The following is a 67,566-nucleotide window of genomic DNA, read 5'->3' as shown; positions in this document are numbered from 1 at the left end:
GGGAAGGAGGGCGGGACTTTACACCTGTCGCTAAGAAAGCGCACAGTGTCTTTTTATGTTTTGCGTGCGAGGACTCGGCATCTTTCTCGTTTTTCAGTCAGAAGTACACAAAAGAGTGAGGAGAATCACCGCTCTTCTTAGAAAACCGGCCCTTTCGGCTCACAAACGGCTCTGCAGATTCTTTTTGTTGCTTTAATACGTATATATCATGTCACTTTGCGTACAAAAAGGGGATAAATAATGCAATAAAAGAGAAAAAAGGGGGGAAAAGGAAGAGAAACGAAAAGGAAAAAGGGGAAAAAAGCGTGGGGAAAAGCAAGAAATTGAATTTAATGTTTGGGGGAGGAAAAAGAGAAAGAGAAGAAACAAGCAAGAAAATAGAAGTGAAAGGTTATGGAAAAAATAAATAATAGAAGAAGAAGAAAAAAGTAGAAAGACAAGTAGAAAAGCTATGGTGGGAAAATAAAATAAAAAAGATAAAGGAATGAAAGGATAAAAAGGCAAGAAAAGAGAAAAATAAATAAAAAGCTAGGAAAAATGAAACAAAAAAGAAAACAAGCTGCAGGTTGAAATATGTCTATCTTACTGTACTTGTATTTCTTACTCTCTCTCTCTCTCTCTCTTCCTCCCTTTTCTCTCACTCTGTGTCTCCCTCTGTTTCCCTCTCTGTCTCTCTCTTTTTCTCTTTCTTTGTTTATCTTTGTCTCATTCTCTCTGTGTCTTTTTACCTTCTGCTCTCTCTTCCTTTGTTACGTTTCTCTCTCTTCTCTTTCTCTCTTGCTTTCCCCTTCTCTCTTTCTCTCCTTCTCCTTTTCTCTCCTTCTCTTTTATCTCCTTCTCTCTTTTTCCTCTTTGGATTTCTTTCTCTCTCTCTCTTTCTCTGTATTTCCCCTTCTTTCTTTCTCCCCTTCTCTTTTATCTCCTCTCTTTCTCCCTTTCTTTTTCTCTTTGGATTTCGCTCTCTCTCTCTCTCTCTCTCTCTCCGTGTGTATTTCCCCCCTTTCACTATTTGTCTTTTTATCTATTTTGTTTCTCGTGTTCTCTCTCTCTTCTCTCTCTTCTCTCCCTCTTGCTCTCTCTTTCACCCTTTCTCTCTTTCTTTGTCCATCCTCTCTCTTTTTCTCTCCCTCTCTTTCTCTTTTTTCTCTCTCTTTTCCCTTCTCTCTAATCTACCAGTCCGGCCCCCGAGAGAGTGTTTGTTCTATGGTGCGGCCGAGTTAAAATGAGTTTGACACCCCTGGTTTCAAGCAATTAGCCGCACCTAGCTAGACGAATACAACAAGGAAAATCGACACCCACGCACGCCGGCTCGAGTTTGAGGGAGAGCGCTATGAAAATGGAACACCGCAGGTGGTGTTATGGCTATGCTAAAATTAGCTTATTTACGCACAGGTTTTTTTGAAAGCACCGTGGGGTATTTTCCCAGCCGGTGCTGGAGCAGGTTATGAGCAGCATAATGGCCTCATTTACTCAATCACGCGCTCAGACCTGCCAGATTTACAGTTAAAAAAATGTTAAAAACCATGTGAGGGGGCACTCAATTTTCCCAGAAGTCCAAGCAAGTGAACAACTTTGAAAACAAGTTTACCTCACAAGTGGGCACAAACATAAAGATGAATACTACATGTCTCGTAATCATCCTCAAAAGGTTAAAATATTCACAAGGTGCCAAATCTTGTTTCCCAAAACTAGCACCTAACAAAGGATACATTTCAGCCAGCAGGCCTGATGTCCAAGTAAAATAGTAAATAAAGTACTACTCCTAAAAAATGTGTGGGGTTTTCTTTTGGTGCCGGCTTCGGCCCCGTTGTCCTGTTGTGTGTCTACTACCAAAACACAACTACAGAAATACTACAGAAATACTATAAAGATACAACAAATTTACTACAAAACTAGATATCAGCTTTAGTGCTTAATAACAGGGATGTAATTTATTATTTGGCTTTTATTCAGAAAAGGAAAAAAAGAGAAATACTACAAAAATACTACTACAGAAATCTTATAATACAGAAATACTACCACAGAAATTCAACGACAGAAATATTACAGAAATACTACCACAGAAGTACTACAAAAATGCTACAACAGAAAGTCTATAGCAATATTACTACCGGGTTACATCTGCTGTAATACTACAAAATTACTACTACAGAAATACATCTACTGTAATGTTATAAAAAAATACTACAGAAATACTACATCATACTACTACAGAAATACCAGAAAAAATATACTACGTAGATATTACAGAAATAGTACAACAGAAATACTACAAAAATACTACTACAGAGTTGCATATGCTGTAATACTACAAAAGCACTACTACAGAAATACTACTAAAGAAGTATTACAAAAATGCTACAACAGAAATACTACATAAATACTACTACCGAGTTACATCTGCTGTAATACTACAAAATTACTACTACAGAAATACATCTACTCTAATGTTATAAAAAAATACTACAGAAATACTACAGCATACTATTACAGAAATACCAGAAAATATATACTACGTAGATATTACAGAAATAATACTACAGAAACACTACAAAAATACTACTACAGAGTTACATATGCTGTAATACTACAAAAGCACTACTACAGAAATACTACTACAGAAATACTACAAAAATGCTACAACAGAAATCCTACATTAATACCACTACCGAGTTACAACTGCTGTAACACTACAAAATTACTACTACAGAAATACATCTACTGTAATGTTAAAAAAAATACTACAGAAATACTACATCATACTATTACAGAAATACCAGAAAAATTCTACTACGTGAATATTACAGAAATAGTACTACAGAAATACAACAAAAACATTACTACAGAGTTACATAAACTGTGATACTAGAAAAGTACAACTACAGAAATACTACCACAGAAATTCAACGACATAAATATTACAGAAATACTACTACAGAAATACTACAAAAATGCTACAACAGAAATACTACATAAATACTACTACTGAGTTACATCTGCTGTAATACTACAAGATTACAGCTACAGAAATACATCTACTGTAATGTTATAAAATTACAATAGAAATACTACATAATTCTATTACAGAAATACCAGAAAAATTCCACTACATAAATACCACAGAAATTCTACTACAGAAATGCTACAAAAAATCATAATCCCGGAACACTAATACTAACCCTAATACAAAAATCCTCCTATAGAAATACTACTACAGTAAAACTATGAATGCAGAAATACTACAGAAATACTACAAAAATATTACAGAAATATTACCAAAGAAGTACTACCAAAATAACTATTACAGAAATACAACCAAAATAATACTACAGAAATACTATTACAGTAGTATTACAAAAATACTACTCCGTAAATACTGCAAAAATATTTCTGAAATACTACAACAGAAACACTTCTAATCTATCACACGCTCATAGCTGCCAGCCTTACAGTTAAAAAAAACTTTAAAAAAACTATGTTAGGTGGTGCAAATATGTATTTATTTTATGCTGGTCTGCTATTGGTTAGCAACACAGCATCATGAAAATACACAACTGGCCGAACTACTTCCCACAACGCTTCTATTTCTTCTCTCAGTTCAGAATTTCACGTGCTTTGTAAAGCGATGCAAGGATGCATCATTTTTAGTCTGGGTGCATATCTGGATGCAGTGATGCTAAAGGGAGAAGCAAAAACATGCTAACCATGAAAACAAAGCTGGAGATTATCAAGAAATTTGAAGAGGGCACACTAACTAAAGATGGATAATCTTCTAAGGGCATGAAAATCAGTTGAGTTACAAAATGTTTTCCTCTTCTTTTCCAATCACCCATTAACTCCTCTGTACCATCTCAATTCACATAACACAATTTTTCTTTTAGATGTTTCTCTATTTATAATGGGATTTAATCACATGAGTTAATCATGAGTTAATCATCCTCGGTTTTTATCCCCAGCTATAAAAGCAATCTTCACTTTGCGGTACTATATTATATCTCGGGGGTCTAACTATGTCTAGTAAATCTATTGTCAAGGACACAACTTCTAGACCACAGGTGTCAAACAGGTGGCCCGCGGGCCGGATCAGGCCCGCTAAGGGATTGAATCCGGCCCGCGAGACAACACTCAGAGAAGCGCAAGAGAAAAACAAGCTGCAGGTTGAAATATGTCAACTTGATGTTGCCAAAGCCAAGTGCCTCGAACAAAGACACTGTACTTGTAATTATTTCTCTCTCTCTCTCTCTCTCTCTCTCTCTCTCTCTCTCTCTCTCTCTTTTCCACCCCTTTTATCACACTTTCTGTCTCTGTTTCTTTCCCTCTCTGTTTTTTTAACCTCTTTTGCTCGAACTTCCCTTTTTCCTTTTCGCTCTTTTCTCTTTCTCTCTTCCTACCCTTTGCGCTTTCTTTTCTCTTTTCTCTCCTTCTGTCTTTCTATTTCTCTTTGGATTTCTTTCTTCCTCTCCCTTTCTTTTCGCCCTCTCTCATGACTTTTTATCTCTTGTTTCTCACGCTCTCTCCCTCTCTCTCTTTTCTCTCTCTCTCTCTCTCTCTCTCTCTCTTGTCCACCCCTTTTATCACACTCTCTGTCTCTGTCTCTTTCACTCTCTGTGTCTCTCCCTTTCTCTTCCTTTGTTGTTCTTTGTCTCTTTCTCTCGCTGTGTCTTTTTAACTTATTTTGTTTTAACTTCCTTTTTTCCTTTTCTCTCTTTTCTTTCTCTCTTCCTACCCTTTGCGCTTTCTTTTCTCTTTTCTCTCCTTCTGTCTTTCTATTTCTCTTTGGGTTTCTTTCTTCCTCTCCCTTTCTTTTCCCCCTCTCTCATGGCTTTTTATCTCTTTTGTTTCTCACTCTCTCTCCCTCTCTCTCTTTTTCTTTCTTTGTCCCGCCCTTTCTCCTTTTCCCTCCCTCTTTCTCTTATTTCTTTTTTCTCTCTTTTTCTTTCACTTTAATCGACTCTCCGGCCCCCGACAGAATGTTTGCTCTATGATGTGGCCCCCGAGTTAAAATGAGTTTGACACCCCTGTTCTAGACGATAGTCCTCACAAAGTTAAACTTCAAGGATGCACAATCCCGAGTCCCAAAATCTAAAATGTTCTCAAGGATAAAACCTCATGAGTAGTCCCTCACAAGGTTGCATTCACCCACATTAAGGACTTCAAAACGTTAACTTCACAATTAACAACCGTGGGTACACCTTCACAATGGTCATGTAGACCTCACAAGGGAGCACCACCTAAGTACACAACCACTATAAGTAAATAACTTCTCAAGAAGTTGTGCTTCAAAACCCATGTGGGCCCAGTACATAACCTCACAGGTTTGTATCCTTTCAAGTTGTCATTTTGAAAAGTGAGTGGTACGAAATAAGTATTTTCAGACCTTCTACATTTCTCACGGAATCCCTCAATGAGCATGCCACACACAAACCAAGTCCCGGTCCAGATGGACTCCCAGGCCAGGGTCGGGGACAGTCAGATGGTCGACATTCTTTTGCGAACTTAAACCTGCTTTGGTATTTTATCATCCATGGGTGGTCGGCCGACCAGAGCCGGAGAGGCCGGGATGCACCAACTGTTGGCAAGTACACATCAAAAGGAGAAGGCACGCGGCAGAAAGGTGACCCAAGATCCAGTCTGGCTCAATCTGTCACCCCCGTCCCGGCACATGTTCGGACCGCGCCACTCGCCCCCCGGACGGCCAAGATCATAGTCGGGCTGTAGCATGATATAGTCCCCTGAGAGACAATGTTGGTACACTTGCATTCCTGGCCTCTCAGAGGCCATGACATACCCACAGCTGGACAAGAAGGCAATGGGGTGATTTTAGGGGCATTGTAGATTTTGTGGAGCACTAATCCACTGATTTTATAAATTTTCTATTACTAGTCTGAAAATATCCTTCAACGTCAATCTCAGGAACTGAGAGGACAAGTCACAATGACCAACAGTTAGGATTTAGGTGACAAGACTCAAGAACAAGAACTCATTAGTCAGGACAGAGAACCAGGAAATACTTTCAGGACAATAGCCTCTACAGCCGCACTCATAAGATTGAGACCACTGCATCTAGGACAGAAATATCCACTTCTAGGACATACCCAGACGTCTACCCTGAAGATGTAGCCCGCTAACATCAGAACATAGACCTTTTCTAAGTTCATGATGTAAGCCTATACTTTAACTTTTGAGTTAAAACCTGTTTTGTGAGTATTCCCTGGTCTTAGTTCCTGTTTGCCTGTAAAGCCTGTTTTTGTTTTGTTTTGTCCCTGAGAGTTGGACGACTTCTGATCGTCAACGCAAATGAGTTCTCCCTTCCTGCCTCCGTTCTGGTCCGGTCTAACCGTGACAGAATGAACGAGCCAAGATTTGAACTCAGCGGACGATCCCATCCGACTCCCGTGCCTGCCTGTAGGGCTGAGCCAGAGTCCAAGAGGTTTCGTGAGTTTTCCTAGCCACCAAGAAGCAGTCAGACTTGTAATCCTGAGTAATCCAAAGACTGTATTACTTTGACCCAATCCTCTATCTTACTTATGTTGTCTGGTTCCGGCACTCCAGGACCAGATCCGGAAAAACTTAATGGAGACCCCAAAACCCAGGACATAAACCTTTATTTTCAGGAAATGTGTCTCTAAACCCGAACTCTTCAGTAGTTTAAAGGATTTTATACATTTGACTATAAAGGATTTTATATTATTGAGTCATAATGCAATGAAGATTTTCACTGAGTGAGCTTTAGTTCAATGTACAAGGTCAGGGCAAGCTGTTCGAAATGCATAATATTTTGTCTAGGGAATTTTGATAACAGGACTCGTGGAGGCGATGTTGTTTTGGGAAGCCAGACATCTAGGCGCTGTGTTGTGAGAACGATGGGCGCAAACAATTCCATGGCACGCCCATGGGAGGAGCCGAGACGCCATCTTGCGGGGAGACGTGGGCCAATAAGAGAAAGCTAAAGGACTTTAGAAGAAGGCTTCCCACAGACGCCGACGTCACTACTTGGGCCGTCTTCGATGGAGGACACTTAGTTCTTCTGTTAGGGAAAATAAATCCGCCCCCGTGTGAAATGTCGGCTTTCCTGATCATTTTTCTCTCAAGAAACGAGCGCGCATGATTGTTAGGGTGAATGTAGGTTGTGTTTGGTTAATGGAGTCAGATAACTACTTCGAACAATTTGGTAAACGGTACATTTTGATAATCTAATTCCAAAATTTTCCAGGGTCGGGAACCTATGGCTCACGAGTCATACATGGCTCCTTTCATGAGTACATGTTGCTTGGAGATAAAATCTCACAATAGTGTAACTCTCTATGGAGTATTGAAGTCAGATGGTTAAGCTCTGAAGAAGACCTAGACCCTTGATGGTTCAGACCAGTATATATAGGAAACAGTTACCCCTACAGTTTACAGTGAGGGTCTCACACTAACATACCCCGTTTTGGTAGAAGGTTGCTAAGAAACACTTTGAATGAAAGACTAAACTATGTCCACTGTTGAGATACTTTATGATGAAAAAGCCTCTGATCAAACTGTAAACACCAGGAAGCGACCAGCAAACCACTCAGACCAATTTGAATGGGTGAGCGCTACAGGTGGGCGGATCCCTGCACACAGCGCACAGTGCAGTCTCTGCCCAAGGTACATACTACGATATCCTTATTGTTTGCAGTATTTTTTGACATTTTTACAAAAGAAATTTGCTTGCACCTTGTTTTGAAACCATTATTTAGGACAAGAATGTCAGTCAAAATGGGTTTCAACACTCTTCAGTAACTAAAGGAGGGACAAAAATTTGAAGTGGTGTATTTATATTGATATGGGATACGGCATCTGGCATTATTTTTTTATTGAAAGACACAAAGAGTAATAAAATGTGCTGACGAATTAGCTTTTGTTTGGACAGCGGGTTTGGCTGAATTTTGTCTCAAAAGCATTTTTTAAATATTTGTACTTTTATGAGTCTTTGGGTCAAAAAAGGTTCCCGACCCCTGTTCTAGATGATGTACATCAGGTCCAAGTGTGGATACGATGGAGGCAGGCTCGTCCTTCTCCTTCTGGGACATGAAGATAAAAGTATAAGGTCAATATAACTCATAAGCTGTAAAAGTTAAGTGTGTTTTAAGCAAGATTTAAACCAGTAGTTCCCAAAGTGGGCAGTAGCGCCCCCTTGGGGGCGGTGGTAAGATCTGGGGGGCGGGGATGAAGAAGGGGGCGGTAGGGGGGCGGCAGTCCTAAGTCAGAAGTTTGAATGATTGTTTGACGATTTGTACACAACACGTTAGTGCTGCGCGATTAATCGAAATCGACATCGCGATGTGACGTAGTGCGGTTGTGAGACCGCAAAGCACTGCAGTTTATTTCAAGGTTTTGAAGTGAGTGATGGAGTTTTGTCCAAACACAATTGTTACTGTTCGAGTTCTAAAAGCGCCGACCAATCAGTGGCAAGTCTTTATAATAGCACAAGCCAATAAACGCGATTCAAAGTTTGCAACCACCACACTATGCCACACCCACCGTGGGAGCTCATTGAGTGTCATGGCGGACTCCGAAACATAGTCCCAGAGTCAACGAACGAGAAGGAAACGAAGCTTGCACCGAAGAAGGGCGGTAGATCACTTGTTTGGACCTATTTTGCTTTTGACGAAGCGGACGTGGAAGAGGAGAAAACACCCGTTGCAGAATTTGCTTCTGCGTAGGTCCAGAGGAAACACAAATCAAAAATTATCACTAGGAATGTGCTCGGAATTCACTGGGGAGCAATGTTCCCTCTAAGCTGCGTGTGTGCGCAATTGCTCACTACCCAGAGCTTTTCTGCGCACAAGAAAATCTAGCCAGCTCACAAAAATCAGGGCTCGAAATTGCTAATTAAGAAGCGAATTGAGTCAAAGTTACAGTGCATGAAGGTAAAAATACAAGGGTTCCCCTGACGTTGTGTTCTAAATGCGGTATTTTGAAGTCAAGTCGAGTCGAAGTGGAACGAAGTTGAGTAAAGTGAGTAGAGTTTTTCGAACCGGCTACTTCGGCTCGGCTCACTAAAAGGAACCGGCTCTTTCGGGTTGTTTTTGCTTCTTTCATCCCTATATGACCAAATATTATGTAAAATTATGCACAAAATGACTTAAAGGAAGGGGGAATAGAACAAAAAAGAAAAAAATACCAAAATGAAAAAGTAGTGAAAAGCTGAGAAAAAAAGAAACTAAAGGAAAAGAAAAAGAAGGAAAAATTCTGAAAAAAGCCAGAAAAAAGAAAAGAAAGAAGCAAAAGAAAAAAGTAAATAGAGAACTAAAAGAAAAAAGGAACAGTTAGGGAAAAATAAACACAATGAGATTTTTTTAAGGAATTAAAAAAAAAATAGAAAAAAAGGGAAAAAGAAGAAAAAGTTTGTGTTGCATTCAAATAATTTCCCATTAAACCAAGTCAATCTTGTTGCCAAAATTGTACTTCCACTAAAAAAAATGTGATAAAATACAGTTCTGTATCGTGCAACCGACTAAATAAGCCCCCCAAAATGTTAGTATTATGCGACAAAAGATACCAGGGAAAAAAAAGAAATAGAAATCTAGTGAAAGAATTGTTGTAAAAACAAATGACGCTTGTCCAACCTTTGCAATAATACATTAGTCAATTCATTCATAAGAGAAAACATTTTTACATTGCCAGAAACTAACGTGATGTCAAGTTTTGAACATGTTTGATAATGATTCTGTCACGGTCGCCGTGGCGACCAGTCTGCCGCGCCCCCGAACTCAAGCTGTAGCAGATCAGCTGATTGCTGGTCTGCTACTTAAGGCTGGGTTGTGGGTTTGGCGGGCGCTGGCTCATTACACATTCCCCGGTCTGTTATGCCTTGTCCTGTTTTAGTTTTAAACATTGTCCGTTCTGTTATGCCTTGTCCTGTTTAGTTGAGTTGGAAGAAACAACTGTTTGTTTTGTCATGTCCCAGAGTTTTGGACAACTTTTATTTTGGTAAATAAAAGTTTTGGATCGTTACGCAATTGAGTTCTCCCTTCCTGCCTCCTGCCTCCGTTCCGGTCCGGTCACCCCACTCCACTCCACCACGCCTCGTGACAGCCCCCTTCCACTCCCTTCGATTCCGTGACAGATTCAGTTGCCACACTTGGGGTTGCTGTTGCTCACTGTTGTTTCAAGCGTTGCTCACCGATTTTGTGTGAACGCTCAGACCCGGTGGAAAATTAGAGGGAACATTGCTGGGGAGCCTAAAAAAGTTTGGGAACTATTGAAGTTGCAGATTGAATCTCAGAGGACATAGCCTTTCACAGCACCAGTGGCCAGATAGAAAAAGCTCTTGAACCTGCAGATTTCTTCTTGGCTCTTGGAATCACTAGTAGACCACTAAAGGGGGAACATCGTCTAGATCCGGTGACCCGTACTCGTTTTTCTTCTCAGAATGAATGAACAAACTGAAGAACGAGGTCAACGCCAACCCTCCAACAAACAAGGAAACGGGAGCCTGCATTTCCAGTTTTGCTCCGTCACTCATTGAAAAGGCCCTAGGGCGTGTTTGCGATTGTTTGCTAACGCGGCTCAATCGCTCCATCTATTAATCATCCGGCAGCCACACAAAAGACCGAGTCACGGAGGACCCAGGTCCATTTTCACGCCGAACCCTGAAACCCGTAAGGCCACTGGCGCTCCACCAATCAGGAGTCGGCGTAAATCCGACGCCGATGCTTGTGTTTATATACGGAGACAAAAAGGATTGCGCAACCCATTTTGCGGACTGTGAACCGAATGGATGTCACTCAACTTCTTGCGCCTTAACTCTGAAAAGACCGAAATGTTACTTATTGATTCATCTAAATGCCGTGACTTGTTCTAAAAAACTGCTCTGAATATCGGCAAATGTGATATCACTCAGTCAAAAATTTAGGTGTCATATTGGACCCCGATCTGTCCTTCTAGAACAGCTTCTTTCCACCTTCAGAACATTGCTAAAATTCACATTATACTGTCCCAGTCTGATGTGGAGATCCATATTCTTGTTAGCTTCCGTCTCAAAATACCGTGATGTACTACTCTCTGGTCTCCCAAAATCCAAAAGCCTTCAGCTGGTACAAAATGCTGCAGCGAGGCTTTTAACTAAGACAAGAAAGTTTGATCACATGACCCCGATTTTAGCTCACCTGCATTAGCTCCCGATTAGCTTGAAATGTGATTTTAAGGTTCTGTTGGTATTGTACAAAATCATACATGGCCTTGCGCCCTTATATCTTTCAGATTTAATTTCCCCCCTAAGTTCCGGTCCAGAGCCTTAGCTCTGAAAATGCTGGTCTACTAGTTATCCCAAGAGCCAAGAAGAAATCCGCAGGTTTCAAGAGCGTTCTCCATTCGGGCCCCGGTGTTGTGGAATGCCATGCCACCTGAGATTCTATCTGCCACCTCAGTGGAACTGTTTAAATATAGGCTTAAAACACACTTATATTCTCTAGCTCAGGGGTGTCAAACTCATTTTAACTTAGGGGCCACACGATAGAACAAAAATTCTGTCGGGGGACCGGCTAGTCGATTAAAGAGAAAGAAAAAGAGAGATAAAGAAATAAGAGAAAGAGGGAGGGAAAAGGAGAGAGGGCGGGACAAAGAAAGAAAAAGAGAGAGAGGGAGAGAGCGTGAGAAATAAAAGATAAAAAGTCATGAAAGAGGGGGAAAAGAAAGGGAGAGGAAGAAAGAAATCCAAAGAGAAATTGAAAGACAGAAGGAGAGAAAAGAGAAAAGAAAGCGCGAAAGGTAGGAAGAGAGAAAGAGAAAAGAGAGAAAAGGAAAAAAGAAAGTTAGAGCAAAAGAGGTTAAAAGACACAGAGAGAGAAAGAGACAAAGAGCAACAAAGGAAGAGAAAAAGAGTGACACAGTGAAAGAGACAGAGACGGAGTGGGAGAAAAGGGGTGGAAAAGAAAGCGAGAGAGAGAGAGAGAGAGAGAGAGAGAGAGAGAAAGAGAGAGAGAAATACAAGTACAGTGTCTTTGTGAGAGGCACCTGGCTTTGGCAACATCAAGTTGACATATTTCAACCTGCAGTTTGTTTTTCTCTTGCACTTCTCCGAGTGTTGTCTCGCAGGCCGGATTCAATCCCTTAGCAGGCCTGATCTGGCCCTTGGGCCGCCTGTTTGACACCTGTGCTTTAGCTTATGAATGACCTATATTTTCCTGTTTTTGAGTTTTTCCTTGCCCTCATGTAGGTTTTAGATCAGGGGATGGTGTCATGATAGTCTGTAGTTTGCAATAGTCTGTGGTCTGTGCAGCCCTTTGAGACTCTTTGTGATTAAGGGCGTCACAAATAAACATGACTTGACTCGACTTGACTTTAACTCTTCGAAATGAACGTTAGTGGACGAAAGGGGGGGGGGATGATCTCGATGGAATTTGATGAATTATTCAGGACAGGATGACCTTAGGGAAGAAAAGAGCAGTTGAGCATCATTTCCCAGTCGGATTCTTATCTTGTTTGATGAAGGCAACAAAGTCGAGGGCTGCCCCAAGTGTCAACAAGTACCCGCGAGTTGCCGGCAGGGTTGGGTAGGGTTACTTTACCTGGATTACTTTCAATTACTTTTGGATTACTCCAATACCAAATATGCTAATAAAAGACAAAAGAAACTAAATATGAATAAAATGACTCAATTTTGTGCAGGGGAGTAACGGAATACATGGAACGGCAAAAATGATGTTGGCAAGCTGTTTGGATTTATTTTCATTTTGTTTCTGTCGCATTTTATGTTCGTTTTGCCGGAGATCAAAGAGATCAAAGCCAGGAGAGAAAGCTTACCACGTGTTGTGAGTCATCATTTGATTCATTTTTAGTTTCTTTTGTCTTTTATTAGCATATTTGGTATTGGAGTCATCCAAAAGTAATTGAAAGTAATCCAGTTAAAGTAACCCTACCCAACCCTGGTTGCCGGTTACGCATCGAAAAAACACATTTTGCGTAGCATGAAAGCATCGTGCGGGTTATATCATTTAAATAACAAACTTTTGTGATTTTTTTCCAAAAAAGTACATACCAAAGTACCGAATCAAAATGGAGTCGCGTGTTTTTGTTTAGGTGAGGAATTTATGATTCCACCCACAGAAAATTTGTATTTTCCTGTTTATTTCTGTGTTTTTTTACAGTGTGATAAAAAACAATTAATTTATTGCTGATTCTAGGTAGCATTTTCCTATTTTAAGTTTTGTTTTGAACAAAAAAAACACCAACAAAAATATCCTTAAAATAAACACAAATCTAGTATAGCAGAAAGTAGATTTTTGTTCTTTTTTTAAACACTTTTCCGACAATTTTATCAAAAACAAATTCAAAACCAGCAAAGTAATATTCCACTTTTTTTATTATTAATTTGACGGAAGAAAAAGGTAAGAAAAACACCTTTAAAAAAGGAAAACTGCACTTTTGACAATTTTCTACCTAAAATGAGCAAATTAATATTTTGTATATGATTGTGAAGTCAAAAAAAAAAGAAATAAAATTAGTAAGTAGTTAATTCTAAAGTATGCTGAATGTTCTGTAAATAGGAAAAAATATATGATTATTACTATTATTTCTAAAAGATTATTAATATTTTCTTCATTATTTTGGGTCACTTGACTTGTTTCTTCTCCAAATTGTATATTGTAGTATACATATCTTATATATATATATATATATATATATATATATATATATATATATATATATATATATATATATATATATATATATTTATATATATATATACATATCTTATCTGTGAGGGAGATAAACTAAAAAGAAAAATCCAGAAATCACGATGCAGGATTTTTTAACGATTTGTTTGGGTGATATAACTGCAAATAAGTATTTGAACAAAAATAAAACTACAGTAACACAGTATTACAAAAATACTACAGAAATACTAGATGTACAACAAACATTCTTTTATGGAAATGCTACAAAATACAAGGGATAGTACAAAAATACTAAGAAATAATACTACAAAATACTGTAATCATAAAACGACTAAAATAATACAAAAATACGATGAAAATACTACAGATATACGACCAAAAATCTACTTTTGAAATTTGACAAAGGTACTACGGAAATGAATTAAGTATTTTCATACCGCTGTTTTATAGTACCCACTGGGGCTTTCATAACCAGACTCTTTTATATTATTTATCTTTGTTGATGTATTATATATTAATATAGTATAGATTACTACAAAAATACTGCTACAATAATACTATATAACAAATTACTTCTACAGAATTATATACTGTAAAAATACTACAGAAAAACCACTACAGTAATATTGCAAAAATACTAAAGAAATATGACAAAAGTACTACTATGGAAATACTAAAACAGTTATACAAAAATACTACTACAATAATACTATATTACAAATTACTTCTACAGAATTTTTTACTCCAAAAATACTACAGAAAAACAACTAGAGTAATATTACAAAAATACTGAAGAAATATGACGAAAGTACTACTATGTAAATACTACTAAAATTATACAAAAATACTACTACAATAATACTATATTACAAATTACTTTTAAAGAATTGTTTATTCCAAAAATACTACAGAAAAACAACTACATTAATATTGCAAAAATACTAAAGAAATATGATGAAAATACTACTATGGAAATACTACAGAAATTCTACAAAAATACTAAAATACTGCTTCTGAAACACATCATTTATACTTCCACTAACCTAATAAAAACACTAATACATAGTACTATAATATAAAAAACTACTCTAGAAATCTTACTACAAAAACACTACAAAACTAAAACTACAGTACCACAAAAATACTACAGAAATACTAGATGTGCAAACATTCTTATATGGAAATACTACAAAATACAAGAGATAGTACAAAATACTACAAAAATACTATAATCATAAGGCAAAAATACTATGAAAATACTACATATATACAACCAAAAATCTGCTTTCGAAATACGACAAACGTACTACGGAAATTAATGAAGTATTTTTATACCGCTGTTTTATCGTACCCACTGGGGCTTTTTAAAACCAGACTTTACTCTTTGATGTTATTTATCTTTCTTGATGTATTATATATTAATATAGTATAGAATTACTACAAAAATACTGCTACAATAATACTATATAACAAATTGCTTCTACAGAATTATATACTGTAAAAATACTAGAGAAAAACAACTACAGGAATAAACAAAAATACTAAAAAACTATGGAAATACTAAAAAAATTATACAAAAATACTACTGTTTTATCGTACCCACTGGGGCTTTCATAACCAGACTTTACTCTTTGATGTTATTTATCTTTCTTGATGTATTATATATTAATATAGTATAGAATTACTACAAAAATACTGCTACAATAATACTATACAACAAATTACTTCTACAGAATTATATACTGTAAAAATACTAAAGAAAAACAACTACAGGAATAAACAAAAATACTAAAAAAATATAACGAAAATACTACTATGGAAATACTAAACAAAATATACAAAAATACTACTACAATCATTCTATATTACAAATTACTTCTACAGAATTTTTACTCCAAAAATACTGCAGAAAAACAACTACAGTAATATTACAAAAATACTAAAGAAATATGACGAAAGTACTACGATGGGAATACTACTAAAATTCTACAAAAATACTACTACAATAATACTATATTACAAATTACTTCTACAGATTTTTTTACTCCAAAAATACTACAGAAAAACAACTACAGTAATATTACAAAAATACTAAAGAAATATGAAAAAAGTACTACTATGGAAATACTACTAAAATTCTACAAAAATACTACTACAATAATACTATATTACAAATTACTTCTACAGAATTTTTACTCCAAAAATACTGCAGAAAAACAACTACAGTAATATTACAAAAATACTAAAGAAATATGACGAAAGTACTACGATGGGAATACTCCTAAAATTCTACAAAAATACTACTACAATAATACTATATTACAAATTACTTCTACAGAATTTTTTACTCCAAAACTACTACAGAAAAACAACGACATTAATATTACAAAAATACTAAAGAAATATGGTAAAAATACTACAATGGAAATACTACAGAAATTCTACAAAAATGCTACTTCTGAAATACATCATTTATACTTCCACTAACCTAATAAAAACACTAGTACATAGTACTATAATATAAAAAAACTACTCTAGAAATCTTACTACAAAAACACTACAAAACTAAAACTACAGTACCACAAAAATACTACAGAAATAGATAGATAGATAGATAGATAGATAGATACTTTGTTCATCCCCGAAGGGAAATTCACATGTGCAAACATTCTTATATGGAAATACTACAAAATACAAGAGATAGTACAAAATACTACAAAAATACTATAATCATAAGGCAAAAATACTATGAAAATACTACATATATACAACCAAAAATCTGCTTTCGAAATACGACAAACGTACTACGGAAATTAATGAAGTATTTTTATACCGCTGTTTTATCGTACCCACTGGGGCTTTCATAACCAGACTCTTTGATATTATTTATCTTTGTTGATGTATTATATATTAATATAGTATAGATTACTACAAAAATACTGCTACAATAATACTATATAACAAATTACTTCTACAGAATTATATACTGTAAAATACTAGAGAAAAACAACTACAGGAATAAATAAAAATACTAAGAAACTATGGAAATACTAAAAAAATCATACAAAAATACTACTGTTTTATCGTACCCACTGGGGCTTTTTAAAACCAGACTTTACTCTTTGATGTTATTTATCTTTCTTGATGTATTATATACTACATACTGAGACTCAGGAAGTAATATCAGTCGTATTGTTTACTGTGCAAATAACGTTTTGAATAATATGCAAAAAGTCTGAAGACCGTTGTACAATCCAGGCGCTAAACCGTCAAGAGTGGCAAAGATGTAGCTTGATGTTAGCACAGCTTGGTTAGCATTTCATCGCTCTTGTTGCTTACAAACGATTCAGGAAAGGATTCAAAACTTTATTTAAAACATTGTCCAAAAAAATTCGATTTGAAAAACACAAGTAGTTCATCGCAAAAGAAGTTAATCTAGTCGATTGATTGAATAGTTTTCCGATTTTCACGCTCCACATCCTCTGGACTTGGTTCAAGTGCTAGCAATAAGTGGAAACCCAATACAACTATCAAGTGCTAGAGCAGGGGTGTCAAACTCATTTTAACTCGGGGGCCGCAGGATAGAACAAACATTCTCTTGGGGGCCGGTTTAGAAGATTAGAGAAAGAAAAAAAAGAGAGAGAGAAAGGGAGAGAAAGGTAGAGAGGGTGGGACAAAAAAGAGAAATGGAGAAAGAGAAACAGAGAGAGAGAGCATGAGAAACAAGCGATAAAAACAGAAATAGTGAGAGAGGGGGAAAGAAAGAGAAAGAATGAAATCCAAAGAGAAATAGAAAGAGAGAAAAGGAGGAGAGAAGAGAGAAGAAGAGAAAGAGAGAAAGGGGAAAGACAGAAGCGGAAAGCAAGCGAGAGAGAGAAAGAGACAAAAAGGAACAGAGAAAGAGAAAAAGAGACAGAGAATGAAAGAGATAGAGCGAGAGAAAAATGGAGGAAGAGAGAGAGAGAAAGAAAGAGAGATTAGAGAAAGAGAAATACAAGTGCAGCGTTTGTTCGAGGTACCTTGCTCCGGCAACATCAAGTTGACATATTTTAACCTGCAGCTCGTTTTTCTCTTGCGCTTCTCCGAGCGTTGTATCGCGGGCCGGATTCAATCCCTTAGTGGGCCTGATCTGCCCCGCGGGCCGCCTGTTTGACACCTGTGTGCTAGAGGGGAAATCCCCAAGTGAAATTTGAGTTCAGGAAGCAAACGCCCATATTTGGAGTGGCAGGTAAGGGCCCTACGAGGCCAGGGCCGAGCATTAGCATAGCACCTGCTAACATTTTCCTATTGTCATTTCACAAGTAAAATTGTTAATGTTTGTTTAATGTTTTTGAGGGTTCGGCCAGGGTTCCCTCCTCTAACACACATGATTAAATTGTGTCATGAAACTGATTTATTTGGAAAGACGATTCAGTAGATTGCAAAAGAAGTGGATAAGGAGTTAGGAGAGAGCGCTCTCTTGTGGTTATTTATGTGTACGACATCCTTTTTAACCTCCTACGGTTTTATATTTTATTTTCTTTATTTTCTTTATTTATTAGTTCGTTTTTTAAGCTCTTATGGTCTTAAAATGACTCTCTAAAATTATTCCTGGTCAAGGTAACAAACTTTGTGTTTTTTTTTAGGAATCAAAAACAATTTATCGTTTCAGTTTCGACGAAAAAATAGAATTTAAAAAACTACTTTAACACAAAAAAATGCTAAAAGAAAAGAAATTCCAAATCAAAAATAAGATACAAGCTTCGGATGATGAAGTTTTCATTTTTTACTGTTTTATAAAGCTGAAGGGGGGAAATAATTGAAAATGTAGCTGAAACAGTTGAGTCAACACTCTATATAAAACAAAAGTGACTATTCTAAACATGAATATTAATGACTTTTCATACTCAACATTTTTTTAATTAAACCGAAGTTAATTCTTTCTTTCTTTTTTATTATATTTTTGCTATTAATCAGGATTTACAAGCTTTTTTTTCTGAACGAAGACGTTTGAAGGCAAACAGGAAGTCGAATTTACTTGAATTTAATGTTGGTTTTTTTCTTTTTTGAACAACTTTCATTATTATCATTCATATTTATGCTCTCAAAAATATTGATAAACCACAAACGGGAATAGACTAATGACAAAAAATAATAATACAATAAAACTACGAAAACGGCAACTGTGCATTAATACTAGCAAGATAAAAACGATTACCGGTGCTGTACATTGTAAATTGGATTGTTTTATTTTTTTGGTAATTTTTTGTTGTTTCTATGTAAAAAAAATTCAGATAATCCACAAAATTAATATATTGTTTAATCACCATTTTTAAATCTGTGTTTTACTTACTTTAATTCTAACTTTAGTATATATATATATATATATATGTATATATATGTTGAGACGCCATAAGTAACTAAATATATGTGTATTTTTTCCAATTTAAATTGCCTTAATCGTAACTCAACTTATATAAATATTTTAAGATTATTTTATTGGCCTTATTAGTCACTTGAATTATCCGAACCACTTATCGCCATATCATTGAAAGTGGGGTGCGTTGTTTGAGGTGTCCTTGAAAACTCAGCAAAAATCATGTTTTCTCTAAGCTTTCGTTGTGAAAAGCTGGTCTATTCGTGACCCCAAGAGCCAAGAAGAAATCCGCAGGTTTGGGAGCGTTCTCCATTCGGGCCCTGGTGTTGTGGTATGCTCTGCCCCTTGAGATTCGATCTGCAACCTCAGTGGAACTGTTTGAATGTAGGCTTAAAACACACTTCTATTCTCTAGCTTATGAATGACCTTTATTTCATGTTGACAATATCTTTGTATTACCGGTATTTGTTTTTGCAATATCTATTGCAGCCTTGTCATGTGCGGTCCCCTCTCAAGGTTTATTCATTTTCCTCATGTTGAGGTTTTTGAGTTTTTCCTTGCCCTCATGTAGGTTTTAGATCAGGGGATGGTGAATTAATAGTCTGTAGTTTTTAATAATCTGTGGTCTGAGCAGCCATTTTGAGACTCCTTGTGATTAAAGGCTATACAGATAGCAAACACGACTTGCCTTGATTTAGGACTATTAAGTATGTGTCAACAATGCCCATCTGAGTTTAAAGAACCTTTATAAAAAAAAAATTCCATCGCGCCTATCTCCTTTCGGGACTTGCAAGACATTAGGAATCAGGAAAGGAGGGAGAGGGTGTGGAGGGGTGGAGTTATTTAGTGCGTGCCCCCGGGGTTTTTTTGTTAGTGTAGCCTGAAAATGGTAGGATTAATTAAAGGCTGGTTTCAAATCTTCTAAACACCAACCCAAACTATGATAAAAAGAAGAGTTTATGAGTATTTAAGTAATGAGCTGACTGAGCCTGCAAAGATGGTGGCAGAGAGTAGAAAAGTTTTAAGTTGCTGACACCACTATTGCATCACTGTACCTTTAAGAGGGTCACGGAGAGTATAATGGTAAAACGAAGCGGCCACTTAGGGCCCCGCAACCACTAGGGGGCCCCCAAGAGTGGTTAACGTTTGTGGTGCCACCATTGTCACCTTGTGTGTCCACTCAAAAATACTTCTAAAGAAATACAACAAAAATACTACACAATTACTACAAAACTAAATATCAAATATAGTGCTTAAAAACAAGGAACCCATATATTATTTTGCTTTCAATCTGAAAATAAAAAGTAGGATTGAATTACTAGAAAAATACAATAATTCCGTATTACACACTACTTCTACACAATCCTTTACTCCCAAAATACTACAGAAAGACAATTACAGTAATATTACAAAAATACTGAAGAAATATGACAAAAATATTACTATGGAAATACTAAAAAAATCTACAAAATACTACTAAAATACTAATTTAGAAATACATCAATTATACTTAGGAAATACTACAGAAATACTAGATATACAACAAACACTCTTATATGGAAATACTACAAAAGACAACAGAGAGTACAAAAATGAAAAAATAAAATACTTCAGTAATACTACAAAAATACTATAAAAAACTACTATAATACAAAAAACTATGAAAAGACTACAGATATACAACAGAAAATTTACTTTTGAAATACAACTAAAGTACAACAGAAATACTTAAAAAATACTACTAAGGAAATACTACATAAAAATTACTTCAGAAGTACAAAAATAGTACAAAAATAAAACAACCGTAACACCACTTCAATAAAAATCTGACTTCAGAAATACTAAAAAAGAAAACTACAGAAATATTATAGTAATAACAAATGACGTGCTTAGAGTAGAATACAGAATGAATTCTAGTAGACATGCAAAATCAACAAGTTATAGGGGGCCCCAAATCGAAATTTGCTTAAGGCCCTATGAAGGTGCGGGCTGGTCCTAGCCAGTGATCCCTGTAAGCTGCACGCGTGCACAATTGCGCACTGCTCGCATATTCTCAGCGTACAAGAAAATCTAGCCAGCGCACAAAAATGAGGGCGCAAAATGACTAATTAAGAAGCGACTTAAGTCAAAGTTACAGTGAATGAAGGTAAAAATACACGGGTTCCCCTGACGTGTCCTAAATGCGGTATTTTGAAGTCGAGTCGAAGGAGAACGAAGTTGAGTAAAGTTAGTAGTTTGTCGAGAACCGGCTTCTTCGGCTCGGCTCACTAAAAGAAACCGGCTCTTTCGGGTCCTAAACGGCTTTTCAGGTTGTTTTTGCTTCTTTAATCCCAACATGACCAAATATTATGTCAAATTATGCACAATGACTTAAAGGAAGGGGGGAATAGAACAAAAACGAAAAAAATACCAAAATAAAAAAGTAGTGAAAAGCTGAGAAAAAAAGAAAAAGGAAGAGAAAAAAAGGAACATTTTTGAAAAAAGCCACAAAAAAAGAAAAGAAAAAAATGTAGGAAAAAAATAGAGGACAAAAACAAAAAAGTATCAGCTCAGAAAAAATAAACACAATGAGATTTTTTTTAAGGAATTTTAAAAAAAGTAGAAAAAACATGGAAAAAAGAAGAAAAAGTTTGTGTTGCATTCAAATAATTTCCAATTATATCAAGTGAATCTTGTTGCCAACATTGTACTTCCACTAAAAAATGTGATTAAATACAGTTCTGTATCGTGCAACCGACTAAATAAGCCCCCCAAAATGTTATTATACGACAAATGATACCAGGAAAAAAAAGAAATGGAAATCTTGTGAAAGAATTGTTGTAAAAACAAATGACGTTTGTAGGCCGTACAACCTTTGCGCAATAATACATGAGTCAATTCATTCATAAGTGAAAAAAAAAATTGCATTGCCGGAAACTCAGCAAAATGTAACTTGATGTCAAGTTTTGGACATGTTTGATAATGGATTCGTTGCCACAGTTGGGATTGCTGTTGCTCACTGTTGTTTCAAGCGTTGCTCACCGACTTTGTGTGAACGCTCAGACCCATGAGGAAAATTAAGAGGGAACATTTGTCCTAGCTATAGTCAATTTTGATTGATTCAGGTCCAAACCATTGGACACCAAGACAATTTCTTCACTCCAATTTTCACACAATCTTTTTATTTTTCCCATTTTTTCACACTTGTTCTAAATTTGACATTTCCAAGGTTAGCAAAACATATATACGACAGGGCTCTCAGTCCTTTTCTCATTCCCACTTGAACATCCCCGTGATTCCAGCAGAACGCAGCCTTCTCTCTCCACGCCGGGCGGCCCTGAGAGCGCTGGCCACCGGGTCGGACCAACCGTCATCTACACCTTCGTGGTAGCGCAGGCGCAGGGTGGTGCGGATCACCAGGCGCTCTACCAGATAGGCGGCGCAGAACCAGGGCACGGCGTACTCGGCCGTCACCAGGCCCATGAAGTTGTAGCGGAACTTGGAGTAGTCCCAAGGACAGGCGTCGAAGCGGCGCAGGAGCAGTCCCGTGCTCAGTTCCCAGGCGTAGGTCCAGGCCAGGTAGATGAAGCAGCGCAGGACCACGTTGATGTGGTCGCGCAGGCGCAGGTACATGCGCTCCATGGCCAGGATGCAGAAGCCGTAGATGATAAGGGCCCAAACGCTGGTGACGCCAGGCAGTTTCCAGTTGCGGTTCAGGGCGAAATCCCAGCAGGCCGTGAACATGACTTCGCATACGTAGCCGTGGATGGCGTACAGGTACCAGCGGCAAAGGGCAGGTAGATGAGATGGCGGCTGCAAAATGGACATGGTCGTCATGGCCACTCGACTGTTCGTCTCGGGGCCGAGGTCTGGAAAGGAGCAGAGGGGACATAGGAATTGCTGCGTATACGCAATGGGATTTCTGCCCAGTGCTCTGAATGTGAAAGTGAAGAAATTCAATCAAGAGCAGGTAAACGGGGGAGTAACTATGTACAGAAAAATAACACATATTGCCGCTATCAAGGCAATCATTGGGGACTGTGACTGAGAAGTCAATCTTAATCAACTAGTGCAGCAGTCAATATGAATTATAATGGCATAAAAATACATGCAGAAGTCAGTTGTGGGTCATGAGAGCCTAAAAGCATTCTCTGCTGGCCTTAAAATAACTGACTCGTATGATGCTGATTGCATTTTGTTCATCAATACTTTAAATAATTCTCAGGTGTCAGTCAGTTACCTTTCATTGCTTTTCACAGGTTTCACTGCTTCCGGATGTGTGCTTTCAAATTTTGGCCATTACTTGTGCTAGATTCGAAAATCTACCTGGTGGCCTTTGCAAAAAATTCCTAAAGGCCCTTAGGCATATCAGTCTTAGAGAAAGCTGTTGCTTTAGCCAATCAGATTCCAAGTAGGGGACATCAAATGTTGCTTGCGTGCGTGAGTAAACCTCAGATAGGGGGCGGGAATGCACCAAAGCGATTGCGCAAACAGTTGTTCAACAAGGTAAAACACTGTTGATTTAAAAGTTCGTACAATTCTAAGACGAGCAAACCTTTTGCAATCGGGAAAAGGTTTTGTGCACCACTTTCAGCCTACAGTTAACATTTTAAGCTCAAGCCTTACTGACTCGGTCTGAATTTTGGGCCAGAAATGTCATTCATCATGTTCGGGTCGGGCCGAACTGCTCTCGCTGACTATTTCTGTATTATCAACCCGTCATTGTTTTGCGTTAATAGTCTTGTTTTACCTAAATTTGTGACAAAAGACAGGCTTTATCCACGTGGCTATTCTAAAGCAGTTAAAGGGGTTTCTACGTGAGTAATTAAGGTAATTTGTAACGATATAGTTACTTAACATGTTACCTTATGTCAATGATCTGGGGGAAACGGAGTTACTTTTTAAATGAAGTAAATAGTAACTAAGTAATTACTGTACTATATTTCAGTAACACTGTTAGCATTACCGGAGGACAGTTCAAGTGAATTTTGAGCTTTTGGCTATTCAAATATGACACCATCAAATGGTGCTTTGCTGTATATTAGAATAGAATAGAATAGAATAGAATATACCTTTATTGTCATTGTTACAAAGTGGGTTAACATATTGTGACAACGAAATTGGGCATGACACTCCAGTTTCACACAATCAGTGAGGTAAAAAAAAACAACAAAATAAAGGAACAGAGAAGATAAGGTTATAAAACAAGGAGGATAAGGTTATAGTTATAATTTACACAACATTTAAACAAGAAATGTCGGCATGTAGGATGTTACATACAGTTTGGTATCGTAAGGGTTTGTGCAATCTGCATTTGGTGCAAAAATAGTCATCATTAACTCCTATTCCAGGGATCAGCAACAATTTTTAAGGCAAGAGCTACTGTTTTTGCTACCGATTAGCGCAAAGGGCTACCAGTCTGATATACATTGGTTTAATAACATGTTATTACTATATTATCATGTTATTACCAGGTTGTAATTATTAGAAGTAGGGTTAGAATAGGCTCAAATACTAAAACATCTGCCTTTAGAGAGATAGATAGCTAGATAGATAGCTAGATAGATAGAAATGAAAATGAAATGAAATGGATAGATACTTTATAAGGGGACTAAGTGATTCACAAGAATTATAGAGTAATTTTTTAATGTAGTGTCCGCTACTTGCCTTTAGAGGTCCTCCTTTACACATGCATGGCCTATTAGCAACCCAAAATGCTGAAAGAGCCATATTGGACCCCCGAAAACATGTTTAGGGCCACAAAAAATTGAAAGCTCTATACAAGCCTTCCAAGGCGGGTACACATACTGTGTGTTGATTTTGTATATATATAATTTTTAAAAAATCTGGGAGCCGCTAGGGAGTTCCAAAGAGTCGCGTTCGGCTCCAGGGCGGCTAGTTGCTGACCCCAGCCTAACAACAACCATTTTTAAATTAAGAATTACTTTTTTCACTTGATGACAAAGTTCAGTTACTTTGTATTTCACTTTCTGGTCTTTGAATGCCCCAGAGGTGCAGAACGTAACGAAAAGACTTATTTTTTGTGAAAGGGCTGAAAATCGCATAACATGTCAGCTATAAAACTAACTACCAAAGGAAAAATACATTAGAAATACTAGAAATGTTTTTAAAGTTTTAAAAAATCTCAAAAATTGTGGTTTTACTCTAGTTGTGAGTTGTCAATTGAATATTTTTGTAGTATTTAAATTGTTAAATCCAACCTCCTAGTATTTGTTTTAAAAACGTAAGCACAAGTAATAGAATTTTAAAAAATGATTTTAGAGATTAGTTTTTATTATTTCGTTTTCTTTCTGTTCCAAGTAAAGTTTTAATATTGTTTAGCATGCGCCCGAACGTGACTCTTATGTCAATGCTAACTAGTGCTAAGGGGGCTAGCATAGGAACAAAGATCCTAAATTGCTCAAAACGTACTTTGATGACGTGCTAGTGCTATAAAAATACAATTGTTTTGATTTTTTTTTTTAAAGAGTCAAAACATTAGTTTGTTTTATTATAATTTACTTGGCATTTAAATGCTCGGCGGCTGACATGCAGTTTACCATTACAGTATTTTATGACTTTTGATGCGTTCAAAGAAAATGTAAAATTTCGCACCAGAATGTGAACACCGAAGCTCCTAGTGAGACAGAATTTCTCGTTTTAACTATAATAGTTTAGAATAACTGCGTTAACAAAAACAATAACTTCAGGATTAAGATATGTTCGCTTTTTTATTAGTTTCAAAGATTTAAGGTCGGAACTAGGAACAAGGACTATAGTGCGGGATAAAGACGACATTCCACTTTTTGTGAACGCACCTGTTGCTTTCACGTGTCATCGCTTCCGTCTGAAAAATAAATCTCCAAATGAACTGCGTGAAACTATTATGTCTTCTTCACACAACAAAATATCAGTTTTGTATTTAATAATGGCTAAACCTTTTAACAGAAATAGTATCGCTTAGTTAAACAATTTTAAAGTTAAATATGCTTATTGAGTCTCTAAAATATCGCAAAACGATTTCAAAATTTAAAAAAAAATTAAAACGATATACATTTAGATATGACTTCTTTAAAATATAAAAACAAATTTAAAATAATGTTAATTTTTTTGGTTTGAACAAATTTATTGACACTAATAACAGAAAACAATCATGACAATCTCAACAGCAATTAAGCACATTCACAATATTATATTGTGTCACCCACCAAACACTCCACCGGCTTGCATCATCTTGACTGTTGAATAGGTAGCTACAAACTGGGAACTTGAACGTCCCACGGGCGGAGAGTCCATTGCTTTGTACTTGAACGCGTCAAACGAATCTCAACGGAGTCAAAACACACTCGCGTGCGCGGATGGTGAGACTCTCTGCAGAAAACCGAATGGCCTTGAACGTCACACACGCGTAACGGGACTATGGCGGTTTTTGTCGACAGCATTCAAAGCCGTTACGTCGCCTTTAGAGACTACGTAAAATTATTGACGTAGCAAGTGTTTTGCGTAAGTCATCGACGCTAAGTGAGGTTTTTCAACGTATTAGCCAATAAGGGAGTGATTTCTCTCCTATTTAGTCGATTTTTGTTCAAACCAAAAAAATTTAGTCGATTTTTTAATTGTTTTTTTTTGTTTGTTTAATTTGTATTTCTAAGGTTCTTAAACGCACTGTGCCCTTGCACAATAGTATTGCCCTTTACACATTGGTTAACTGCTGTTAAAAGTGTGAATGTATTTACAGGGTTGGGTAGGGTTACTTTAACTGGATTACTTTCAATTACTTTTGGATTACTCCAATACCAAATATGCTAATAAAAGACAAAAGAAACTAAGTATGAATAAAATGACTAAGTTTTGTGCAGGCTTGGGGAGTAACGGAATACATGGAGCGACAAAAATGATGTTGGCAAGCTGTTTGGATTTATTTTCATTTTGTTCCTGTCGCATTTTAGTTAGTTTTGCCGGAGATCAAAGTCAGGAGAGAAAGCTTACCACGTGTTGTGAGTCATAATTTTATTCATATTTAGTTTCTCTTGTCTTTTATTAACATGTTTGGTATTGGAGTAATCCAAAAGTAATTGAAAGTAATCCAGTTAAAGTAACCCTACCCAACTCTGTGTATTTAATTGCTGTTAAAAGTGTTGATAAAACCTCATATCGTTAGAATATGATATAATGAAATTGCAAACGTGTTTAATTGCTGTTAAAAATGTCGACAAAAATTGTTCAAACCTCATATTGTTAGAAAATGGTATAATGAAATTGTGAATGTATTTAATTGCTGTTAGGTGTCGATAAAACCTCATTTTGTTAGAATATAATGAAACTTTGAATGTATTGAATCGCTGTTAAAAGTGTTGATGAAACCTCATATTGTTAAAATATGATATAATACAATTGTGAATATGTTTAATTGCTGTTAAAAGTGTCAAGAAAAAAATGTTCAAACCTCATTGTTTATTTGCTGTTAAAAGTGTCAATAAAATTGTTCAAACTAAAACTATTGCCTTCACTGTCACCCTAAAATACGTAACACCGGGAACCTTTTTAAACCCCAGAGCCATTCTTCTAATTTTATTTTTTAATAGAGCCACACCAAATATTTTAAGACAAAATTTAGCAAAACCGACAGACGAAAGCTAATTCTTCAGCACATTTTATTTCACTGTATGACGTTTGATAATTTAATCAAATCTACGAAATAATAGTAATGCCAGAGCCTGTGTCCCATGGGCGTAATCGGCCCGTTTTGGGGGGTGCTCAAGCACCCCCAAATTCAACTCGGGCACCTCCCTAAATCAAAGCTTTTTTTTTTAAAAAACAATTTTCTTTAATAAGGGTCAGGATATGCTAAAATATGATGAAAACCGCTAGATAAGAAACTTGAAACAAAACAAAAATGTAAACGCAGTTGCGGAAATACTCCACTGCCTTGAAGTGGTTCAGTCCATTTGATTCCTAGCACCGCATTTTAGTATTTCTGCCGAGGAACTGTGCATGATGTAGTATTAGTATCATCACATCTCGCTGCCTGTCGATACTGAGGTCCGGCTTCTCCTGATACTGGTAAACATAGAAACCAGTACTATCTGTTTCGTGTGGGGAAGCAAACTCCTACCCCCAAAAAACAGCCTGGGGAGGAATGGGCGCCACCAGGCTGTACTTGCCCAAGACAAGCCACAGGAATGGTGCTCTACGACCCTAGAAGTTAAGGGATCCAATGAACTGTGATTTTTGTAGTATTTTCAAAACTAGAATTGTATATCTGTAGTTTTCCTGTAATTGTATTTTTGTAGTATTTCTGTAGTCATAATGAAGTATGTTCAAATCTAGCTGCCAACCTTCCTGTGCGGAGTTTGCATGTTCTTCCAGGCGGCTGACACTGTAGTTTTATTTTTGTAGTATTTTTGTTCTTGTATTTTTTTTTCCATCAAAGAATCTTTGTAATATATCTGTAGTATTTTGTAGTATGACTTAAGTTGTATTTTTGTGGTATTTTGTAGCAATTATGCAGTCAGATTTTTCTAGTATTTATGTAGTTTTTTTTATAGTATTACTGTACTTGTATTTTATAGTATTTTGTAGCGGTTCTACAGTAGATTTTTTGTAGTGTTTCCATAACATCGTTTTTGTAGTGGATCTGTAGTATTTATGCAGTATTAATGTAGTGGTAATTCCTTGGTTTTCTGTTGTAATATTTCTGTAGAAGTATTTTTGTAGTATTTCTGTCCTAATATTCATGGAGCATTGTTTTTGTATGTGTGTTACGACAGAAATACTACAAAAACACAACTACAGCACTACTAAATACTTTAGAAAAACTAAGATACTAGGATGTAAATACTTCAAAATACGATAAAATACTACAGAAATAAAACTGCAGTATTTTGAAGTATTTACATCCTAGTATCTTAGTTTTCGAAAGCATTTAATATTACTGTAGTTTTATTTTTGTGTCATAGTATTACTGTGGTAGTATTTTTTCTAATCAGAATGAAGACAAAATAATATCCTAGATCCTATTTTGTGCACTAAATTGGATATTAGGTTTGGTAGTAATTTTGAGTATTTTTGTAGCAGACACACAAGGGGACAATGGGCACTAAAAATATTACTATATTTACTATTTTTATTTGTTGGCCTGGAGAGGCACGGGTGCCACCAGGCTGTACTAGCCCAGGATACACCACAGGAAATGCTGCCCTATGCCTCTAGTGGTCTAGGGATCAAACCAACCAATATATCAGGGCTGGGTAGATTGATCCAAATATCGATATTATTGATACTAATCAAGTTATTGGATCAAATCCATACTATTTTCCTGGGATCAACACTTCACCCCTCCACCAATTGCCCCATTGTGCCGCTTTTTCTTATATAGATACCGCAGCCATTCCCTCACCCAATGCCCGCGGAAACTCTCAATGCCAGAGTGTGTGACTGACAGGCACAATTTTAACTTTAAGTCTCTCTACCTGGCCCACTGCTGCATCCAGGCAGGAGAGCCAAATCTGTAAGCCTACCCTTACTTACCAGAATCTAAAATTGACAGATGCCAACAGGAAGCGCATCCCAGTGAAACAGAAAAGGTCAATGCCAGGTCTAATTTGTGTGGTAAAGTGGCCTAGTACTGCGGCAGCATCACATATCTACATAAAGACATGAACAGAACTTACCCTGCAGAGAGCAACAAGTTGAAAACAAAAATGTAAACATGTTGCTGTTCCTGAACAAAATCCTGTAAAAAAACACAAATATATAAACACACTCATTAAAAATAAACAAAAATAGAGCAAAGAAAACACAACAAATCAATGTTCTCTTTTTTTTAATGACATTATCGAAGCATAGATGCAATACTTGTGAAAAAGGTAGAAAAACAGCAAGTCCTTCTCAATAAGTTAAACCTCTCTTGGCCCAAAGAGCACTAGGGGCCCTGCGCGCAAAACACAAGATTTCTGCCAAGCGTATTTATGTTTTTGTTTGTTTTTGTTTTGTTTTTCGTTCAAATTCAAAATGACAACCATAACAGACAAAACAAAAAGACGGAGTTAACGCATGAAATGAAATAAAAGTGCATCTCCTCGAAGGGGGTTTGGAATAATAACAAAAATAACGTACAAGTTGCAAAGTGATTTATGTTACATTCCTTCCACAGGATCTTTTTTCTTTTTTTTTAAACTTCACAAGCATTCCTCATGAAACAATTGTCCGCCAAAGAACAAGAAGCTGAATAATAGTCGGTAAAAAGAAGAGAAAAAAAAACATTTCGACATTGTAATAATAACAAGAGACGTAAATAATAAACACAGTCCTGTACAAAGAGATGGACCGTTGGACGATTGTAGGAGAAACAAAACAAAACAAAAAAACCACTGTTGATTTCTTCCCGAAACCAGACCTTTCAGTGGAACATGGCGCCCTCTACAGGAAAAAGGACACAAAAACAAACATTGAGCACTTTTGTTTTTTGTTTTTGTCAACGTGAACGGGGTTTAAAAGCACAAAGATAAAAAAGAGAAAATAAATTAAATTGCGGCTTACAAGCAGGTGGGGGCCGGTGAGGGGCCACGGGACATCAGTCCAGTTGGTGCACCTCGTCCTGCATGCTCATGCGTTTGGCCATGATGTCCCACTGGGGGGCCAGGGCTTTGGATTTGGTGCCTGAAATGTGAGATGGAAATATTACGTAATTTGGATGATAATCTGTTCTAAATGACAATGCAACTCAAAGTACAATGTAAAAGCATTCAATGAATGATGAGATGACATCCGACTAAGTATTTGCATTCTCCTCTGATGACACCGCTCTTACATATTTGCAGGTGTATAGCATGCATTTGGATGCGTTATTGTTTATTGTGAGGTTACCTGACCAACGCTCGGATTTTTGATATTATAGAATATTCTGTTGTTTGGTGCACTATTTTTCCATCCGTCCAAAACAATAACCCAACAACTTGAATAAAGGAGTACCGTATTTTCTGCACTATAAGGCGCACCGGGTTATAGGGCGCACCCCCAAAAAATAGTTTTTGGTCCTATATCTTCCATACATTAGGCGCACCGGATTATAAGGCGCTACAATGGGAACGTCGACAAAACAGTCAGATAGTTCAGTCAAACTTATTACCCCCTTAACATTCCGAAAGCTTGCAAAGAAGCAAATAAGTGTCCCAGACATGTACGGAAACAGTGTCTGTACAATGTCACTCAAATGCATCGTTCCAAATATCATTCGGAAGGTTAAAGTCTTGGGATTCAAGAAATGCCAACCATTCCTTAGTTTCTATTTTCTTTTTCGCTCGCAACTTTACTGTGCATATGACAATAAACACTTGGAATTGAGTTTAATTTAAAAATAGACTCATCACAGAAACATCGAGATCAGTCTGAAACAAGATACTGGGAAAATATATAGCCAGAGTAGCTCACCGAAGTCGTTGCGTTCAATAATAATGTGCAACCATGGTCCTCTTATATCCGTGAGTGTAGTAAATCCAGGAGAGTAAAATATTTACAAATACAGAACAATAAAACATGTTTTCTCTATGCCGTAGTTCAGGCAAACTTGCTATTCACATTCATCTTTTTCGGCCAATTGCAGGCTTTGTTTTGCCCCTTTAGCCTATGCGAGCCTATAAATGATAAAAAGGATCCGACCCCTTTACCTCCTAATAAGTTTAGCCAATAGTGATCGATTCAAATGATGATTGACACATTGGCTGGGAAATGAAACGCCGGCATATGTATCCCAGCATACACCGCGGACCACATCGCCTACGAGGAAAAATTTAGTCGGCGGCTGCTTGCCTTTGTTGCGAGACCTTGCGACTTAATATTGATCCATATATAAGGCGCACTGTATTATAAGGCGCATGGTCAGCTTTTGAAGATAATAAATAGTGCGGAAAATATGGTAATTAAAAATGGTTTTGAAAAAAATCGGATTTAACGATTAATCGCAAAAATAATCGATCAATTATTAAAATAACAGCATGTTTTGGGACCCGCTGTGTTGTTTTTAGTTATTTACTCATACAGACGCAAAACTATTATGTAATATACTATTTGGTTCTAATCTGGGGTACAGAGGGTTCAAGAGGAGTTCGCTAATTACCAAAGGTTTTTGTCCCCCATTACGAGGCAGTTTTCACTTTGCGACCCCAGAACAGATTTGTCGAATTTCGGTCCACTGTATCAGAATGTCATACGAGGACCGCATTTTTTCAGAAGGGTTGCTAATGAGAGAAAAAAAATCTTCTAGCCCAAATCCCAATAAGGGGGCGAGTGCTCCTCTGCGCCGTTACCATGACGACACGGAGGCTAGCCTCCAGCTAAAGCGAGCGAGGCCAAAGTCGTCCTCTCCTCTCTTCGTCTGTCAGTCTTATTTCCTCTCTCTCGCTCTCCCTCCACCGAGTCCTCCGGGGGCCGGTCAAAGTAGGACAAGCCCCGCCCAACAGACTGCTCGCAAACTTCGTACACGTCGCTGTTTAATGTGATGCTTTTAACACGAAGTCGAGTCGTCTGACTCATAGTGGATTTAAACAACTGAATTGAACCAGTAATGGGGGAAATTGCAGGAAAAATACAAGCTGTTTAAGCTGTCAAAAAGAAAAAGTCCTTGGCGTAGGTAATCTAAAATGTCTCAAGAGTCCAATTAGCTAAAACACACACACGCTGGTTGGTTCGAGTGGTGTTTCCCAACCTCTTGTGATTCAATGAACAATATTTAACAAAAAAACTCTTAAGGCACACAGCCCGAAGTCAATATATAAAAAAACAAATCTCATTATTGTCTTGTTTGGTAACAATAGAATTGTAAAAACATACTAACATAACCCAAGTTTATAATTTAAATGTGTTCTTTGTTCTCATGTGCAGGTGTCAAACAGGAGGCCCGCGGGCCAGATCAGGCCCGCTAAGGGATTGACTCCGGCCCGCGAGACAACACTCAGAGAAGCGCAAGAGAAAAACAAGCTGCAGGTTGAAATATGTCAACTTGATGTTGCTAAAGCCAGGTGCCTCTCACAAAGACACTGTACTTGTGTTTATTTATTTCTCTCTCTCTCTCTCTCTCCCTTCCACCCCTTTTCTCCCACTCTGTGTCTCAATCTCTGTGTCTCTCTTTTTCTCTTCCTTTGTTGCTCTTTGTCTCTTTCTCTGTCTGTGTCTTTAAACCTCTTTTGCACTAACTTCCTTTTTTCCTTTTCTCTTTCTCTCTTCATACCCTTTTTCTATTTCTCTTTGGATTTCTTTCTTCCTCTCCCTTTTCTTTTCCCCCTCTCTCACGACCATCTTTTGTTTCTCACGCGCTCTCTTTTTTTCTTTGTCCCGCCCGCTCTCCTTTTCCCTCCCTCTTTCTCTTATTTCTTTATCCCTCTTTTTCTTTCTCTTTAATCTACTTGTCCGGCCCCCGACAGAATATTTGTTCTATCGTGTGGCCCCCGAGGTAAAATGAGTTTGACACCCCTGTTCTAGTGTAACATTATGTTGTTGCATCTTTGTCTTGGGAGCTAGCACCAGAAATAATTGGGGTAACTCATTTTTTTGTTAATTAACTTACTTTAGACATTTAATATCATGATAATGAAATATCAAACATCTCCCCCCCAAAAAAAAAATTACAGACAATTTGACCTCCTCATCAGTTCATTATTGTAATAAAGATATTCTGCCACCTACTAGTTGAGAAAAAACATTACTCTTCTGGACTACCACCCAGACATACTCAACCACAACGTTCTGTTTGGCAATACCGTATTTTCCGCACTATAGGGCGCACGGGGTTATAGGGCGCACGCCCAAAAAATAGTTCTTGGTCCTATATCTTCCATAGATAAGGCGCACCGGATTATAAGGCGCTACAATGGGAACGTCGACAAAACAGTCAGATGATTCAGTGAAACTGATTACCCCCTTAACATTCCCAAAGCTTGCAAAGAAGCAAATACGTGTCGTAGACACGTGCGGATGCGGTGTCCGTACGATGTCACTCAAATGCATAATTTCAAATATCATTCGGAAGGTTAAAGTCTTGGGATTCAAGAAATGCCAACTATTCCTTAGTTTCTATTTTCTTTTTCTCTCGCAACTTTACTGTGCATATGACAATAAACACTTGGAATTGAGTTTAATTCACTCAACTCATCACAGCAACATCAAGATCGTTCTAAAACAAGATACCGGGAAAATATAAAGCTGCATAGCTCACCTAAGTTCTTACGTTCAATAATGATACGCAACCATGGTCTTCTTACAACCGTGAGTGTAGTAAATCCAGGAGAGTAAAATATTTACAAATACAGACTAATGAAACATGTTTCTTTATGGCGTAGTTTAGCAAGCTTGCTATTCAGTCATCTTTTTCGGCCAATTGCAGGGTTTGTTTTGGTCCTCTAGCCTATCCGAGGCTCCGAATAACTTCAGCCAATAGCGATCGATTTAACGGATGATTGACACATCTTTTTCGGCCAATTGCAGGGTTTGTTTCGGCCCTCTAGCCTATTCGAGGCTCCGAATAACTTTAGCCAATAGCGATCGATTCAAATGATGATTGACACATTGGTTAGCCAATGAACCGCCAGTATATAAATCCCAGCATACACCGCGGACTACTCCACGTTCGGGGGAAAATCGAGTCGGCGGCTGTTGTGTAAGTTGCGAGACCTTGCGATTTAATATTGAGCCATATATAAGGCGCACTGTATTATAAGGCGCATGTTCAGCTTTTGAAAAAAATTAAGACTTCTAGGTGCGCCTTATAGTGCGGAAAATACGGTAATAACTTTCCTGTGGAACACCAGACAAGTTTTCACGGCTGTAGCGTGCTGTTGGAACAAACTGGTTTAAAGGGACAATGTGTAATATTTGACCACTGGATAGTCTGTGGTTTGCAATAATCTGTGGTCTGTGCAGCCCTTTGAAACTCTTTGTGGTTAAGGGCGTCACAAATAAACATGACTTGACTAGACTTGGATTTCTCTATTTTGTAGTAAGAGCAAAAACCAGTGCTACGAAGCAGAAGGAAAAATGCAATCTACGGAGACTGAAAGTAACCTCACTATTTTTTTTTTCATTTATTTTGCACGGCCTTTTAGCAAGAAGGCATGAAAATGGTTCAAAGTTAAGGTAAGGATGTGGAGGAAATACTTTCAAGTCAAGTCAAGTCATTTTTATTTGTATAGCCCTAAATCACGAAGAGTCTCAAAGGGCTTCACAGATTGTTACACTATATTACACAAACTAACTTAACAAACAAACTAAACAAACTTAATTTGTTTATTGACTCTTTGCACACACGTGACCTAACCACTTGACGACACCATGACAAACGGCAGTAAACTGTAGTAAACTGTTGGTGAGGCCAGTAAAAAGGAGACCAAAAAACAAAAAAGCTATACTATTCAACACCATTGACAATAACTAGCAAAACAAATATTTTGCAACTGTCCGATGAGGTGGCTCACCATGTTGGAAAGCACTAAGGGCGCTATTTAGACAAACTGAGGATGGCGTTAGCAATGCTAGCTACTGACCCATACAGGCTTCCTCCTGACATATTCACAAATCTAACCGAATGCTCCAGTGTGCCCTACTTCAGTCAACAAGATCTGTACCACTATATTGTAAATGCGGTATCCCCATACACCAATGCTGATATAAAAGCTTATATAAATAAGTCTGGATGTGTACCAGTTCATTGTAGCTTGTAGGCGTTGCTGTGCTTCGTTAAAATGCACCTCTGGCGTTAGAGGTAAGATCGGGCCCCAAAAAAATCGTTCCGACCTGACCCTCTGGTATATAAACCTGAACCCACCCAAACCCGACGGATTAACTTGATTTAATAACTGAGCCGCCAAAGTAAACACAAAGCCGTTCGTACTTCAGCGCTGAACTGTTCATTTCCCATTTTCTGCATTGATGACTTGGCAGTTCATTTAGGCGTAAGAAGCTTTATGGTCGAGCACATAATAGTTTTCAATAATGTGATATTCGGAAGATTCCTGTTTATAAATGCCTGGTTAATCACAATAATAGCATTTACGTAGTAATCAAAGGCAAAAGTAAGACACTAACAAAGCTAGTTAGCACTAGCTAACTTATTATATTAAATGGTCCTTGACATGACCCCTACCTACATAACATGACATTTCTTGGAAATACATCAAATGACCATGCAAAAAAGGTTTTCTGCAAATCCTGGAATACTTAAGAGCTCCCGGTGGTGTGCCTTGGCACAACAGCAGTCCCTCTGTTTGACTGCACATAAACATTGCCATCTTCTGTATTCATCAAAAGGGATCAAATTCCAAACCAGGCTTAGAACCTTGCCCACCGCACAGGAGTATATCACCATGGTAAAAACTGGTGGTTATAATCCTCTGTCGTGGCTATTAAAATTGGTTTCAACTCAACTGCCCGTTCAACTGTCAAGTGCCTCTTGCCGTCCGTCATGGCTCTCATTCTGCCAGAGAAGGCAACGTGATGCATGTGCAAAGGGTCAATAACGCGGAGTCTTAGTGTTTCATTAAAAATCAGTATAAAGTTTTTGGGGACTTTTTTGCTCGAAATAAGCATTGAAAGTGGCATTTTATTAAATACATTCGATCATAATCACAATACCATCATAAAGTTTTGTTGTATCTTGCATTTTTTATTTTCTCCATTCTCTAACATTTGTTTCTGGTACAGTAAATGAAAATAGTGTGATAATAAGAAAATCTATATAAATACCGTATTTTTGCACATGTGAACTACACTGATTCGAATTCAAACGCACAACCATAATACCCTCCTGCCCAACTCAAAACATTGTCCTCCTCATTTGTATCCAATTTACATAGGTCACCCTTTTTGTATTCAAAATGGCTGAACAAGGTTTTTGTCTTAGTTGGGTACCTGTTGTAGCAAAATGGTGGAAAATCAGCTCTTGGTGGGGCCATTATATGTGAAATCAATAACATACGAGTATTTAAAAATCATGCTGAATATTGGCCCCTTGAATTTTGCTTTTCATTCAAGTGATTCGTTTTTTTTTCACTGGGATGCGCAAATTAATAGACGCTGTCCCTTGAAAGGACTCACCGTCCAGTCCGTTGTGCTGTTCATAGCTGCGCTTTCCCAGGATAGTAGGGGAGCCGTTGTTGAGAATGGGGGAGGACTTGATGGGCGTCAGGCTGCCCGTGGAGATAGATGGCACCCGGATGGGCACCTCCACTTTGGCTGGACGGGGATGTGCTTCTGTAGGATGACATCAAGAACATTTTCTTTTACTAATCTATATATGATAATAATCTATATTTACTGAATCACAAAACTTGATACAATTGTCTTCGAAGCCTACCTAGATATCGGACCACGGACTCGAGTGGTTTGCGTTCTGTTGGTTTGAGTGGCGAAGGCTTGCCGGGGTCCTTATCTGGTAAACGTAGTGCACCTTTGGACGGATGACAAATTGGAAATTTAACAACTCTCTTCGGAGTACTATAATATTGTGGTAAGAATGTTGTCCAAATAGTGCTTGGTCCCAATCTCTTGGCATTCATAGAAATTGCAATTCATCATATTGTAGTTTTGAACTCGAAGATGAATTTTCACGTCATTTATAAAAGATTTTGCAAGATAGAAGTGACATTCAGTGTCATTTATTTTTGTATTAATGTATTTCCCGAGTGGAAGAAGAATCCATTTAAAATACAACCCAATTTATTGTGGGCGGCACGGCGGCTAAGTGGTTAGCGCGGCTGCGGCACAGTTCTGAGGAAGTCACCTAACTCTTGAAGCCCATCTTCCAAAAGTAAGTTAAACTCAAATGTATTTATCTTAATAGAGCATATTATTTTATGAAATGTTTATTTTTAGTACAGGATAGTACAGGTTACTTATACACTAAATAAATACTTGCCTTGTGTAAGGGTACTGAGGGAAAAATACATACAGTATACATTATAGGGTAATTTTAAAAGAAATTTTGGAAAGAAATGATCCAAGTATTTAAAGACATAGATAATGTCAATGATTTCTCATGCAGGCTGGAAATCAAACTTCATACAGGATCACAATGACCGATTAGTGCCCAACTATTTTTAGAAATAATCTACGGGCTACTTAGGCGTTCTAAGTGGTGGTACTTGATTCTTGCGGGCACAACACTGGTGCCCCCTGCAGGATACAGCACTGTAATCGTCATTATTGATATGCATAAGAAAAACGTGTTTTACATTCAGCCTTGATGGCAGCCGTGTTGACGGGGAGGTAGGGGTGACGGCCCAGGTAGCGTGGCTTGATGATGTCCTGGCAAAGGCGGCGTGCCACTCGTGTCAAGGCAGTGGTTTGCAGGTAGAAAGCCTGTCGCGTCTTGACAGCGAATTTCGGGCTGCCGCCGTGTCTTGGTGGTATGCCGTGAGGGCTCTGAAATCCAGAGGGGAGAATTTCAGGCCTGTTGCATTGTGAGATCCTTTTTATGAATGCGCTTTTACCATAGTGCTGCGGTTTGGTCCCGGTCGCTCTCCGTCCAGCCTGGTTGGCATCTTCAGGCCGCCATATTTCTTCCAGTATGTCCAGCAGGAAGCACACAGGCGACACTGCATGTTGGGAGGCCCCCACGAGTACCACTGGTAGGAACTGTTAGCTGCCGGACACACAGTAATATATAACTTTGTGTGTTTTTTTGTGAGGATAAAAACTTCTCGAAGTTTCTTACTGCCTATAAAAATGAGAATGACACCCACCCCATAATGTAGCAAAAGACACCAATAAACTTGTACGTTTGTTTTTTCCATATGCAAGATCATAAAATTATGAAATAAAGCTGAAATTGTGAATATGTTTGATTTTCGAGAAGGTTTGTTCAAACCTCACTTTGTGTTTGCTGTTAAAAACGTAATATTGGAATATAATATTGTGAATGTGCTTAATTGCTGTTGAGATTGTCATGATTGTTTTCTGTTTTTAGTGTCAATAAATTTGTTCAAACCAAAAAAAAAAAAAAAAAAAAAAAAAAAAAAAAAAAAAAAATTAAGTGTTTTTAAAGGGTGAGGGGGACAGAACAATGAATTAAACGTCCCCTTTAAGATACCCCCCGGCAATGGAATGGAGGGCAATTCGATGTACAGTGAACCCTTTCTATGATGAAGTTCACTATTCAAAGTCTCACTACTTCAACGATTTGCATTGTGTTCCCCATTCTAAATGGCTAAACAGTCTATCCGCTTCTCCTGTGCCTGATAATTAAGATTATTACTTGACAGCACAAAAAACATGTGTAGCATACAAAAGTACTGTAAACACTGTAAGTACTTTTGTTCTTTAAACAAGTAATTCATCCTGTAAAAAGAAGTTATTCATTGATTTCAGTGTACAATCGGGTTCATCCCTTATCGCTTGTCAGGGCACCATTTCCGGAGGTCTGTCTTGGGCAAGTACAACCCTTAGTTTTATTGTATAGTAATTCAAAAGAAAACGCAAATTTCACCTATGACAGGCTCTTTTTGGAATGTAACCCCTGCAATAAACAAGTGTTCGCTGTATAAACGGGACATCTGACTTACACCCGGGATCGTTTGAGACAAACTGATGTAAAATCAATGACAATGGCGCCATCTGCTGCCGAGACGGTATCTTGTTAATGTACTCGGTGTAGTTGTAGGTATATTGCTGCACTGGATGGCTGCCAAAACTAATGCATGTGTTGCCAGGCTGCCGTAACTATTGTATGTGTTGCCAGGCTGCTAAGTGCTGCAGTACCAGTTAAAAAATGAGTATCTCCTGGAAAGAATGAGCATCCGCTGGCTGTGGTCGTAAGTAAGGGTGGACATAAGCTAAGCAGGTCTTAATTCGGATGGTACCTGTATATGTATTTTTAAATACACTGAAAAATGAAATCCATCATTGTCCGTTATATCCAGGTACTAGATTTCCAAGTAATAAAAAAAAGGTCTAGCTTTTCAGGGTATCACTTTTGGGGATTTTCTTCTGCCATCAAATGTTGTATTTTCTCATTCCTTACAATTATTTGATTTCCAAAACGATTTGTCAAGACATACAAGACTTACTGTAGCAGCTTTCACAGGCTCGTGCGAGGGGTGGGGGGGTTGGTCCTTGACCCGGCAGCCCTGGTGGGCCGGGTGCGGCTGCTCCGGCCGCTCCATTGACCAGGGCCACTGGCTTTGGGTTGTTGCTGCTCAGCTGATTGGGGTTTGGCTTATTGCTGCAACAAGAGAGCAGAATGCTTGTGAGCAGGTTCAACACATTTTAAAAGCTGCCATAAACATGTCAAGAAATTTCGGGTAGGTTTGAAACCATAACCAGGCCGTAAATTGAAATGTTCATCATGTTTTGAAACATTATTTGGAAAAATAGAGTTATGTTTTGAACCACCAGCATTTTTATGTCCTGAAGCCCTTTTTTGAAATCACAAAATGGAAATGAAGTCAAATACCATCAGAGTATTAAAAAATATACATTCAGAATATGATTGTCCATTTTTCTTTCCAGAAAAATGGTGGACTCACTAGTTGGGGATGTAGACTTGCTTTAACTTGCTTTCGGCCTCGGCTGCTTTTAACCGTTTCTGGAAGTTGAAAAAGAGAGCAAGTGCATTAAGTATTCATGGTTAAGGCTTGTTTACGAGTATAACTTATTTTAATGAGAACCGTCGCGACCCCATTTTAGCAAATTTATTTTTCAAGAAGTCTCGTATAAAGACTTGAATCGACCAAAAATGCAGAATGAAATGAGGCCCAAAACAACTTTGCTGCAAAAGAAACATTGGGTAACAATTGCCTCTAAAAATAAATTAATTGCACTATTCTCTGGAGCGTTCATAGAAGATTATGATGGCAGCCATTTTTTTTTTTTCAAAATATGTTGGGTTTTTTTTTACCTGCTGCACATATCTGTCAGTGGTCTTCCACATATAGTAATACTCGATGATGCTCGTCAAGGATTTCCAAGGTAACTGGGAAAAGGACAAAAACAACAACAAAAAGACTTATGTTTTGTAAGATGAGGACCCTGTCCACACTATGTTTTTTGGTTAGTTTTACACAAACAGCAAGACGCCACCAGATGGAAGAGTGCCACACACAGGTCACAAAAAATTGAAAAGACCTCCCCGTTTTGTCTTTTTTTACATCAATGTCTGGCATGTACCCATTTATTTTGCTTCCAGTGTTGTTACCTGCAAACATTTTAATCACCAAAGTGTATTCCCCATAATAAATGATGTCCTCCTCATTTAACTGCGTAGTAACTAAAGAACAACCCTGCTGTCTACTCACAAAATCCTGCTGGATATCCATGAAGTCCTTGCCGTATTTCTCTAACGCCTCCTCGAAAAGGTTGGCTTCTGAGGCGCTCCACTCCTCCATTTCGTCCCGGCACAGAACCGGTCCGCCTTGGGGCACCAGCGCTGCGATGGCCCGTGTCACGTCGTAGCCTGTACCGTGGAGTGTGTCCATGGCGTGGAACTGAACGCCAGATAAACAGAGAAAAGAAACGTGTGGAACATATCAGGACGAACAGTCTAGGTTTTATATACTGTATAAGCAAAGAAATCTCAACACAAAGATGCTTCAAGGTCTAGGAGCCTCTTACTATGGATCACTAGGGCACTGACAACTTCAAATGATTTCACGTCGGCTGCATCTACCATGCATTGTATCCGTGTGTACTCACTAAGGTAATGTCTCGGGAGGCAGCAGCAGCGCTCATGTGAAGGCTGGGCTGGCGAACGGAACTGCTGCAGTCCAAGGCTCGGGCGAATGTACCGACAGACCTAATGAAGGAAAAAAATGTGGTGTGAGAATATAAGCCAATAATTTCTCCAAATAGTGAGTACCATATTTTCCACACATATAAACCGCACCAGACTATAAGGCACACAGAATTAAAACTACAGTAAGGGCTAGAGTAGCGCTAAAAAAAAATAAGTACCATATTTTTGCATTGATTGACCAATAAAAATGTATATGTGATTACAATTGCAGGGACTGGGCAGGAAGCGTGCTGAATCTTATCCACTAAGACTACTAGGGACCACACATCGCATTAAGTTTTATGCCATAGTAATCACACTATTTTTATTCACACTGTGTTTGTTGTTATTGGGCCGGGCTGCGAGAATATTGCCAGATAATTTACCGGTCTGTGATACAGAAAAGGTTGGTGGAGCCCTGAAGTACAGTATTGTATCATAGACTTCCAAAGTCTTTATGAAGCACATGAGCTTCTGAACTAAAGCAAGAGCAGGGCATTGAGGGAAGTAATTTGGTCTTTCTAAAATATTTAAACAATCGGATAGCCGAACGTATTCAACAACGTTTGTCACTTACGATGCTTAGTTTGAAAATGTTATACTGGTTCTTAATCACTTTCTATTTTCTCATTTCTCTAACATATGTAACTGGGACTGTCACTAAAAAAAGTGTGATAATGAGATGGCCTGGTAGTTAGATTCGTCGCTCATACTGTTGAATCCAGGTCTGATCTCCAGGACCACCATTGTTATGCAATTGTTTTAAGTGATAAATATTGACTGTTAAATAATTGCACAAACACAATAATACACCAGTACGCATTTCCCATGTTTTCCATACATGAAGCACACCGGTGTGGCACACTTTACATTTGTGGCCAATTTGTGTTTTTTGGTTGCACCTTATAATCTAGAAAATACGGTATTTCTTTTACAGTTACTTCTTACCGCGCCACCACCAAAAACTGGTCAATCTGCTTCTCTGTCAGCGAGCTGCTTGGCTCCCAGATCTTCTCCTCCAGTTTCTCCAGGTCTCTGATGTCTTCCTCTCCTATATTACGGTGGGCGGCCAAAAAGAAAAGTCAACTCATTTTTCTCCAGAATAATGAACAGAAGAGCAAAACCTGCAATAAACCTAAAACTGGCTTAATTTGCCAGTTAAGCGTCCCCCATCCGAGCTGCGCTAATTGTTAATCTCACATGCGACGAATTCAATTTTGGGTTTCAGCGGCACTGAACATGTGCATAAATGATCGTAGGAAAGCGAAACACAAAAACACGACATAGATTGAGCTTTTCGTATAGTACAAATCGAGCACACGTGCCGATAACAACTGTAATAGCAACGTCAGAGACAAGAGCATCAGTCCCACCTTCGTTCAGCAGGTCGCAGATGTCGGCCTGGTACTTGTTTCCTACCCGGATTTCCCCTTTGTCTGCCAGCAGGGTCTTCTGCTGGGGGTCGTACACCAGAGAGTAGAAGAAGGCATCCTGGAAACGAGCACAAAGGGATAAGACGTGTTACATATAACAGAGAAGGAAGCAATGTCTGCATGCATGGAGAACATACTTCTCTATCCAGGTAGGATTTGAGTGCTTCGGTTTCATTCAGCAACGTCACGCAGCATTTCCCCCTGAAGGTTATTGGCAAAAGAGGAGCAGTTATCAATAGGTTACTTTGTTGTGGTGACCAACATTTCTGCGAGGACAAAAGAAAAGTTTTCAAATCTATCTCAAGGACCATTTGGTTGCCATCTCTTAAGAAAAAACAAATTCCTGCACGTCATCATTCGAAGTAGTACAGACGTATATGTGGTTGATGTTCGAATATTCAAAGGGACAGTGTGCAATAATGGTACAAAAACCTTTCAGTCTGGGTCAAAGTGGTCAAATATTACACCCTTGGGGCTTTCATTTTTAAGAAGTATTTGAAAGTAAGTATAGAAGTTGCCCCATTTGCGATAGATAGATAGATAGATAGATAGATAGATATACATTCTATCAATTAATCAAAAAATATAGAATGGCACTTTTCAAACAACAAATTGCTGTATAAGAAAATTTAATGTACAATAAGAAACAGCCTAGAATGCCAAATTCATATACCGGTACACACAGCTGTTAAAATAAAGGCAAAAAATTATCAAATAATAAATAAATACTATGGTTTAAATGGTTTGCTTGTGGCTTTTTATTTAGGCAGAGAACAAAAAAAACCCATCCACCATTAATTAACAACAGGAAACAACAAAATGTTAACACAACAAAAAAACAGATGTACAATACAATAATACAATACATAAAGGTAATAGGCTGTTTTTGATTGCAGGGAACACCTATTCAAAAAAACAATAAAACAGACCTTTACCTTACAGAAGAGAAATTAGGAAACAAAGAAGACATTTCAAACCTGCAATCATATCGCTAGCAACTCCTATAACATAGTACTTAAAGAAATGCTTAATATATTAATCCTCTTGGAAAAATTATTTGAAATATGTACATATTTTTAAAATTAATATAAAATCGGGACATTTTCTCAGCACGACACCGGTAATTCATAAAAACAATAGAGAAGAAAATCATTATTTGCATATAACAAGCTGCAAATAGTGAAATATTCAGCGGAAAGCGAGAATCAAACAGCAGAAAGAAAGTTTGGAGTTAATGAGAAGCTTAAGTGACGATGAGTCTGACGTAAGCTAAGTAGAAGGGAAAGGAAGAAGCGGCTTATTGTCTACCTCCCTAGTTGTGAGTTTTTTTACGGGTAAAAGTGACACCGAGGATGAAGATTCCATTGGTTTAGTAATTTGGAGTGAAACTGATAGTTTGGTAAGCGTGTTCTTTATGCTATAAGTATTTACATAACTTTTACTATTTTACGTCGTTACTGACATTACCAGGCATGTCGATCATGTAACATATATCGTACACTTTGTTCAGCCAGTTCTTCAGTTGCTTCAGTGCTATATTTCTTATGGAATGTATTTTTAAGGCTTGTATAAGTAACCTGTATTTTTTGTACTAAAAATAAACATTTAAGAAAAAAAATATGCTCTATAAAGATAGTTAAGTTCAACTAACTTTTGGAAGATGAGCTTCAAGAGTTAGACGACCTTCTCCTCTGTGGTAGAAAGTGGCCAAAAAAAGTGATCCAACCATTTTCTCAACCGCATTAAGCTTTCTTATTTCACTTTCATTTCAAAAGAAACTGCTCAACTCTTACTTACACTTTACTCCAACAATATTGAATGGATGTACGAGATATTAAACAATGAAAATCTCAAAGTTCTTAGTATGCTAGAGATACAGTACACATAGTATGTTTACACACAAACTACTAAGTAGAACCCGGATTTCTTCTTTTGTATGGATGATGGGTGACCTTTTACAGTGCCACACACCGGTAGCGGCGGCAATAAGCACTACAGTAACTCGGAAAAAAGGTACACACAATACAAAATCTAACTTACAGCAACGTCTGGATATTTTCCTATTTACTGTTTTTTGTAACTCGAATGGTCGTAAGTAGGGTAGCGTCTGTATTTTAAATTTGCTTTCAAAATGACATGCATATGTTTGGTGTTGGATTCCAATAAATTTCCCCCCAAAAAAGGACATCAATATTTGTTTTGTCCTTCTTAATTATGCAATTTTTGGCTAACTAACTTATTATGGATAGACTTATAGTTTGGTAAGTACCGTAGCAAATGTATTCATTTTTAGAGTGGACAAATGTTTAGTATAAAACAATGGCACCCCATTCATCCTTTCGTTTTACTATCTGCAGCCCATCAGTTGCTTGTCCAAACCAACAAGTAAAAAAAAAACCTTTATATCAACAACTTATCAGTTGTTCTCTGAAAATGTCAGGTAATGATCCTCTAATAACGAGAAATGAAAAAACAGCAGCCTCGTGACCTTTAAAGCCTCATGCGGGCAGCAGACTATACAAATAAAAATGACTTGACTTGACTTGACTACTTGTTCTGTGCGTCTTGAGCTGTAATTGTGCTTATTTTTCACCGTACCTGATGTGTGTGGCAGGGAGGGATTCAAGCTGGCGGGACAAAAAGAGCTCTCTGTGTCTCAGCTGATGTTTTTGCTTCTCGGGGAGGTCCGTCATCTCAGGATTCTCCATCTCCTCTTCCAGTTCCCCTAGGAAAAAAAAGAAAAATATAGTTGTTATACAATCTGCATCTAGAACCCAAAGCTTGGATTAGCTAAATGTCATTTACAACACTGTTCTGGGACCTGAGATGCCTAAATTCAAAAGCACCTTAAATATGCTCCACAGTTGCAAGATGCTGAATATAAAACAAGAATTCAGATTTCTATCTTTCAATTCATGGTTCGGGCAAACCGAGAGCTGCGAGAAGACAGCAGGGTGGTGAGGAAAGACGGGGCGAGGGTAATCGACAAATCTGGCGGGAGAAGGAGGGCAAAAACGTGCAAGAAGGTAAAAACAGAGCGGGAGATGCCAGAGAGACTATGAATGTGAGCAAGAGAGAGAGTACGTGATCCAATTCATTTGGACTTTCATTAGAGCCTCGATGGAGCCGGGGAGTCGCACGGCCGAACAAAAGCAATCAAGGGAATTTCAGAAGCGGTGTGGCAAAAATCAATACAAACACACACACACACTCAAGCACGCACAGACTACACACAGTTGCACAATCAGGCTATAATCTAGCAGCTAATAATTAACCAAGCTCATTGAATACATTTCAGTGGGAAAAATGACTCAAATAGGAAGTGAGATTATGTAATGTAGAAGAGAGCAGCGGACACCTTCCTGCATAAATTGCTGCGACGTCTCACCTGTCCAGGTCTATTATCAATTATTGACAGATAGGGTCGCCTTACAAGGCCACAGAGTGCGCCTTAACGAACTGACGTCACCTACGTGACAGGGTATGAGAGGACTAATTTGTGCCAAAAATAAGCCAACAACCCTTCACCAACTACCACAGTGGGCTTTTAAATGACAAGAGTAACTGAAAACCGTATACAAAATAATAATAATGGCAGAAAATGTAGCTTATTTTAAGGGTAGTTTCTCATTTTAAAATAACTTTAGTGGTTTTCCGAGTTAAGTAGGAAAATGTATACCTAAAATAAGAATTGTCTCATTTTAGCTATGGTAAATGTTTTCTTTCAGTGGTTTACCCCTGCCGCATCGTTTTGATTTTGATTTTCTTTATTTTTTTATAGGTTTGTCTTGCTGTCGGTCACCCCTCTTGAGGGATATGACCAGGGTAGATAGATGGATAGAAATGGTTTTCTTATTGAAGATTTTTTGTTGGTAGAAAGTATTCCTTAATATAAGCCAATTATGAAATTATTAAAAATATTGGAAACATCCATCCATCCATTATCTGTATTGCTTATCCTCAGTAGGGTCTCGGGGGTGCTGTAACCCATCCCAGTCATATTCGAACAGTGGGCAAGGGGATACCCTGAGCCGGTTGCCAGCCAGTCGCAGGTCACACAGAGACAGAAAACGTACTCGCTCATTCACACCTCGGGACAATTTGGACAGGCCAATTACCCTGACATGCAGGTTTTTGGAATGTGGGAGGAAACCAGAGTGCCCAGAAGAAACCCACGCAAGCAGGGGGAGAACATGCAAATTCCACACAGGAAAGTTCGATCTCATGACCTCAGAACTGTGCCTTGGACGAGCTAACCTCTCATCCGCCGTGATGCCATATTGGAAACATAAAAATATGTTTTTTTTGTTGGAAACATAAAAATAAAAAAATGTAATATTAAATGTTCTCATTTTAAGAGTTTTTGTTTTTAAGATTTTAATAAAAACAAGAAAAAAATAATACTTTAAAACAAGCAAATGTGGATTGTGTTTTCTAGTGTCGGTTTCAAAATATGTCTATAAATTCTGCCATTATCTTGATTTGACAATATTGCCTTTTTTAGGTCATAATTTTTGTTTTATCAGAAAATTTTAATTAAATATCTCAAACTAAGAAAAAAAATATACTTAAAGCTGTATGAAATGTTGAACTTTTTGCCTTGCAGATGTCACTTTCTGGCTTCTGGGATAATTGCAGTCTCTGTAAAGCAAGTTATGTTGCGTGTGCAAGTACGTGCATTTCTCAAACATGCTCAAACAAACTTTTTTTCTTTTTTTCAGGGTTTGCACTTGAAACACGCCTTTTCCTACTTTCATTGAATTAACGTTACACTGACAAAAAACTGTGGTGACAGGCATTAAGTCACCACCAGTCCGCTTTGCTAAAGGTAAGATGAAAGCAGATAAGCAGCAGAGTGGTAAAGATAAATTATAGGAGCTTTAAATTGGGAATCGTTAACACAGACAAATATTCTACTTTCAGCTTTTCAAGGACACTACAGACGACACACATCACCTTTAAAATAAGAAACCAAGTTCCGCCAATGGTTTGAGAATTTATTTTTAACAATTTAGTACGAGGAAAAATACATGACAATTTTTTGGTGTGGGTTGGGCAGCTGAGAATGATCAAACTTACAAATAAATAGATAATTCATATTGGGAGTGATGAGCTGTATTAGGAAAGAAATCACGCCATTCCCTCAACGCACCACTGTATTTTTATCAAGTAACAAATGTTGGCGCTATTTCTGTAACTTCTGATAACTCTGCTTTGGTTGGGTTCTAGACTATGTGACCCTCAATGTATAATTGAAAGAGACCACTGATATTTCCTGATGTGATTTTAAAAAGCAAGTTTGTCTGGGAATTCAAGTCACCTTGACGTCTGTCACTTAATTAAATATGCACATTTGACACCTCAATCGCACCCCTCTGATGGCAACAGCCTTGATTTTCCTAGCCCAACTTCAAATTCAATCTTCTTTTCAGGGAGTACAATTTAAGTAATTAATTACTTTTCTATTATTTATTCTGCGGAACGAGTGCAACTTTGAATTTGCACACTCCTAAGTCAAAACATGAAGCACAAAATGAAGTAGCTGTTCTGCAACTTTTAAAGCAATTTTCACTTGGAGCTGCAACTTTTGGCTCATTTCCGCAATTTTTACGGCTTACGCAACCGTTAACGGTTTTAAAGGAATTTGTGTGGCTGCTATTAAATATAAGTCGATTCAACAAATGTGCAACACTAATAGCAAATTACCAAGAGTCACTACAAGATGATCTAAAATGTAGATTTTGTGTGTTTCAGTAATGTGTGCACAATTCCAGACAGAAATCCACAACCGCAAGGGTGTGGGCTACATCCTGTGTGTGTCTCAGCAGCCAAGTGTGTCTGGGTGGTATGCATGCGTGTGTTACACATGGTTTGATGTATGTGTGATAGACTTGTTACAAAAATGGCTTGTGGGTAGGTATAATTCAGTGTCGCTTTGGATCCGCGAAGGATGATGGCCAACTGTGCACATATGTTAATGTGTTGCGTGTGTGTGTACGTGTACACTGAGTCATTGATCAAATATTTTGCTTGCAGAGATTCAGAGCACTACCTCAAGATGGGACCTTAAGAAGCCCCACCTCCTCTACAATCAACGCAGCCTGCCTATTGGTCAGTTTTTGTATTTAACCACCCCGACTCCCCCCTTTTAGCATTTAAATTCATTCAAACCCAGACGGATCATTAGGGCCATAAAAACATGCCATCATGTGGATTAATACTATAAAAAATATGTTCACAAATAAATGGGTAAATTAAGAAAACTGTGTCATTTTATCTAAAAGGTACTACATACCGATTGAGTAATTTTGTTTAACACAACACTAACAATTAGGTCAATTTAATGCTGAGAAACGGTTTCAAATTTGCAGTTAAAAAATGAAATTTATAAACAAATAATCTTAAAAACATTTGTTCCCAACAAAAATTCTGAGGAATACAGAATTTTGTGAAAGGATGCAGTTCAGGTAGAACTTTTACTTCGGTGGTTTTTTTTCCTGCGATACGTCCATAATTAAAACAATGCTTTCTCTGGACACAAAGGCACTTTACTTACGAAATCACATTTTATTGCAAGAACAGTAAACTTATGCATGAACAATGCATGAACTTAGCAAGAACTTTTCAGTGATCACACGATTTCGGTCACCATGGCGATCGCTTTCCTGCAGACGTGCATCATCCAACCCTGGTTCGACGATAATGAAGGGACTCTGTCATCTATCTGTACTCATCCATATATTTGCTACTCTGACCACACTGCTTCACTATGCTTATACTCGCCATATGGGGCCGCCTAAATACTTCAATCATTGGATACAGGAAGCAAGACTTGGAAGTGGGGGCTTCCTTGATGTGTGGACAAAGATCTTATCAACGCCACTAATAGTATCTTATTGTGATTTATCCTATTGAAATCATTCCCAGAGGCTTGATACTTACTGAAGAGCTGTGCCAAACCCTAGTCTTTTAAAGAAAACAACAAAACAAAAAAAACAAAAAGCAAAACCCCAACTTTTTTCCCATTTTGGCACTCAGCAAAAATGTTTCTGAAAACATATTTATATGTTATGGCACTGAATGAGCTAGATAAAATTACAAACAATATTTAAAAGCATGGATGGGGTTGTATAAAACAACCCAACAAATTTGAAAGCACAAAGAAAAGTACTACATTCATTGCTACATCATAACTAGGCTATATAGATTTTCTGAAGGAATTAATATAATGACAAAAACTCACATTTAAAAGAAATATAAAAATAATAATTATATCACTTTTTCCGAACCAATCATTCTCATTAAGGTCGCGGTGGTGCTGGAGCCCATTCTGGCTGACATTGGACAGCAGGCAAGGGACACTTTTGCACTAATTTCCAGCCAATCAGAGGGCACACATAATAAACACTCACACAAATCCATACATAGAGACAATTTGGAGACACCAGTCAACCTGTTTTTGGTATGAGGGAAGTAATCAGAATGCCTGGAGAAAACCCAAGCAAGGACGGAGACAGGACATACAAATTCCATACAAGGAGGCAGTTAGCTGGAATCAAACCCAGGACCTCTGAACTGTGAGGTGGACGTGCCAACCAGTCATACAAAGTGCAGCCTAATTATATAACAGAATTAGAAAAGAATTAATAGCTATTTGTTTGCACCTTAAGTCTCCACAAAAAAGAGCTTTTTCAAAAAACCACAAAAATATATTTTCAGGTGTACTGTTACACTATACGCTTGGACACCCATGTTAGCATACAGTCAAAGATAAACAGCTTTCATAGCATTATTGAACACAGCCACGGATAGTTGGAAGCACTTGCGAAAAGACAATGCTCATCTTGTTTCATCTCACGCTGTGCTTGTTTTTTGTCTAGCGTTAACGGCGTCTGTAACTTGAGAGGAGAGCACTCCTCGAGACAAGATGACCATACTGAGGAACCTTTTTTACTCCAATAGGATTGTTTTGTTTGACACATTTAGGGTCTTTATAAAGTGAGTATAACAGTATTGTGAATTATGATTGTTTTTTTTTAAGTTAAGACATAAATCTATGAAAAAATGCATAGTATCAGAAGCGTCAGAAACGTTGAAAGTTTCCAAAAACAAAGTAGTCCTTAGTGAGTATACAGGTTGTGAAATGCAACATAAAAGCCAGCGATTTCACCATTCTCATACAGACTCTCCCCTACTTACAACCATTTGACTTACGTAAAACGGTAGATAAGAAAAAAACCTATGACCTTGCTGTATGTTAGATTTTGTATTGTTTTCACCTTTCTCCGAGTACAATACAGTACTGTAGTGCTTCTTGCCGGCGCATCCGGTGTGTGGCACTGTGAGAGATCACCCAGCAACCACCCGGAAGAAAAAAACCTTCCTCTCCAGAGTTTGTGTGTAACCATACCGTACTACGTGTACTGTATCTCTAGCGTGCCAAGAACTTTGACATTTATTGTATAATATCTTGTGCATCCATTCAATATGGGTGGTGTAGAGTGTAAAGAAGAGGCGAGCAGTTTCTTTTGAAATGAGAGTGGAATAAGAAAGCTTGATGCGGTTGAGAAAATGGTCGGAACGCTTTGTTTTGGACACTTTTTACCACGGAGGAGGACCTCTTGAAGCGCATCTTCCAAAAGTAAGTTAAACTCGTATTTTTTTGTCTTTACAGAGCACATTATTTTATGAAATGTTTATTTTTTAGTACAAAACAATCCAGGTTACTTATTCAAGCCTTAAACATACTTATATAAACCTTAAACATACAAAATATAGCACTGAAGCAACTTACGGACAAATTCAACTTACGAACAATCTTCCGGAACCTATCTCGTTCGTAACTAAGGCAGCGTCAATACTTCAGATGCAATTCCCCCCTCAAATAGACATCTGTAAGTCATTTAGTTCCAAGCATGGATTTTGATGTTTGACATTCAGCTCAGTCTGAGTTTAGGTTAAGCAAACTATCAGTGAATCTTGTTTAGCTCGAAGCCATTGATGTACAGTAAGCTATTGTAGACATTATAAGGACCTTATTATGTTGAAAGCTTTGAAACGTATATAGATACATGGTGTTTCCCTTCAAACAAATATATGAAAAATAAATATAAAGTGGAACAGATTAAAATATAATGATTGAATGAATGATGACCAATCGTGAATTTTAGAAGCTTTATGTATCCAGACAGTATTTTTTAAAGTTCTTCATCACTACCAATGTCCTTGTAAAGCAGCCAGGAAACCATTCAAAAGACTCACGGCACTTAAAAGGTACCGCACAGGCTCCAGAAACCACTTTCCAAATACGGAATGAAAGGCAAATAGCATGCAACGAAGTGTCCTCTTGGAGTTGATGTGCATCGGTTTTTTTCCCAACAATATATACTACGAATAAATGCCTTGGCACCATGGTACTTTCTGTACATTTTCAGTTCGGGATTACACTTTGTTACTTACTAGCGTGCTTGTCCGCCAGGGCGATGAGTGTGCTGGAGATGTCCCTCCGTCTGTAAAAACACACCACTTTGGCCTCTACGTTCCCATTGGAGGTCTGCCGGGGAAAGACAATCACGTTACCATGGCAACAGGTGGTGCAGGCACACACACTTTTTTTAAAGGCTCTTTTTTAAGCTTAGCTGCAAAAAACAGCGCAGGGCAATTTTCACACAATAATAATGTGACTGCCCAAATCATTTCGGAGATGTTACAATTACTTAAGGTGGCAGCAATGTATTGATTTCGGTGGGTTGGGTGGGGGTTTGAGTCAGGTAAATAATTAAATATAAAAAGCAGTAACAGTGATTTAGGCATAGATCCATAGGGTTTAAGCAGGCATTCATGCATTACCATTACTGGAGTGTCATGCCCAATTTCGTTGTCACAATATGTTAGCCCATTTGTAACAATGACAATAAAGGTATATTCTATTCTATTCTATAACTAAAGTGCACCTCTATTCAAATGTAATGACAATGGCATAGACCATCTTTTTATGGGAAATAATTTGGAATAATAATTTGTTTCAATAGTAACATTGTGCTTTGTTGGTCTTCAGTAAGACTATGTATTGAGAACCTAGGTATAATGTACTTTTTTGGGTTACAGCGCCGCCTGCTGATTTGAGTACCGACATTTTTTCTCTTCTTTTTTGCACTGTTTGATCAGATATTACGAGAGGTGTTCCGTCAAAATTGGTTTTGATTGCTCTTCGAGTCTCCTTATGCAGATGGTTGTTTCTTATTCCTCCTCCTTCAATCATTGTTTGCATGTTATCTTCATTAAAACATGGAAACCTTTAGTAGATTGGGTGGTTTTACTTTAAGCAGTTTTTTCTCATCGGTGATTTTTCTGACAAATATCACATTTGATTGATGTTCATTATATTCAAACCACTCTACATATTAATCAGAAAAAATCCGTTGAGCATTAAGTTCTAAGCCAATGTCTACTAAATTTGATAAAAAATGTAAGGCAATAACGATACGTGACTCGCGATGTTATGCGACAGAGTGGTTTTACTCAGGTTGTTGATTTCCAAACGGGACCGATAAACAGCTGTCCCGACACTTGCTTGTTCACGGGCGACAACCTCTGAAAATTGCCTCATTGTCATTAAAACTGCTGGGCTGTTTTGAGAGAGGAGTCGGCAGGAACGAGTAAGGAATTGCGCAGGCCGACTTCGACTGCTGGTTAATTATTTAAAGAGTTACATTCTGGAAGCCGGCAGGATTTTAAATCACCGTCGTATCGATAAATAAATAAAAACACCCACACCGACTCACCTTATTCAACTCCTCTATCCTTCTGATCAGCAGCGGGTTACTGGATGAGTTCTCAAAATAAACGTAATCTGTAAGGAGGAAGAGAAGGGAGAGGTGTAAATTTGGGGGAAGGAAATGAGAAAAAAGAGCATCTAGAGTAAAGCAACCTTTAAACAAAGGCGATCATTTTAATTTGAACTCATGTCCACGGCCATATGTTAACTCAGGACTCATATCTACAATGTTATTGTGCCTGCTTGTGGAGGTTGTGGCTCATGTCCAGATCCATTGGGGGCTTAGCGCTCACCAGGATGTCCCCACAGGCCCCTGGGGCTTGGTGGGGCGCCCGGTTTTAGCCCGGCATGTGTCTTGGCCGAGCAATGTGAGATTATACCCCACATGCTTGGCCACTTGCCCAAAACTACCATTCTCCTCAAAGACCTCCCCAAAACACTAAAACACACACACAGACCAATCCTGAACCTTTACCCCCTTGAAATTGGGGGATAAAATTTTAGGGGGGGAAAAACGTTATAGTTTGCAAAATAACTGTTTAGGGCTCACTAGCGATTTAGCTCACATTATGTACGTCTTTTCAAAACCTGGATTAATAAACAAAGCAGACTGAACCATTTTTTTTAAATTTGCGTTTCGGGCAACATTTTCAATATACCTTTTCGACGGCCATATTCTGAGCCCCCAAAGGGCTTCGATTTGGTGTGAGGTCAACTTTGTTTAAATCAAGTACTTTGGTCTTTTCTTTTACGGATCAAAGCGTAAATCACATCATGGAGACACGAGTTTGCTTTCCAAACGGTTATAATCCAAACCACCCAAAAACAGAAAATGTGAACGTTTGCCTGCAGCGGCATCGAGGGAGCAATTAAATCACGAGCCAGATGACGTTGCGACACAATAAAAGTGTTTCACATGGTTTCCCGGTCCGCCATTGACCAAAAGTAGAAGGGGCTTGGTTTGTCTTCTTTGTTGCAACAAAGTAGTCGCGATTGAGGAGTTTTAAGAAGAAAAGAGTTAGGTTGCTGGGAGTTTCCACCACATGAGCGAGCCAGCGGCCTGAGAAGCGTCGCTCCATCTTTTTTCATTTCCCATCATCCCTTCTGCCGTCTCAACTGGGGAAAACTAACCAACACCATACCCCCCCTCCACCTTCCAGCTTCGAACGTCGGCCAACCGGCGGTCTTTTGAGAGCATGACGTCAAGGTTTGCTTGAACAAATCAAGGCGTGTTACTGAGAGGGACTGCGGAGTTGATTTGAACCAGCCCAGGGCAAGAAGCAATTGAGAAGGGGGAGATGTGTGAAACAAACAAGCAGTGGGATACACAGGAGAATAAAAACTACTCGTTTGACCCACCCCAAAAAAAGAACTATTGTTTTTTTTTGTAAAAGAACTTCTTGAATTCAACCAGTTTAAATCTTGCAGAATTACCTCTTTATTACAACATAATCAGAATGAATACTTGTAGAAAAATGAATTACCTCATCCTGCAAAAAAATAAAATAAAAAATTGGAATTTCTGCCTTGTACATTTGAAGTTATGTTTCATAGATTAAGTTAATAGAGAAGATTTAGTTTCTCATAAAATAACAATCCTTTGTTTCAATATGCAAAGACTGGCTGTCACTGAAGAGCGTAAGGACTGCCACTAAGAGCACAATAACATTGACTACCTGTAGAGGTGATGATAAGAGACATATTTTTGTAGTTAATGGCCTCCAATTAAATTTCTACATGAGTAAAGCACATTGTATAGACCAGATACTAAAAAAGACGGATAGGGGAATGAACAAGTACAAGCGAATTACAAACTCAGATGGATATATTTGCATCTCCTGATTTGGGTGCATTTACCTATTTTTTATCAAAAGAAAATAAAAACATGAAATGATCCCTCTACGTACTAGTTAAGTCGTAACAAAAGAATACTGCACAAATTACTGGTGTTCAAAGTTTTTTTCATGGCATGCATGCATATTTATTTTAACAAAATCAGAACTGTCATGTCTTTACATCTTAGCGGTGGTGTAAACATACCCTGTTGGTGTCTCTTGCGAGTCTAAATCTAAGTTTGGGTGACTGCAACCCCCCCAACAAAGGAAAAAAAAACATCTGGGATATTGTGATAATGAAATGATTCCAATAGTCATAACCGATGCTTTTTTTGGCCGCATATTCCAACGCCAAACGTCAAGATGCAGGGCAGCAGTGAAGTTAGTGCGGATTTTGCCCCACACCGGGGATCGGTTAAGGGGTGCAAATGGCGGCGAGACAAAGACATCAAGGCCTGACGTGGCGGCCTTTGTCCCGCCTTAATTCACTCGGGGGAAGTCACTACTTTTCCCGGGACGAGTCCACATTGTCTTTCAAAGTGGGGATGGTCTTACAAAGGGCAGCAAAAAGTTGAACTGAACCATTCAAAAGATGTTGTCATTTACAAAGAGAATGTAAAACCGGTTTTTATATTACCCAATACGATTATGTCGACTCAGCGGCAGATTTGTTTGTGCTGCGCAAAGCCTAATTGTGGCATAGAAACGCATCTCAGCTCGCGTGCTACAATCCAAGGAGTTTAACTGCGAACAGGTCAGGCAAATCCCTTTAATCAGCTGTAGCGTTCCTTTCCGGCGGACACGAACTCAAACTCAACGAATCTGATATTCTTACAAGGTAGTCATTAAACTAAACAGACCTATTAGACAGTGAAGTGTTAACTTTCTTGCCATTGTGCTGCAGGATGTATTACCAAGGTTAACTTGCATTTTCCATGAGCAGACAAAAAACAACAACAACGAAAAAAATGTAAAAATAACCTCATTGATAGGAAATTGTGTTGAAGTGTACGTCTTTCTTATCTTTGTATATTTGTAACTTCCTTTTCGAGTCGAAGAAATTTAAATTAAGCACAATAGTCGACAATCGTAAATCGCAAACTGTTTAGCTCTTTTAATGCATTTTTCTTGTGTTGATGGAAAATAATTACTAAAATAAGATGATCTGCTACATCAAAGAGTTTCTCATTTAAAGATTATTATTTGTTTTACCCAATTTCCACGGCAATCAGTATAAATTATATATAAAAAATAAATAAATAAAGCTTGCAGTCAAGAATAATGCATCTGTACTAAATGTATAACGTTCTGCTTTTGGTTTCTCCATACAAAGAAGAGTACCAAAATGTACATGGTGTGAAACCTTTGTTAACACTACTGTACTGTGTTTAAAAACATAAATAAGACAACAAACTCCATCTCTTCTTCGAATCGGCTTAAGTGGGAGTCTTAAATCACTGCATGATGACTCCAATGAAAAAGACAACCCTTACAGTTTCAAAGCATATGCAAAGGGGATTATGCATAATAAATGTTTCATTCTTAGCAGGGCTGGATAATTGTTATTTTATGGGTTGATGCGTTTTAACACTAGCTACCCAACTATTCACTCCAAAAAAATGTCGCTTTTAAGTCGTCCTGATGATTTTTTTAACCTCGAGTCCAATCAGAATCTAGGTTCAATTCCAAATCGGTCAAATTAGAATCTGGTTCTCAATCGGAACCAAACAATGTCTGTGCTTAATGGAACTCAGAAATGACAGGGTAGGAAGTTGAACACATGACACTCAACCTTAGTTCAAAAACAACTGCCACTATCTGGTTACTATTTCACGTGTCACTAAATGCTCATCCTCCCAGTAGTGTCCCTCTTATTTTGTCCTAAGCGAGGATAGGAGAGAGTAGTATCGGTCCCAATAGCATACTATCAGTACTCGTAAATATAGCCGATACCATTGTTGGCTACCTCGTGGTGGCCATTAAGCATTTAGGAACTTGAAATTAATAACATGCTTTTTTTGCCATTAAAAAAAGACATTATAAAGGAAAATATGAAATTGAATGGTCTTAATCGTCATTGATATTTATGTTGTAAAATATGTATGCAACGAGATTGGACAGGGTACTCCATTGTAAATATGTAATAAAGACTTTAAGAAGGAAAATATGATAAAAGACAATATATATGAGAGGGAGAAAATATATTTACAATGTAATGCTTGGAGATTGGCCCAAGTTATAATAATAGTGCAATGTTTGTGAATGAAAAAGAATAGTGCAATTAAAAGAAGTGCAATAACATTTCACATTAGCAATAAATAAATAAGTCGCAAGATATGTTTTCGCAAATGTGTGTGCTCGTTTATGGTGGTCATGGCCTGAAGAAGCTGTCTCTGAGCCCATTTGTCGTGGTTTTGAGGGATCTGTACTAGGGCTGCACGATTAATCGAAATTAATATCGCAATGTGACGTAGTGTTATAGTGTAACCGCAAACCACTGCGTTTTTTTTCAAGGATTCATACGTACACTTTGTTAAATGTTTGACTGTTTGGCCAACAAGAATTGTCACATATCGGGGTTTAACATCGCCGCCCAATCAGAAGCAGGTTTTAATGGCACCAACCAATGAAGGCGAGGCAAAATTTGCAAGACCGTGTGTGCACGACTTTGATTGGCTGATATAAGCTGCCATTCAGCCTAACAGCGCATACACAAATGGTAAAGCTGCAAACTGTGGCGTTTGTTTTGGTGGCCATCTTGTTACATTGAAAATTAATTAATTAATTAAATTGGATTCTGAGGAAAGTCAGAAAAGCACAAAGAAAAGCGGGTGCTGCCTGGATTTTAATCACGTCAGGGAATTGACTGAGGCGGCGTCGGATGGCTGAGCTAACAGATAGGCTAACAACTCTTAAGCCACCACTGTCGAACGTGCCTAGTTACAAACGCCAAATCCATTACCAATAAAGCGGATGACTCGAGCTACCACTCGTGGAAAACTGTTACATTCGTGACTCTTGTATTTTAATCAACAGAAGTCGTGGGGACCCGACTCTAGTGCGTAGCTTGCCAGCCCCTTTCATTGTTTTTTTTACACTGAAAGCAACAGCCCTCAAATTTCGTTGTCCTTTTGTATAAAGACCATTTTTCCAAGTGCAATTCTGTTTTTATTTGTAATTCATAGTTGATATCTTGTAACTCTCTGTCTCCAAGTACGTCATCTCAAGTTATGTTTGCGTGACACTATGTTTATGTTCTAGCCGGGGAAAAAACTAGCACAGAAAATGCACTTTTCTTTTAAAGTGGAGTAGTTTTCGGATCGAAATTGCAATTTAGGACTGAAAAATCACAGTTATTTTTTTTTTTCCAAAATCAAGCAGCCCTAGTTCATTATTTCCTTTTTTCAAATATTACAGTATTTATGTTAGAGGTTGACTTTGTCTGGTCATGAAGACATGTCCAAATAAATAATTGAAATGTTTTTTTTGTAAGGGGCAGCATGGCGTAGTGGTTAGTGCGTGTGGGACACAGTTCTGAGGTCATGAGATCAAACCTCCTGTGTTGAGTTTGCATGTTCTCCCTGTGCTTGCGTGGGTTTCCTCCGGGCACTCCGGATTCCCCCCACATTCCAAAAACATGCATGTCAGGTTAACTGGCCGGTCCAAATTGTCCCAAGGTGTGAAAGAGCGAATGAGTTGTCTGTCCCTGTGTGCCCTGCGATTGGCTGGCAACCAGTTGAGGGTGTCCCCTGCCCACTGCCCGAAGATAGTTGGGATGGGCTCCAGCACCCCCGCGACCCTACTGATGATAAGCGGTGCAGATAATGGATGGATGTTATTTTGTGATATGTATTTATTTTGAAAATTGTGTAGACTGCACCAATGAGCTGGAAGTGCTATCTATTGCAATTCACAGGTAGGTAGGTACTGTACTTACATACCAAGAAGAGGGCGCTGTTTTCTCAAGGTTAAGCATGTCAATATGATTGAGTACTGACAAAAAAAAATAGAACAGAAAATGCACATAAAAAATAATAAAAATCTAAAATCGCATCGAAATCGCAATACTGGTCTGAAAAATCGCAATTCGGGTTTTTTTCTTAAATCGTGCAGCCCTAACCTGTACCGTCTACCAGAGGGAAGGGGGTCAAAGAGGTGGCAGCTGGGGTGGGAAGTGTCTTTTAAAATCTTGATGGCTCTGCTGCAGTATTGCATATTATATTGGGTTTTGAAGGTGTTCATTTCAAAATAGCAGTCATGATTTGCAGAGAAAGGAAATTTTATGTGTTAATGGTATCAAATAGATTTTAATATCAGACTGGAAAACATGTGGTATATCACATCCCTGATCCTAAATGTTTTACATTGAGATTTTTTCCAAACAATCTTTGAATATCATTAACTTCACACGGGATTTACTTAATTTTACTTCATTTCTGAGTATTATTCTATAGCTGTTCAAAAGTATTTGACTCTGAAAGGGCTTCTTTAAAATATTTCCAGATGATTAGACAATAACCTAAATTGTCAGACTCATTTGTTTTGCTTAAATAATCCTCCCCCCTCACAATAGTTCCAAAAATAGTAAATCGAGTCTTATTTCAGTAAAATACTTGTTAATATATATATATTTTCGAAATAATAATAAATATTTCAGGTAAATATTATTTTAGGTATTGCTGTTCTTATTTTACTAGGAAAAGATATCAAACTAGCCTCGATATAAAAATAAATATGAAAAAATTGAAATGTACGTTTTATCAGATAATCATGATCATTTTTTAGTATATTTTTGTTTTATTACATACTTAAGTACTTAAATTACTTTGTATTTCATCATATCAGTATTTAATGAAAACAACGTTTTTTGCTGCATCTTCAAAAGAAAAAAATCGGAACTTGAACAAACCCGAAAACAGATAAACAGAAAGAAGAATACAAACTACAGTTATTCGAAGTGACCAAACCACAACATTTTCCCTTCTCATTTTTTTGCAAAGCCTTTCAAAAAGTTATTGGTGTTTTTCAGGTACCTGTAGCAGCAGGATGGCGGACAAATACATCGGCTCCCTCTGCGTGAGCCTCATGTTATTCAAAATAAAATGTAAATTTTTTGAATTACAAGTATATCCTTTTCTAAAAAAAACATGTTTATATAATAAACATAACGTATCTCTGCTTATTGTTTAAATCGATATTGTTTTTAGTTTTTTTTTAATCACCATGAGTTGCTAAATAAAACACTGCGTATGTCAAAATCAAGGACCGTGGGTCACATCCAGCCCCCAAGAAGATTTTCTTCGGCCCCTGAGATGATCCCATTCATTGTATCACACCACGAATTGTTGTTTATTTGTTGTCACTGAATCTTATTTCTTTTTGTACTTTAATTTATTTTGATTTGGTGAGTGATGGAAAATTGCAATTTTTTTTTTCATTTGAATTGATTTCAGCCTACTTTTGCTGAAATAAAATTGAAGGCCCCTAATGGTGCCTAAAATCATACCGGCCTATTAAATTGAATGTCCATGTAATGAGGATTTTTATTGCAAGGAAATGTTTTATTTTGGGCCTGTTGAAAAGAAAATGATCGAAAGAGCCATAAGAAAATATTGCAAAATATTACTTTATTCTTCTCCAGCGATTTAATTTTTTATTTTTCATTTAGTCAGGTTCCCGACTTGTAAGTTCATTTTTTTTTATTTGGCCCTTCAATCCGTTAGAGAATACTAAGCTTAAAATACACTTCTATTCTATAGCATATAAATAACCTATAGTTTATGTTGACAATATCTGTGTATCATTTGTTATTGCAAAATCCTATGCAGCCTGGTCATCCTGGGAGGGGGATTACCTAATGTGCAGTCCTTTCAAGGTTTCTTCATTTTCCTCATGTTGAGGTTTTTGAGTTTTTCCTTGCCCTCATGTAGGTTTTAGATTAGGGGATGGTGTTATAATAGTCTGTGGTTTGCAATAATCTGGTCTGTGCAGCCCTTTGAGACTCTTATTGATTAAGGGCTATACAAATAAACATGGCTTGACTTGACCATTTTAAAATCACATTTTGGTCCAGTCGAAAACTTCCCATCTGAAAAACATAGCTCCCTCCAAAGTTTTCTAGATGGAAAACAATAAAAAAAGGATGTTTACAGTACATCAGTCAAAACAAGCAAAAACCTACTAATTCCAAAGAACTCTTCCGCAACATTTATAAAGCATTTTTATCATGAAGCAAGAAAAATGAGGTTTTTTTTAGTAAATATTTTAATTAAAATAAATATAAATCTTACGTGTTCACATTTTTAAGACTTTCGAAAAATGGATTCAAGATGTTTTAATGTCAATTGAGGGCGGCAGTGGCTCAGGAGGTAGAGCGCTCGTCTTGGGATCAAGAGATCGCAGTTCGAATCCCGGCTCCTCCGTGTTACACGTCAAAGTGTCCTTGGGTAAGACACTGAACAGGCCGCTATTGGGAAATGAGAAGCACATTGTAAAGCGCTTTGGGAAGTCTTGACTTGAAAAGCGCTATATAAATGCAGATCATTTCATATTTTGAGAATGAATTTAATGCCTTTTCAAGGATCCGCAGGAACCCTGTTAAAGGAGCTGTACGGAATTTGGAACTTTGTTACTCTTTGCCACACTCTCCTGGCCCGTGTCGTCATTGCTGCCTCAGTCACTTCATTCATGCGTGCAAGTTACTTAGATGGGCTGGAATAAACTATTGCTTTTTCATCTTTTTGGGGTTTGGGTTGGCGTTTGGACTGTACTTGAAGTAGGCCTTTTCTTACGACCACCATTTTCCTGCTACACTAACAAAGAGAGAAAAAAAGCCTGCGAGGACAAGCATGACATCAGTCTCTAACCTCTATCCCTCCTACCTAATGTGTTCTGCCCCGAACAGATTTGCTAAGAGTAAGATAAAAGCAAATTGCTGCCGTTGAAAATAAAGCATAACGGCTTGAACTCTTCCCTCCCACATACCAAGAACGTGCATTTCAGGTTAATTGTCCGTTCCGAATTGTCCCTAGGTGTGAATGAGCAATTGAGTTGTCGGTCTTTATGTGCCTTGCGACTGGCTGACAACCAGTTCATCGCCTGCCCACTGCTCGAAGTACCCCCGCAACCCTAGGGTGGATAAGCAGCGGATAAAGTGGATGGGTCTTTGAACTCAGTTGGGCACAAACTCAAGAGAAAATCTTTAATGTTCTAGGTTTATAAAGACACCCAAAGAATAAATTAAAAATTAACTGTTCTCTGACTAATCATTTCATTTGCCGCTGACTAGTCGACTAAAAATATAGTCGTTAGTTGCAGCCCTAATTACAAGTATATTTTTAACTGCACAATGTTAATTATATACTTCTCGTATGTTTGCTTTTTATTTAAAACAATATCGTTATTGTTTTTTTAAATGAAGTTTAATAATAATACACACTGTCCCTTTAAGTTTTCACGTGATATTTAGTGCAACGTCCCTGAAAAGAAACAATTGTGAAAAATAAAATATGCGACGGGAAAAAGTAAATACGGGGAGGCGTTAAACCCGATAAAAACGTTATCATAAAGAAGTTTATGATAACTTTTTAATGTTGTTTTTTGGGTCACAAAATTGGTAGTTGGCGAACGTTCAAGTTAAACAAAAACACAACCGTTTATCGCCCGTGCGAGTCCTCATCATGAGGAAAGCTATTTACCACCTCTAGGGAAAAGAAAGAAAGAGGACAAGGAGGAGGGAGGAGAGGGAAGGAGCATGGAAAACGGGGAAGGAGGGAAAAAAAAGACAAATGCATCAACAGAAAACGTAACCACGGCGGGTCGAAAAGCGTGACTGACTGGGGAGGCAAACCTCCCCGCTGGGAGCGTCGCCTCCCCTCTTCCACACTTTGTCTTACCTCCGACCCGGTACATATTGGCCGCCATGGCTGCCCCGCCGGTGCCAATGGGACGGAAACCTCCTGTCTCCCGGTGGTGAGGTTGGCGAGGCTCGCTGTCTCGCCGCTCTTCCCTGGTTGTCGCTCGGCCGTGATGCTAGCTGCACTGCCGCCGCTGTGTGTTGGAAAATGGTGGCCGGATCAATACGAAACAGACCAGCCTTGGAGACCTTAAAGAGACAGTACACGCGAACCGAGAGAACGAGAATTGGCAAGCGTCGACCTTATTTCGCCCTCGAAAAATGAAATAAAACAAAATAAACAAACTAAACACAGAGTTAGTTAGATTACTTGTATTTTCATTTTTTTTTAAATATTAATTTCTTATTCAACCCTCACGTCACTTGTATTATGAGTCACGTGTCACACAGCCAAGATTCACATTATAAATTTAAAAATATTTTTGAAAGTTAGTACTGATACGAACATCAGTTCAAAATATATTGTGTAAATATATTTTACAAAAATATAATTTAATGAAATAAAAAATTACAAACTTTAGGCAATTTCATAGTCTTTCGGGACTGGAAAATCAATTCTCAAAAGGGGTGCCTGATATTTTAAAGCAGATTTAAATGTGAGTAACAAGACAAAAACATTGAAAAAATGATTAGTCCGGGTATATATTTCACTAAAATATAATTTTATAGAATAGTAGCAATATTTAGGTGGCTATTTGATTTATTTGTCCTAATATAAATACCCAACTTGCCAAAATGGTTTGACCCCGTATGGAAACCATGCCATCTAGTATGGGAAGTCACTAAAATGACTCAAATTGTTTTTGTCTTTCTCTTTTTTTCGTACTTATAAAGTACGATAAACTTTTTATTTTATTTCTTAAATGTTTTTAAAAAGATGATTCTCAGTTTGAGATGGAAAAAAATTGAATTAGCGAACATTACACATTTGGTTCATCAAATTAATTTTAAATGAAACACTTTAAATTGAAACTAGTACATCACGTTGCTGAGCCTTGAATGCTGTTTTTTTTAAATATGCTACTTTAACTTTTGCTATTTCTTTTACATTGGGGAATCCATACCCAGAGTTTGCCACCATGTTTGTCTGGTGTCTTGCGAACGAAAACAGAGTGCCACAGAGCACAGCATAGCAGAATTAGACAACAGTGCCATCTAGAGGTGAAATATTACACACCGGGGATTTAAAGGTGGAGTCCGTCGTAATTTCTCTCGGGTTTTTTTTGTTTTTCTTTTTACTTTTAGCAAAGCCGTTCAGGGCGGAACACATCAGGTAGGAGGAATGGGTAGTCAGGGGAAGTGCTGGAGAGTGACGTCATGATAGTGTTTTTTGGCTGGTCAACTCAAACTCCAAAAAGATTCATTCAAGCGTGTTTAAAAAATGCATGTACTTGCATAATGAACGGGCTGATGGAGGCTGAGATTATGACACAAGCCAGGTTACGAGTAAAAAGTTCCATGCTGATCCTTTATAATCATCTCATCTCATCTCATTAGCCGTACCGCTTATCCTCATTAGGGTCGCGGGGCCTTTATAATCATTGTTTTATTTTTTTTATGTATTTTTCCCTTCAAAAGGTTTTGTAAATGTAATCTTTTCTGGTCAATTGTATTCCCGTCTTTAAGTACTGTAGGTAAGGTATGTTTAATTCTCTAAAATGTTCCTTTTTTAAATTCCCAAACGCATATGCATGATGACTAAATCTCACAATGTCACATCCCTTCGCTTCCAAAACATAAAGATGTTAAAACTGCAGTGTTCAGTCCCCAATTGTCCAGAATTTAGTGTTTTAATAAAAGAGCCAGCAATCTAATATGGCATATTCCATGCAGTCTCCCCACTGTGAGATTTTGAAATGATTATATTCTGTGTAAACTACTGGCAGAATGACAATCCCTCTCTCGACTGTCTTTAATATTTATTATCAATTACTCAAAAAAATGATGCCCTGATGTTTTAATAGTCATTTCCAAGCAATCACTGTGGATTACGAGAGGCCGTTTAAGAAGTAATTCCTACTTGCTCTCACATATAACATAATACTCTATCTCATGGACAACTATACTCTCATACAGACACAGTCATACCCATGCGCAAACACAATCATTTCCACTCATGCACACTACTATACTGTCTCACACATACAGTACTATGATACTCTAATGCACACACTACTATACTCTCTCACTCATACTACTATACGCTCATCCACACACTATTATGCTTTTACACACATATTCCTATACTCTCACTCACAGACTACTATACTGTCAAGCACACTACTATAGACTCTCACTCACTAGTATACTCTCACACACACACTGCTTTACTCCCACACAAGCACTACTATAGACTCTGACTCACACTATTATACTCTCACACACACTACCATTAAAATTTCTATTTTATAGTGATTTTTCACACCTAGTGTAATGATTACCTCAGCTCAACATTGTTTTACTTTGGGTACTTTTGGTTACCATGGCGATGCACACTGATCAATGTGGGTACTGTATGTTGTACAATTCAATCTCAAACTGGAGTTACTCCCAGTATAGTAATATGGTTGAGAGAGAGTAGGAGTACAGTAAATTGAATTGAATCGTCTTCATTGTCATTGACCAACTAAATTAAAGACCTGAGTATATTTATTTCTTAAACTTGGGGAAACAGAATGAAAAGCCTTTTAATTTGAGGTATCTATACTGCTACACAGCAATTTAAGAGAATTGTTTTTACTGTTTTTTGATAGTTCAATATATTTTAATCCAGACACACACACTCTCGGATTTATGGAGGGTTTTTTTTTTTTACTAACACTCCGCTGAAGAAACTTGAACACAACTCAAGCAAATTGAACAACATGAAACAGAACGATTTTATATATAAGCCAATTACTCCAAAACATATTTAATCATCGATCTTGCAGTCCATTAAAATTATCGATTGATTAGTTCAAAGCAAAAAGGTATAGGTACACAAACGAACTTGCGTCGTTAAAACAATCAATTTATTTAGAGAATTGGGAATCCCTTTATAGCATGTGAGAAAATGCATATCATTTGCTCCTGCACCAAAACAGATTGTTGTGAAAATATTTTCTTGGTCTACCTCACAGGAACAAAAGGTATTTTGTTGGAAGAGTTTGTTGAGAAGGATGGCAGAACAGAAGACACCGACCTTCTACTTCAGTTCTTGGCGTATTGGTTCGGCCTTCCAAAAGAGACAAGAACCCACGCAAGCACAGGGGGAGAACATGCAAACTCCACACAGGAAGGCTGGTAGCTGAATTTGAACCCACGACCTCAAAAATGTGCTGCACACACACTAACCACTGCGCCGCTGTGCTGCCTCTGTAATATTAACACTGTGAAACATTTTATGCAACAAGATCGGACATGGTACCCCAAGGTAAACATGTAATAAAGACTTTAAAAATAAAAATAAGATTTAAAAAAACTGTCAGTATAGATAGGCTAAAATATTTACAAAGTAGTGCTTAGACACTGGCCTAAGTTATAATAAAAGTGCAATGAAAAAATAGTGCATTGTAGCCTTGGTACAATGTAAAATATTGCAATAACATTTAGCAGCAACAAAATAATTCCCAAATGAGTTGCAAGATATATAGTTTCACAGTTTTGAACACTTGTTTTGGGTGGTGATGGCCCTGGAAAAGAAACGGTCTCTGAGCCTGTTAGTCCTTGCTAAAAGGGACTTGTATCACCTAGGAGGGGACAACAGGTCAAATAGAAGCTGGCCAGGGTTAGTAGAGTCTTTTACAATGTTGCTAGCTCTTCTGTGGTATCGCTAGCCGGCAATGTCCTCCAGACTGGGTATCGAGCACCCAGTGATCTTCTGGACT

General features: G+C 37.8%; 2 protein-coding genes across 2 annotated transcripts; both read right to left on the bottom strand.

The window, feature by feature from the left end:
* Nucleotides 1-22,146: 22,146 nt before the first annotated feature.
* On the bottom strand, nt 22,147-26,359 carry tmem229b (transmembrane protein 229B). The gene is made up of 2 exons (XM_088354885.1): nt 26,193-26,359; nt 22,147-22,853 (listed from the first exon to the last, which is right to left on the bottom strand). The coding sequence occupies exons 1-2, from the start codon at nt 26,278-26,280 to the stop codon at nt 22,255-22,257; spliced, it is 687 nt and encodes a 228-aa protein (XP_088211011.1). The 5' UTR covers nt 26,281-26,359; the 3' UTR covers nt 22,147-22,254.
* A 3,433-nt stretch (nt 26,360-29,792) lies between these two features.
* Nucleotides 29,793-63,871, bottom strand: mta1 (metastasis associated 1). The gene is made up of 18 exons (XM_088354205.1): nt 63,681-63,871; nt 53,958-54,025; nt 52,633-52,726; nt 45,772-45,898; nt 43,311-43,374; nt 43,114-43,231; nt 42,689-42,791; nt 41,662-41,761; nt 41,265-41,453; nt 40,868-40,942; nt 40,497-40,555; nt 40,038-40,192; nt 38,463-38,614; nt 38,205-38,394; nt 37,328-37,420; nt 37,069-37,224; nt 30,526-30,645; nt 29,793-30,405 (listed from the first exon to the last, which is right to left on the bottom strand). Exons 1-17 carry the CDS (start codon nt 63,706-63,708, stop codon nt 30,560-30,562), a joined length of 1,857 nt encoding a protein of 618 aa, XP_088210331.1. The 5' UTR covers nt 63,709-63,871; the 3' UTR covers nt 29,793-30,405; nt 30,526-30,559.
* Between the last annotated feature and the right edge of the window lie 3,695 nt (nt 63,872-67,566).

Source organism: Urocampus carinirostris, chromosome 15 (genome assembly GCF_059441175.1).
Source record: "Urocampus carinirostris isolate Australia breed hairy pipefish chromosome 15, RoL_Ucar_1.0, whole genome shotgun sequence".
Classification (NCBI taxonomy): Eukaryota; Metazoa; Chordata; class Actinopteri; order Syngnathiformes; family Syngnathidae; genus Urocampus; species Urocampus carinirostris.
Note: the sequence above shows the minus strand (reverse complement) of the source record. Positions and strands in the feature narration are given on the sequence as shown.

Bases quoted from the DNA above. Each gene is read 5' to 3' on its own strand.
- tmem229b (XM_088354885.1), bottom strand. From the start codon at position 26,280: ATGGACTCTCCGCCCGTGGGACGTTCAAGTTCCCAGTTTGTAGCTACC. The intron at 22,854-26,192 runs GTGGGTGACACA...GCTCCTTTCCAG, and splicing joins GCAAGCCGGTGGAGTGTTTG to ACCTCGGCCCCGAGACGAAC.
- mta1 (XM_088354205.1), bottom strand. From the start codon at position 63,708: ATGGCGGCCAATATGTACCGGGTCGGAG. The intron at 43,232-43,310 runs GTATGTTCTCCA...GCTCGTTTCCAG, and splicing joins AATCCTACCTGGATAGAGAA to GATGCCTTCTTCTACTCTCT. The intron at 40,556-40,867 runs GTAAAAAAAAAC...TTCAACTTCCAG, and splicing joins CTGACAGATATGTGCAGCAG to AAACGGTTAAAAGCAGCCGA.